The sequence below is a fragment of the Pseudopodoces humilis genome, chromosome 14 (genome assembly GCF_049639895.1).
Source record: "Pseudopodoces humilis isolate 2021_Gansu_Grassland_sample_001 chromosome 14, ASM4963989v1, whole genome shotgun sequence".
Taxonomy (NCBI): domain Eukaryota; kingdom Metazoa; phylum Chordata; class Aves; order Passeriformes; family Paridae; genus Pseudopodoces; species Pseudopodoces humilis.
Genome location: NC_142213.1, coordinates 4,799,006 through 4,871,094, shown reverse-complemented (window position 1 = coordinate 4,871,094; position 72,089 = coordinate 4,799,006). Strand labels below are relative to the sequence as shown.

Genomic DNA, 72,089 nt, shown 5'->3' with positions numbered 1-72,089 from the left:
ACCCTGAATTTCTCTCTGTATAGGAATTTCAGGGTGATGGATCAGCTAGATCAGCTAGACCACATCTATTTCTCATACACTGAACATATCTGACGCCCCAGAGCAGGGAGAGGAGCCTCACCTCTGTTACACCATTCCTTTTGTGTAAGTAGGTGAAAATAGGTGAAAAGCACTGGAAAAGGGCAGTGAGAGCAAGGGAATCATTTGCCAGCCTAAAAGACGAACACTTATCAACAGCATTTATGAATGACTTGGTATTCAGAGTGCACTTAGGACAGTCTTGTGCATCCATCATGGACACACACAAAGAAAGACACATAAACCAGAAAATTAATCCTTTATATGTCGTTTTAGCCAGCACAATGTGCCACTGCTGTGGTTCAGCTCAGCCTGACTTTACAAAATACATTCTGAAGATGCCACAGCGGGAAAACAGCAATACACTTTAGCAAGCAGAAGACTTGCTGCTTCAATATTACATTCCAAAATCCAGCCTAGCTGAAGGATAATGTTGGTACATCACTTCAACATATTGCCACTTTTCTGCCCTCCTTGGATAGCTCTGAAATCTTCAGCAATGCAGATTAACCTCTTTTAAAAATAGGAAAAGAGTTGTATGCACTGAAAAGAGACATGAGAATACATCCCAAGAGTGTTTAAGGCCATCAGGCTTTGTATAGCTTTCAAGACCAATCATAGGTCAAAGGATTTGATACCATAACTGATTATTCACTCAATTTAGAAGTCCTCCTGAGTCAGTTTTATCTGTTATTGCTCAATTTTGCTGTAGATCCCAACAGCAACTTCTCAGTGGCTTCTGATACTGTAGCCTCTGTCCTCTTGTAGCATATACAGTATCTTTTTGTAACTTTACATATTCTCCATCCATATATGAAATTTCCTCCTTGTCTGCCCTTACCCATGAGATGCTATTGAGAGAAAGAAATATTATTCCATCTGAAGGCAAATAGCTCAATTTGAAATTAATCTTCTACTTTTGAAATTATTCTTCCTCATTACACATCTGCAGAAATAAATTTTCTGTCAAGAAGAAATACTGCTTTTTAGGGTGCCATCTTCCAACTCAGTTAACACCAGTAGTGTTTTCTCACTGTTCTGTTAAAGCCTGCTCATGAACTGAGTTACTTCTATCCTATTAATCATGTGAAAGTAGAGGCAAGCTTTGCTCTGTAAGGAATTTTACTACCCAGGAAAGGTGACAGTTAACAGCCATAAAGTCTGAAGTGTACTCATGAATTTCTTGGGAGCAGACAGCTGATACATGTAACCTTCGGGCTAGGCAGGCCACATCTGAAGATGACAGGGACATTCTGGGTTTGTACCCACCAGCACTAGTCCTTGAGACCAATAGAAAAAGTGGCTGGTTTTGTGGCATAAATAACAGTTCACCCGGACTTGAAACTCAAGATTCCAAACATACTTCATAGACATATTTTCCTTTTCTAGTTGGGAGCAGACTACTGTTTTTATGAGCCTTCCCCCACTTCAGCTGCTTTTTCTTTTGATTGCACCGACAGAGGCAGCTACTGAGCACGAGTGGCGGCATCAGGAGCCAAAGGCAGTTCCTGCCTCTGCTGCTGTCACCACCATGTGACAGCAGAGCAGCTGAACCTATCTCATGAGTTAAGCAGAGTCCACAGCCCTGCTTGTCCGTGATCTCTGAGACGTCCATGACAGCAGCCAGCACAACACGCACACATGGCCATGGTGAGACATCACAGGTGGGTCAGGCAGAATTCAGACAGGCAGTGAGGGAATGAGACTTGTGGACAGGAGAGGAGCTGCTTCTGGGCATGGGAGGGTGGTACCAGTGGGAGTGTAAGTATAGCTCTCAGTTCAAGCACTGTCTCTGCTGCTCTGGGCACCCAAGGAAACACCCCTTGTAACAGGACTGGACCCTCCAAGAAACTGGTTCAGACTGCAGCTCCTGCTCCACAAACAGCACCAGACTGCCAAGGCAGAGAGAGTGACCAGGCACATCAGCCCACTCTACCCCTTCTGAATGTCAAATGTTGGCAAGTACACCCAAGAATCATTGAGCAGCCATCGATGACCATGTCCCTGGGTTACAGTGCCCTGTACAGCTAACATTCTGGAAATGGGTCAGACTCCAAAATAGCCTGAAACCAAAATATAAAGATGTAGAAAATGCTGTCCCTCCTCCTAGCAATGCCAAGCATCCAAATTCAGGTGTGTTTTACTAACCTTTTTTTGTTCATTTTACAACACATTTGAGTAGAGCATCAGCATCACAACAATAACTGGCAAATCATGATCACATCACAAGTTCTCCTGCTTCCTGCCTTCCTTCAGCTGCAGCCACTCTGGTACTCACACACAAGGCAGTAAAGAAAGAGCACACAGCAAGGCAGAGAGCAGGAGCTCCAGCACAGGATACATTCTGCTACCACCCTGTTTAATTACTATTTGCAGTTCAAGGCTGCACAGATTACCTCCACCCACACAAAGTAATTTGAACACTTTTATTTCATCTAACTATGTACTGACACGATGTTAACAGTTGCAATTTCAAGGAGTAAAATCCTTGGAACTGCTGTTACAGATCAAGGAGAAAAATCTCAGATCTCTCCCTCTGATTTTATAAAATTACAAAATAGCTGAGCATGGAAAGAACTTCTGGAGGTCATCCAGTCCATCTTCTTTTTCAAAGTTAGATAAGGCAGTCCAAGGCCTTGTCCAGTTGCATCTTGAAAGCCTCTGAAGATGGAGAACCCACAAACTCCCTAGGCATCTGTTCCAGCACTTAATCTCTCTCATTATGACTTTTTTTTTCCTTCTGTCCAGTACTATTTTCCCCGCTTACAACTTGTGATCATTGCACCACATCCTTTTGGTATGCATCACTCAGAAAAGTCTGGCACATCCTCCCTATAACCACCCCTTAGGACCACTACTGGATCCACCTTAGCCTTCTCTTCTCTGGACTGAACAAACCTTTGCCCCTCAGCCCCTTCTTCTGTGAGGTTTTTGGTCACCCCAGCTTTCAATGACCCAAGTGCTCCCTCAGCACAGCCCTCAGCACAGGCACGCTGTCCTGCTCTGCACCAACAAGGCTGGGAGGGTTGAACACTGTCCCCACCCAGGTGTGAGGTCCCAGTCTCCACCTCAATTTAAAGTTCTCAGTGAAGCCAGGTGCTCACCTGAGACCTCTGCATTTACTGCCACATCAGAACTCAAATTCAGTTCAGGGGATGAACAGGGCGGAAAACACATGTCAAAAATTTCTGCATTAAAGAGCAAAAACGATCAAAAACACCAATAAGGAATTGAGTAGCCGTTTTCACGGGGATACTTAGTTGACACATGCTCTGAAATTGTGTTATTAAAACTAGAACAGAAAATTATATGTTTCATTACCCGGAATTAGAATGAGAATAGACTGGTTTGTGCACAAAAGAGAGTGTAACTGAGAGGCTGTTAACAAAAAACAAATCAAGACTGTCATCTGATGATATCAGCACCAATATTCTGCACTAGTCTTGAATTAAAAATTATCTGTATCATATACATGAAGTTTCACGAACTCACAAATAATCAAAACCCAGCTCTCATTTCCATACAGTACATTTAGACAGGCTGATTTGGTTTGGTGTAACCAGTTAACAACAAAGGGAACACACAGCAATACAAGTCAGTGAGAAGTACAACTACAACAGACCGGAATGTCAGGCTGAAACAAAGTCCCAAATTCTGCTTTCAGGGGACCCTGAATCAGCCAATAGAGCAAGAAGGAAAATTAATGCACTGCTACAGAACTAGAATAACACTGAGTAAGACAAAGTGGTGAGAGGTAAGTTGAGAGTAATCCTTGGTTCCTTCCAACATTATCTCTAGTTAAAGAGTCCAGGTGGGAATTTCAGGGAAGGTGAATTGCTGTTGCTATGTTGACATCATTACTTAAATTCACTGAAAGTTCAGATTTCAGGTTTTCATTTTTAATACACTCCAGCCTGCTTTGTTCTGACAAGACCATCAGGAAATTTGGGGTTGAGTGTAAAGGTACAGACCTGACTCTCCTATGTCCTCAGGTTTTATGTTCCCTGAGTTTTCAAAAATTACTCTCAATTCACACTGACAAATGAATTAGTCTTTCAAATTAAAACTAGGCTTTTTTCATTGAGTTCTCTCGCTCTAAGACAATCCATCTTAGTTTAAGAAATGGTATTATGGAGGCTGTGGACCAGTTCATGCTTCCCAAAAGTGTGCTGGCTGCCATCTCATCTGTACTGACGCTCTGGTAGAGGCACTAAAGTGAAATGGTTTGTTATTTGAAAATCAGTATTACAAATGGATTTACTTTTTTTTTTTTTAATCACTCTATCAACAACTAAAAGGAATTAAATTCTTGACAATTCTGAAGTTAATAATATTTAATGTCTAAAAATAGAGAATATAAAAACTTAGAATAATGTCTAAGACAAAGATATTACCAGTTTCCAAGTTCTTTATGAAAAATTGTGTGAGTAACACTTTGGAAGGGTACTTTTCCTGCAAATAAATGTAATGCAAATACTAAGTCCCACAAGACCAAGTTTACAGCCCATACCCTAAAAGCAGCCCTAATGATTAGCATAGCTAAGTATGTACTGAAATGCAGAGACTGTTGCATATTCATTCACAGTGGGTATAATTCTCTTCTTAGAGACACTACCAAACCACCAGCAGCCCTTGTATGTAAATGCAGACTTCCACTAGTTTGTATTTAAAGGCATCTATAATAAAAAGTAATTAACATGTCAGATATACTTACACATTTTTAAAGTGCACACTGTATGATAAGGCACCATTAAACACATATTATTTCAAAACATAAAACATCTTAGCAAAATAAATAAAAAAGGAAAATACTCCTTTAAAATTTAGTTTCTACACTCCTAAAAAAAAACTCCTGTGAATACATGCATCTTTCAAAAAGTGTACCATTAGGAACCCAAGCTAACTTGGCACAGAAAGAATTTCTTAATGGTCAGCAGACAAAATGAATGCTGCTTCTCCCTGGACTACATTCGGTTTCTCCCATTTTGCCAAGATCAAAAAGCTCTTATTTTAGCTTTCCAGGCAAAGAGTAGCTAATCCTTGACTAGCTCATAATAATATTTTAGGCTGTGCTATGATATTCAAATACAACATATATTCATTTTCCTAAGTGAAATCTAACATAATGTGCATACACCCAAGAATTCTAGAAGCACAGAAAGAAGACTCCCCTTAAAGAATGTCATCAGAAACAATGCCACACATATGCCAATCGACTGATGGAGAAAGGGCCTCAGAGTTGGGGTATGGATTTCATCCCTGACTATGCAACTGTCCTCAAAACCCAACTGGAGACAGCCATGAGCACGTGCACTCTAGATGACCCAAGGCTGAGCTGCAGGGTTGGAGTAGACAAGCAACAGATATTGTCTCCAGCCACCACTATTCTACATTTACTTATAATTGCATGTATTTTTAAACACTTTCAGTGTATCATGGAGTTTTTGCTTGTAAGCCCAAAAAAACAGACTTGAAAGCACCTTGTGGCTTCAAGCTCTCCATTCTCACAAATAATGACATTATGTAATCCTTTTCATGGATGGATCCAGCTCCATACTTTTTCTCATTAGTAAGGAATTATTCTTTTAGTTTTCCGAAATTTTATGTGTCCTTGCATAGTTTCAGAGTTATTATAAAATCACCCAGTGATTTTCCTGCCCTTGGGCAACCCCTGTGAGCAGCGTACAACACACCAAGGGGTTGTGAGAGGCAAACACAGAGCTACGAGCCGAGTCCATGATTAGAAGTCACAAAACACATTATTGCTTAGCATATACAATTGATACACCTAGATCCTAAAACCCTGTGTATTGGTAGGCTGGATATCATTAGTTCAGTGCAATTTTTATAGAGCAAAGATTCAGGGAGAAAAATCAGCTTAAAAAATTAGCTTGCTAATGTGCTATAATACACTGTGATCACTCTGAATATCACATGCACTCTATGTGTAAACCACACTGAACATGTCAGATGTCTTCCCTTGAAAGAATCACTCAGATTAATCTGTCTGCTATAGTCTTGCTATTTATGGATTCTTTATTACACCCAGAGAGTACTAATAAAACATATCCCAACCTCCTTTAATTTCAACTTTCAAATCCCATACTCTACTACAACTTATAATATTCTTAGGTGTTCAAAAATTGTTATTTGTTGCTTAACAGAAGAAGCCACTGGAGATCCACTTCACACTTCAGTTTCAACCCACATAAAAAATAAGGCCATAACACAAAATCTCTAATACTGGACTCTTTCCTGATGTTCACGATACAGAGAAATATAGGAAAACAACGTGTGCCATTTGCTCCTGTTAGATGTACATCAGGATTTCATAAATCAGTTGAAATTCAACTGCTGAGACAACAATTTTGAAGGTTCTGTGTACATAAGAGCTCCCAAATGAGACTGACTTCTACATACATGCTTCGTCTTTTTTTTTCACCTTAGTTGGGAAGTCAGTAAACTGTCCAACAGGAATGTGTTGGCACCTTCTTATTATCTCTGACAACATGTCAAGTGGAAAAAAAGGCATTTGCAAACGAGGGGGAGAAGAATGTGGAAATATTCTATTTTTGGTGCTATATTGGAGGTACTCAATGTGTTCAGAGAAAGACAAAGTTCCTGTGATTTTATTCTTGGTCGAAGTTTATTTTTTTGCCTTCCTCAATTAAGGAAAAATTGTATTAGCCATACTAAAGAGAACAGAATGGACTCATAAAGCTGAAAGAAGTCACTTTTCAGAACAGCAGCCATTAAAATGTACTATCAACCCTAGAAAAGTTCTGTTCTAAGGTATATGATGTACTGCAACAAACAAACATTACTTTGTTTTCCATATATTACTGTTTGTTTCATTATACTTTGGTATTTCAGCTTCTATTTCAAATGCTTCCTCTTGATGATAACTAATCGCATGTTACAAGATCCAAAAAAGGGCTTGGAGGAAGACATTAATTTAGAAGCAGAATCAAATGATCCCAACTACTTGTTTGCTTCCAAAGACAGCACAGAGCAAAGTACATTGGGCTTTTCCCAAGCCTACTTCTTGTCACAAAATAATGCAAATCAATTATTAAAAAAAAACACATGCTGTTTTCTTTTCTCATGTTCATCTAATTTCTAATTTTTAGATGCTCTCTGTATGCCAAGGACACCCTCCTCTTGTTTTGCAGTTCTTTTTTGGCTTCATGTCTTGGATAATTTTTGTGATAAGCTTCTTGTGGCAGCTCTTCCTCAGACCTAACAGGTGAGGATGGAGCCATCGCAGCCCCAGGCCCTGGGGATCCCTGATCCTGCCTATCACCCATCCAGACAGTGGTCCCATAAGCAATTCTCCTTTTCCTGCAGTAGCTACTCACCATTTCCTGTCATCTGCTACTCTATGAACCCACTATGAGACTTTTTTCATTTTCACTCACTGGCTTTTTCCATGCTCTGAACATCCTCCCTTCTTAGGTTGGCGATAGACATCTTGCTACCTTGTTCCCAGTTACTGCTGCTAAAATATTCCTTTGCCTCCCCCATTTTTTCACACAACCAAGGCTTTGCAAAGCCTTTTCTTTGCATTTGCCTTTGGTTCCTCATTCTTCACTCATGCCTTGTCTTCCCCCTTCTCTCATTTAATATTCATACCCTAGCACAGTAATTGTCTCAATTTTTCCATTTATTAATTATTCTTGACCATCATTCTTGTTCCTCTTCAAGAGCCAACGCAGCCCCTCATGGTAATTTTTCATACAAGGTGTTTGCAAATACTCACCCACACTCCCTGGGGGAACTGTGTCAGTGACTGTACAGTTCCCACAGATTTCTATAGCCCTGGACTGATTGACTAAAGAGTCAATAACTAATCAATAGCCCAGCTATGACAGCAGTATTTTTGCTTTCTGGAATAGAATAGTTTTGCTTTTAAGTTTATTCAGACTGAAAGATAATTCCTTCAAATAAAGCAGTGGAAACCAGAGCATCCATCAAATCCAAAGAAGTGTTCAAATCTGATGTATCATGCTTGGAATGCCTCCCTTGCCTGCATTATTCTCTTGAGATGGGAAATAGGAGAAGGCAGCAAAACAATAAGAGTAATGAATAATCACATACTTAACAAAACCATTAAGTTTAGAGTTGGAAATTTGTACAACAATCTGGATTTTTCTGCAATTTCATTTCATAGATATTACCACTGAAAGGCAAATAAAATTGGCAAAGATATCTTCCCAGAAAATCTATTATCAGAAACTCTAAAAAATTATCATAAATTTAATCATTTCTAGTTTTTACACAAGACTCAGAGAGACACTGCCTGCCTTGTCTACTTACAATAAAGACCTGCTGGGCAAATGAAGGTCACTTGAATATTTTAAAACTTAAAACTTTGTCTTCTGCTAACTCACAAGGAAATATACCAAAACCATAGTCAACTTTTCCTGGGTTTGACAATCACAAAAGTCTTCTTTATGCTCCTCATTATTGACTCACGAACCACCACACCCCAAGGGACTGTGCACTCTGAAACAAGGAGTGAGTAATCAGGAAAAAGATGTTTCCCCTCTTCAAAGTATTAACTAAAGCACTCATCCTTTCAAAACTTCCAAGCTACTATTTGTTTGGGTTGTAAATCTTACAGCAACAATATTGACAATGTTACTGTAAACACTGTACAACGTAAATGAAATTGTCTAAAATATAGACCAGGTCATGGAGACTTCTTCCAGTATGGCACAGGGTGAGTAGCTCTCATTTCATCTGTCTGTGAACACAGGAACAGCAAAGCCCAGAAAGAACAGTCTGATTATTAGACCCGCCTCAAAATAAAAGACTTACACTCTTCTACAGCTTGGGAAGGGACTTTTTTAATTCATTCAAGACACCTTTGGAAAGAGTTGATACTATGAAGGAAGCCAACAGAGAAGGAATATTTTAGTATGCATCTGAAAAATGAGTCACTAGCTCTGACTGCCATTTTGTTTACTGCTGTGAAAAGCTGCAAAATGTAGTTGTAATAAAGCAAACATTGAAAAGATGTATTAAAACACCTACTTATTAGTGGATATATTCTTATATTTGGCTCAATGAGCTGATTTGCTACTGTAAACAATGAACATCACTTTACAATAAAACAAAACAATTGATTTATCAAGAAGAAACCATGGGGTGTGATTTTTAAGCAATGCATTTCTTGGCAATTAAAAAGTATTAGCTGCATTAATTATTGGAATTACTATGCATGGGTAGTTTACAGTATTTCTTTATCTTTTCATTCTACTCTTCAAATATCAAATCCCAACAATCCAAATATTGCTGGCAAATTGGAAAGCAGAGGACAACTCTCCAGTTACCACAGTCAGGACAAAAAAATAGTTCTGTTTCATGTAAGCAAAATGTCTTGTCCTTAGTCTCGTCCTTAAGAGTCATCACACGCCTATGCAGAGCACACAAACCATAAACGTCTTTGAGCTCCAAACTACCACTGGATATTTTTTATTGAACTCTCAGTCAATACTAAACAGGTTAGCTGGCAAGTTCATAATCACCAGAGGTAATATTCACAGTTCAAGAGATGGGGTCAAGCAAGAACTGGATGTGCATGTGTGATTCTCTACTTACATGATAAAGTGACAGTGTTCAAAATACCCAACACTGATATTTTAAAAAGGAATCATCTCAGCCAGAAGAGTCTTCAGCTTCACACCACTTGAACCACACCAGGATTTTTGGTCGTAAATGAAATTTTGGAAATAATTCAGCGCTCAATACCTGTGACTTTTATTAACCATTAGCACATTCAATAACCCTCTCCAACCAGTGCTCTGGGCAGTGCCAATTCTCGCATTCACACGGAAAATCAAGAGGGGAAAAACGACAAACACAAGAAGATGAACAAAAGCCACAGCCATGGCAAATCCAGACCATACAACACACACCACTGATCCCAGGTTAGGAGGAATGGCTGTCCCGGGTCTGCTGCGAGGTGAGAACAGTGAGTCTGAAACACAGTAACAACTAGAGCTGGCTGGCTACGGAGCCAAGGTGTGAAGAGCTGGTGAGAGAACACTCACTTTCTGACCAATAAATAAAATACCGAGAGGACACTCAACACCTTACCTGGAGAAGCACATCCTCCACAGCCCGAAGCCGCAGGAACAGGACGTGGTGCTCATCAGCCCGCACAGGGAGCAGCCCTTACCTTTCCGATGGCCGCGGCATCCCACCCAGGGCTCTTTGCCACACTCCCGCTCCTGCCTCCTCTGGAGTCCATCACTGATGCAAAGTGCGGCTTCCCGTCACCACCAGCTCGTTCCTCTTCACCGAATCACCAACTGACAGCATCAGTCACGGTGGAAGGGACCGTAGCGGGTCATCTGATCCAACCACCCTGCTGTAGGGTCATCCTAGAGCACGTGGCACCGGATTGCGTCCGGACCGTTCTTGAGTATGTCCGGACTCGGGTCCCTCACGGCGAGGTCCTGTGAGGGAAGCTCCTCAGGCTGGGGCTCCGCGCTCATGAGGAGCTCTGCAGTGACGGCCGGCGAAGGCCGCTGGTCAGTCAAGGTGCGTCCCGGCTCACTCTGCATCACCTTCACACGTTCTCCGTCTCTCAGGTAAGCACCGCGGGGTCACCACCGGCCATACGGTGGCATTTTTCCTCCGAGAAACGACGCGGACGGCTCTAAAGTGGCGATGGCCCATGGCTTCGTGTTGCCGCGCATCCCACAGCCTCTTCAAAATCCCGGCCACCGCCTCCACGTGAAGGGCAGGTGGCGTGAGGCTGCTGGCTTTCACGTCCCCCAGTGGGCTGGCGAACCTGCAAAATGGTTGGGGGGCAGCGGGAGAGGCATCGCAGTGCCCGGCGGGGAGCGGGGGCGAGAGGTGTCCCCGAGCCGCGCCGCGCTGCCCGGGCCACCGCTCCTCGGGCGCTGCCGCCACCTCGGGTCCCTCGGCGATGGCGGGGCGGCCACGCGGCGCCGGGGGGGCGGAAGGTGCCGGCAGGGCCGCCCGAGGCCCCGCGCTCGCCTCTCCCCGTGGTGACCTTGGGCGGGCGGCGCGGCCCTCCCCGCCGAGCGCCCGCTCCGGCACCCAGCCCTCCCGCCCGCCCCTCTGTTTTTATTTCTTTTTTAATTATTATTTTTTTATTTATTTATTTTGGCCGGGGAAAGAGTTTGAGGCGGGGGGGGGGGGGGTGGCGGAGGGAGGAGGAGGAGGGAGAGGAGGCCGCCGCCAGAGCGGCCCGGGGACTTTCCCGGAGGGAGGGCGCGGGGGGACCCGTCCCGGTCCCGGTTCCCGCCCGGGGCGGGAGGCGGTGGCGGCGGGCGGGGTGTGAGGGGAGGGCGGGGGGCGCCGGCCCCGCCGCCGCGGGGGAGACGCGGCTCCCGGCGCTGTGCGCCCGAGCTGCTGCTGCTGCTGGTTACGCCAGCCCCGCCGCCTGCCTCTCCGCTCTCCTCGCCTCTGATTCTGCGCACAGCCAGCCCCAAAGCCTGTCATTCTGCAAAACACAGTTTACTCAACAGAGAGAGCGAGTGGGGGAGCGGGAGAGGTGGAGAGAGGGAGACGGCGCGGAGAAGCCCAGTCCCGCACCCCAGCATGGCTTCGGGGGACCTTTACGAGGTACCGGGGGCCGCGGGGCGGGCGGGCGGCGGGGGGGGGCGCCGGCCGGGGCGCCGCCGAGGGCAGCGGGGGCGCGTTCGGAGCCGCTCCGCCGAGCCCTCGTAGTTGCCGAAGAGCGGAGGAAATCGCCGAGGGAAGGGCTGGGGTGGGGGGAAAAGGGCTGGCGTGTGTGCCCGGGGGGGGGCAGGGAGGGATGGAGCGGCTCCCCTCCCTTCCCGCTGCCTCTCTCTTTCTCTTTCTCTCTCTACTTTCCATCGGGCTTGATCTTAGCAGGCCTTGCAAGAGGGAAGGAGGAAGGAGTGAAGGAGAGCGAGAGTTAGCGGTAGGATGGGGAGGCGATCGCGGTGTGATGAGCCCGGAGAGTGGAGAAAGTCCAGGTAAAGTCATAGGCGCTCTGGACGTGCTGAATGTGCAGATTAGTGCGAAAAAATGCGCCTTAGCGCTGCCGTGAGGCGCAGGGATGGAGGCGGCTCTGCGCCCGCTGTGCAAAGTGCAGGAGCCGGCGCCAGGTTGCTTCACCTCCTGCCCGGGGTGCTGCGGGGGTGGCGGGGGCGGCGGCCGGGCCGGGCCCCGGCTCCCCGCGGGCCGCAAAGTTTGGCGGGGGCCCCGCTCCGGGCGGCCCGCGGTGCGAGGTGGGGCGGTACCGGCCCCCGGCCCCGCAGCCCGGCGTGCGCTGCCCCCCGGCCGCGGCGGCCGCGCCCGCGCCGGGGCAGCATCGGGCGACGGCCGCCGGGTCGGGGGCAGGCAGGGAAAAAGGAGCCGGCGGGCAGTGGGCGAGACCCAGCCGAATTTTGACCTCCGGCACCCAGTTCTAGTGCCCCAACTGAGAACGAGTCTTGCCACTTTTGCCACACCAGAAAAGAAGAAGAAGGGAGAAAGCTGAAATGAAAGATAAGACAGACTGGACATGGGTGTTCGAAATACCCAGTTCCATTAAGCGGAACCAGGGTGGAAGTGGTAAAAACACCAAACATGACTGGATGTCCTACACTTCTTGATCTGGAGCACCTCCTCAGGCTCCACGTTTCCTGATGAAATGGCTGTTTGGGTTGAGTATTCTCTGGAGTGTACACTTGAAGGGCTAGAACAGAAACCATCACCTTCCAGTTGGAGCTGTGTGCCAACTGGACAGCTGAGTGATAGGTACTGCTCAGCCATCAGGGTGTGCTTGGATGTGAACTCTGCTGTGGTTGGTTGGACATGGTTGGACTTATTCTCCATTTGATGATCTTGATCATCAGCTGTAGGGTCTCAAGTGCAAGAAGTGCAGGATCCGACAGGTTTCACTTTGACATTGTCTTTCAAAGTCTTTAGCAGGGGTCATAGCTAAGGGATGACAATGCTCTGTTAGGATGGTATTTTACTGTGTGTGACAGAGACCTCCTCTGAAGTGAACAGCACTTAAACTCTCCTACATGGTGTTAAATTATCGGAAGTACATGATCTGAATAGTGTCATTGACCTTTCCCCCTGCATTCTGCAGTATCTGTCATTTAACTTTGTAATTTTAAGGATATTGTATGTCAGCTGTATTGCTGTTGTGACTCTAGAATAGCCAGTGGGAGTTCTGTGAAAAACAACTTTGACCCAAAAAAGTTAGCGATACAATTTTAGGATTAGTAGTTTCTGAGATGCATAGAAGACCTTTGCCAGTTGTTGTCTGAGTTTTCTTTCTATGTTTGGATTAGTTCTAGAAAGAAAGCAAGCTGGTATGTCTTGGGCTAATGGTAGCCATGCTGGTTTCACTCTGACTCATTGTTTAAAAATTCTGCTGTTTTATGATCCTTGTGTTCTGAGATGATGACGTTTGGTAGTTGGATGTGGACTGTGTCACTGTGTGACATCCAAGTGAGCTTGCTCGAGTAGTCACCTGGTTTATTCTGTGAGGGAGGAGACTCACAGCCCAGTTTGCAGGCAATGTTAGGGCCAGTCTCTTTGCAGGCATTTCCATGGAAGAATGTGAATTTTTGAACTGTGGTTGAAAGCCTCTGAATCTCTTCCGTTCTTTGTTACTCCATTCAAAATACTTTTGCTTATCATTGTACAATATGGAAGAATTCTCTCCATCAGAATTCCACAGGTAGGTGGAAGAAGTGTGGCTGTCCCTTTTGTATTGTGTGAGGTGTTTGGGAAATAAAATGACCTCAGCTGGTCATGGTGTAAAATCTTTATCTACACGTTGGACATGTGGCAAAAAGTACGTGCAGGGCTTCAGTTATCAATTCATTTGCATTTTGCATTTTGCATCTTCACTGGGAAGTTCTCCATGACAGATGTCAGAAGAAATGTCTAGAAAGCTGAAGAGTTTGTATGTCTAATATCTGCAATTGTGCAGATAGTTGTGGCTTCATTTAAAAGATGACTCAGTTTTGCCTCCTTGCTTTTTCCCCTTCCCAAAAAGCAACTGCCTCCAGGGGATTTATTACAAAAAAGCTCTTAGAGCTGGGATGTCCCACACCAGTTTGCAAGTGAAATGAGGGGCTTTGTGCCCTCAGAGCACTCCAAGTTCTTAAACAAGTAAAATGATACGGGGATCATAAGATGACCATTAAACAGTTTTAGGATTTTACCTTGAAATAATTTGGGGCTGTGGGTGTAAATAAACAATTTGGGTCTTATGGTGACATTCCAAAGATATAGTGCGCTCCTAATTCCCCTTTCACTCCTTAGTAATATCCAAATGCTTCAAGGATTCTTAATGAACATCTTCAAGTAAGACCATTAATTAACTCTGCAAGTTGGAGAATTTAATACTGGCTACAAAATTATTTTTAAAGCCAATCACGATGTAGAAGCCCTGATAAAGCACATGGAAAAAATACAGTGTGTATATTGCCTATATGAACTCATCATACTTTGGAGGCACCCAAGAAACTTTTATAAATTTTGACGTTTTGGAAATAGATGTGCATATTTATCCTGTCAGTTCATTCATTTTCTACTGTCGTATTATTTTAAAAGGCTTTTCAACCTTTTAAACTTATAGATAAATTCAATTACTGTCTTTATATTGAAGCAAAATAAGATCACAGACAAAATAACCTCAGTGTTTGGTTTGGTAGGTGCCTTTTTCTACTTAGAAATGGCTTTTTGTAATCTGAAATACCTCCTATCATGTTTGGGTTAGGACTGTGAAACAGGTACCAATTTATTTTAGAAGCAAAAGAACACCCATGAGGAGTTCTGTGTTTACCAGTAGTCAGTTCTAGACCTATGTGTTAGAACCATGACACTTTACAGCTAAAGATAATTATTCCATTAAATAGTAAAATGTAGGTGTTAGTTTTGACGTTTTTAAGTACATTTTTTTCCTTTACCAGTAAAGAATGCTGTGTATGTTTTAGTGTAATTCTTGGGCTATATGAAATACCCGTTTGGCTTTTGACTTCCATGTGCTTATGATTTCAAGCTTTTATGAGTAGGTGAAAGTGTCACGGAATATTCCTTTTCATTCCCTTGCTTTTCCTCTTAAGAGACAATCTCTTAAATATTAAAGATCTATGGAGCATGTTTCCTTAGAAATAATAACCTGAAAATAAAGGGTCTGGCAAAAAGGGTCTTCAGAGTAACCTTCAGTGAGGCTGCCCTGGTTTGCCTTGTGTTTCACAATACACTGTTGGATGCATCGACAGGAAATACTCGTTTATTTTGGAAACAGACAGAAAGGGAAATGTATTTACTCTTAAATACCAAGTTCGTTGATTTCACATTAAAGTTGTCAGTAACTTGAAGTAGCATTTTTCATTTTCCATGTACAATTTGTTACATTATCTGAACCCAGACAGTTATCACAGACTTTGGTATTTTAAGTATATGAGATGACTTTAGAGGGGAAAAAATTCCATATGAACAGTGCTCCTAACTTTTTTTTTTTCCTAGCATCCTGTTTACTGCAATAAAAACCTCCTTTACTGATGAATGTATGAACCAGTTATCAGTATCACAGAAATGCCCTTTAAGCTCATCTCGATGCTTTTTTTTGTATTTAATATTCTGGGGGGTTGTATGCAATGAACACCATTAGACTTCCAGGGGTGATGAAGCTGAAATCTAAAGTGGTATTTTACCATTGTGTCAGATTGTATTACAACACCTTTGCTAAGTGATCTAAAGATTACAGTCAATTCTCTGAAGAGGACTTAACATGTATGTGTTTCTGGATCACAATAATAAAACCAGTCTTTAAAGCTCAATAGTTATTGCATTAAAGGGTAGAAGTGACGTTTTTAAAAGTGTTGTCTTCTCACTGAAATGATGCAATGCCCATGGCCAGGAGCATGTCCACCACAGTGACACATTTCAATTCAATCTGAGTCTGTTTATGCAACAGTGTAAGAATGAGCTGCAGTTTATTTCAGCTCACATGATCCACCAGAAAGATAACATACTTCCAGATAATTGCAACATTTCCCATTTTTACCTGCACTCAGATACCAGCAAAGTTAAAACTTGAAGATAATAATGGCACTGTTTGGGCTGCTGAATCCCTGTGACGTGTGGAGACATGCAGATAGGAGAGAGCAAGGTTGAACTTTTGGATGCAAGGTTTGGCTTGAGATGCAGGGTTTAGAAAATCACCTTTGCTTTACAAGGAAATGCAAGTTTTTGAGTGTTGTGCTTTCCATCTTGCATCTCTTTCAATAGAGTCACTTTTTAGCAGAGATACATACTTAAACCTGCTTATTGAACTGAAAAGCAGAAATCTAATTTGTAATTATCCTGCATTTTCTAAGACAGAGGTGACTTGGAAGAAGATGGTGTATTTTAGTATAAGTTACTATTTCTCAAATCAACCTCTGTATTGATACAACTGCTCTGTGGTGAAGGAATAGGACTTCACAAGCCGAAAACAGTGGCTTGAAGTAGGATTTGGGGAATATAGAACAGTTAAGCACCTACTCCTTCTGTGCACTGGCAAACTGTGGATGCAATGCTGATTTCAGTAATACTGAGCTGGCACCCAGAAGCTCTAAGATTTGGTTGTCTGTAAGTAACACCTTTTCATTTCTTTTAGTGGAAAATATTTGCTAGCTGCTTTGAAGAATCGGCTATTTATCAATACATTATCACTGATCTCAAAATCAGTGTTTAGAAGACTACTGTCCTCAAAATCAAGTAACCACCAACTAGTATTACCTTAAGTAGGTAGAAATACAGAAATTTTCTTGCCTGATGAAAGTTTTCAGGACTCTGTTCCAAATGTGGTGTGATTTGCAGTGCAGACTGTATTCTTCAATCCTAAACTGGCCAATCATCTGAAGTATAAATTGAGGTATAAAGATGATAACAAAGAGTTTAGCAGAGGTCCCTTCTGCCCACATCATGGGACTTCTCCAAATTAAAATTACTGAGCGAGGTTCAAAGCCAGACCTGGATAGCTCTGGCAATAATCATTGGCTTACTAAAACATTCTAGCTTAGAGCTGCATATGGAACATTGCAATGCCCATGACTGTCTTGCTTACCTACAGTGTCACTGTTACCACAAGCCCAACTTCCTTATTACTTTGTAAACTGCTGGGCATATTTTGGGACACCCAACTGATTTCTTGTTACAGTCTTGATAAAGTGTTTTATCTGGCTCAAGTGTAGCTTGCTTCAAGGTACAAGTCTTAAGTGTGCTCTTGCTAGGGAGGGACTGAAATACACTCTTGTCACTTATAAAAGGCTGAACATTTATTGTGAAGATACCACCAAAGCCACTGAACAGGCTTCTTTTCCTTCCCTTCAGTGTCCAGATTCAGTGTCCATAACTGTCCAAAGATTAAAATTGCATCATTTTTTGTGATGCTTCCTGAATGACAAATACAGTGCTTTATTTTGGGCCAGTCTTTGATTTAATATTAAAATCCAGCAATTAACTCATTGTTTAGTAATTTCTTTTGAAACTTAAAATATTTGGAAAGAGACAGCTCAAATAATGGCAAAATTTAAATGTGTTCTAATATTGAAAGAAATGGGCTAAGTATTTTTTTAAAATCAATGGAGTGATTGTGATGGCCAGCTATGTTGTAAATAGCGTTTCTTTGTCCATTCATTTGACTTTTAGCATTAGTACAGTTTCTTGGCTCTGTACATTTTCATCAGTGCAATCTCTTTTTGTTGTTTCTTCTTATCCATATATTTTTCTGATAGTTTTTGCAGCACGTTTTATGGTACTGGCATCCTGATGCTGTCAAAAAAAATTATTAAATAGTTAACTCTTTCTTGCATTCAAACTATTAGAACAATATGATTAAAGTCAAATGTTTGTAATGTACATTCATGCAAATACAAATATTTTGGTTTTGACAAAAGGAAATTAATCCTTTCTGTCTGTTGAACTACAATGTCATACTCTTTGTTTATTATTAAAACTTCACATTGGTAACGTTGTAACACTAAAAGTCCTAACACTAACACTTCAGTCTGTTTTCTTCTATTACACAGAGAAAATGTTGATTAAAGTATTATTTCAATACTAACTCATTATAAGTCCTGATACAAAATATTGCTGGAAATCTGTTAGGTCTCTAAAGACTATCACAAGAAATTTATATGATTGACCTGTGCAGAAAAGAATTATTCTTCTCACGGCTCAACAAAAAGAGGAATTAGGTTTACTCTTACAAAATGGTAAAGGGTAGCAGTATGAACAGGAGACTACAACAAAACACTAAAACCAAATTAGCATTTAAAACATCTGTCAGAAAGACACTTGTGTCTGAAAATAGCAGTTCCCCTACTTGGGCTTTCCTAGATGTCTCAAAGAACACCCACAAAATTTGCACCCTATTTCTTCAGATGAGCAAACCAGAAACAATTAGGGTATTTTCTTCCTTCAGGTTCTTCACTGCATTTGTTTAGATTTTGATGGGGTTTTGTAGAAATAGAAATCTTCTTCTATTAATCACTTATATGTGCTCATACCAAAAGGATTAAGAAGGAATACGAGGGACTACACAGCGCTAAGTCTGAGCTGTTGCATGAAGATTAGTAGCACCTGTCAAAAGAAATAGAATTAGCACATACATGTGAACATGTCTTGGTTTAGACAAGAGTTAACATTTTTATAGGACATCTCACAGATCTTAGGGTCAATATTTAGAGAAGAATGTCTCTGGCTGCTGTAAATGGTTTTTCAAAAAACCTTTCTGTAAGATCCCACAGGAGCAGCTTGTAACAAAACCAAGCCATAGTCCAGAAGGTTTGGTCATTTCTTAGACCACCTGGTTAACAGAGAGGTGTCTATGAATGGAAGTTTCAAACCCTGATATTGAGACCTGTCTTGTATTACAGAGCCATCAATTACTGAAAATAATCATATTTACTCTTGATAATTTATAGATTATTATTATTATTAATTGTCAAGACAAAAGTTGACAGTGAAGAGCTGAATTGACAGCAACTGAAACTCAGTGTTTACAAATGCAAGCTAATGAAAAAAGGAGAAATAATCCTGACTATACATGCATAAAAATGAACCCTGAAGAAGCTGATTTCTGGAGAAATCCTGGAATCATTGTGGAAGGTTTCTGGGTGTGTCCATGTTAGTATTTTAATTTGGATCACGTGCATGCTTTTGGAGTGAATCTCCTTGTGATCCCCAGTTACCACACCTCTGTTTGCATCACAGCATTGTCTTGGAGAGCAGTGACCACACTTCCTTCCAAAGAAACCAAACCAGAAAATGTGCTTTAGCTCCTAATGGGTGTCCAGTCCATGGGACCAGACTTCTGGCAAACAGAAGTTTACATGTTACTATAGAGCAATTGAGAATGAAAGAGATGATCATCCCTGTGTTCCTGGGGAACACGGTGCTTCCACCTCTGCAGTACTGCACCCACTGCCTGGAGACACAAAACTGGAAGTAATGCAGAGAAGGGCCAACAGGGTGGTGCAGGGGATGGAGAGGCTGTCAGTGAAGTGACACCTTATGACAACTTTCTGCCTGGCTAAAGAAGTGATTGAATGGTATAGAAAAGACAGATGGGGGATGTTTAGTTAAGTCAGAAATGAACGCTGTTTCTCATTGCACAAGGAAAGATATGCAGTAAAGGAAATAATTAGGCAAGTGACAGAGACAACTGAAGTACTTCACAGTATTTAAATATTGGAACTCTTTGACATGGGATGTTGTGGAAATCAGAATTGTAAATAGTTTCAAAGAATGGCAAAACAGGTTCTTGGTGGATTGATCCCTTTATACTTTTCAGCACAAGCCAATCTTTAAACCACTAATCATGAGAAGCTGTGAGGGCAGAGCAAGGGCAGCAGTTACTCTATAGATGCTGTTTCCTAAGCATCGAGTACTAATTTCTGTTTGAATATACAACACGTTGAGCTAAGTGGACCTTTAGTCTGACCTCATATGGCAGTTCTTAGTTTTGTACTTACTACAGTCATTAAACAAACATAGTTATTGACTAAGGTGTTGATACGGTCTGCAGAGATCACAAACACATTTGCCTTACAAGCTGTGTCCCGGTATTCTAATTCCTAACCCTTGTCAATTAATGTCTTTGCAAAACAAAGGACAAACCAGAATATTTGGTTCGGTTTCTACTTCAGAGCCCTCAGAGTCTAGATGTAGAATTATAGAATCATTAAGGTTGGAAAAGTCTCCTAAGACCACTGAGTCCAACCATTAACCCAGCACCACCATGTTCCCCACTAAATCACGACCCCAAGTGCCACAAGCCTTTTGAACACTTCCAAGGGTGGTGATTCCACCACTGCCCAGGGCAGCCTATTCCAGACTTCTTACAAGCTGCACTGTGTGGTACAAGCAAACAAGAGTAAAAGAGAGAAGGTGATGAAGTAACATTGAATCAAACATATGTAATAAAAATGAAGTTTTGGCTCCTTGTTGTAGTTCTGCTTAATAACTGGGGCTAAAGAGTTAAAGATAAACTAGAAAAAGTTCCATTAAATGTATGGCATGAGGCAAATGATTGAGTCAAAAATCATTTGGAGTCAAAAATCACTGGAAAGTTACATTAATGGAATAATACATTTCTGATGAACAAAACCAGGTTTCTCCTACGGGAAAAGCATTTCAGCAGCTAAAAGGGTTTATCCACGGCTTTCCCACATTATGGTTTTGGATGGAATCCATAGACTTCCTTAATACTGTACAGAATTGTCAATCTGCCTTACCTGAATATCCATCAAAAAGCCACTAACTTTTAGCAAACTTTTAACAAAACCAGCAAGTGGATATTCTGTTGTTTGGGGTTTTTTTCCCAGAGATGGTGATTACTAATATACTGATATGTAAACAGTCTCATTTCTAACTGACCAGCCTGATCTGTCAAATTCTTTCACACATACACAATGAACTTTTTTGTGACATCACTTGGCAGTCACTCAAACAAAGGACAGAGCGTTGCTCATGTATCTTATTATTCTTAGTAATACGAGGGAACTTAAAATAAAGTGTGACATTGCATAGTTTTTTAAAAGACTACTTTGTAAAATTTGTTTGACTTTGCTAATGGATTTGCCTTTAAATGTTATGCAGTTGAAATTTGCTCTCATGTTTTCCTTTTTTTGAGGAAGGGAAAACTTCACAAAATTAATACACTAATACATCTAATGAATTGGTCTTCCTGAAATCTTTTGTGATAAGTTTCAGGTATTTTAGCACAGGAAATCTGACAAGAAAAGTGCTGGAGAAATGCAGAGAAGTAGGGTTCACATGTAAGTAAAAGGCACAGTAATGCTTACAGGGCTTGTAAATGGGTTCTAAGAGAAACTGCAAAGATGTTGATCACAAAGAGTTTTGGTGATTAATGTAAGGGAAGAATAGCAGACTGCAGTGCAAATGGGAATGGGTGAATTTAGGATGACACAGCACGGGAAGACCTTAGTTGATGTGAAGTGACTGCATTTATCTCTACATAAGCAGATGAAGTAGCAAACTTTTAGGTTCAGCAATGGTGCAACATAGCAGCAAAGCTTCAAATGAAATAGGAATATGACTCACATATCAAAAGCTATACAGGGAGGAGGAGGAGGAAGGAAACTTAGGATCCCAAATTAAGTACTAGGAATTAGAGGGAAAACTACATTTATGTACCAAAAATGACTTCACATGATTCCAGGGGAAATAACCTGAAAGTTTTTGAAGGAATGATAAATACTGGCTGAGGAGGGGCAATTAGAATTTTGTGATTTGCTTGCAGTAATTAGAAGCAAGAGTCTGTAGTAGAGTCCAGGTGCATAAACTCAAGCTTTTTACAATCTGAAAATTGGAAAACTTGAGAAAAAACTTCCACTGTTGTGCTCAGTAAATATTAGCACTGGTTCATCATTTTCTACTGTGCTGACAAGTCAGAACCAATGTACTACAACAGTCAGAAGAGGAGATGGTAGAGATGATGATGAACTTGACAGTGTTGTATCCATGTGGTCACTATTACAGACCTTATGTTACTGTTTGCTGCAGATTAATACATGGCGGCATGCAGTGTTTGTACAGTCAGCAAAATACATCATAGTATGGAAACAGTGATAAAGGTAACAGGAAACTGACAAGAAGCAAAGAAAAAGTAATTTTTCTCTGGGGGTGGTTTTTTGTGTGTGGTTTTCTGGGTATTTTGTTTGTTTCATTTTTTACAATGGAAATGCAAAATGACCACTTTTCTGTCTTTGTGTATAAAAACAGTGTGAGACAGGCAATTAAATAGACAGGCAGTTCAGGTAACAAAATTTAATAAGACTGAATGTTCCTCTAACTTACCTTTATGGTCTGTTAATGTCTTATGTGCAGTAGAAGCCCTAATCATCTGTACACTGATGATACCCAGAAGGTGTAACAGAAACACCCGATGAAGCTGTGCTTGATAATCTGTTTTTATATGTACCAAAGAAATAGCTTCTTTTTTACCCTGCACACACAGAAGCCCTCAGGTTTCTTAAGAAAAGAAAGAGGGTGAGGCTCTTGGCCAGCTTTTATGGCCTTCCTAGTGCTGCATTTTATTTGCCTCTTGGTGTCAAGAATGGTGATCATCAATTAACTGTGGGAAATGTGGGTCTCTAAGAGGAAAATATTTGAATATCAATGTCCTGAGCAGCACTTTCAGAGCCCATGTGATTTGGATCAGCTCCTTCCTCTACTTCTTGCTGGTTGAGGACCTTCTGCAGCATTCTGTACACAATAGTGATGTGTTGGTGCTTTTAGGGAAGCTGAAGTATAAATAAGCCATCAGAATACACAGCGAGCCGGCTGCCTCAGCGTGTGGCCTGATGGAACTCAGGAGCATCAGAGAGCTGTGCTCCTCCCCTGTCCTCTCCCAGCATTTGGAGGCCATTGGAAGGAGACTTTTTACCAGCAGCAAATTACTTCCATTGCCTTTCCCATGGACTTGCATCAGGTGATGAGTTAAAGCAGGAGTGCCAAGGTGGCCTTGCCATCTCTCCTGCTGATGTGAACAGTCTGTTGTATGTCATTTATCAAATGGATCAAGATAATAAAAATTACAAGCTCCAAAGAAGACACCTTTTATTTTTTTCATTGTACACATCCCAAGCCTTGCATTATTATTCTCATCAATCTTTTGTTACACTGAGAATGTGCTTTCATTGAAGAGCAGCATGGCTCAACATGTGGACTACCAGTTGTAGTTCATAATCTCCTATGAGCTGCCTCTTGATGCCACAGGAAGCATTAAGAAATTGCCAGAACTGATGGAAGACTGTTCTTTCTCACAGCTGAATAGCATCTCCCCAGCTTTGTCATGGGCACCACAAAGTATGACAGATCTCTTTCCTGCATTGTTTGACCAGCCTGTGCCTTGCCTTTCTGACATGACATCACTTTCAGGATTTCTAGTGAGTGCGTCTCAGAAGCAGTGTCAGGTGTTGCAGTGGCACAGGGCGACCACTTACTGACAAGCTGCTGTGGGCTGTGATTCAAATTGTTTTGCAACTGTGCTGCTGTTAGGTTTTGTGCTTCATCCGCTCATGTCAAACACCACTGACAACCTGCTCTGTTTAGAAGAAAGGTGGGGTCTCCTTTTAACATAACTGAACCTTGTATTTGTATCATGAATGATGCAATTTCCTCCCCTGCTATTAACTGCTACTCATGTAGCCTATTTAGTTTAGAGGGAAATAAGGTCTTGATTACTGATCAATAAGAGATGTATATATATATATAGCTTTACATATAGTTTTTATATTGGTTATGCAGTCTGCATTGCTGGTTTATCTTAGGTTACACAACCCTTGATTTTCTACAGTCCATTTGGAGATATACGTCCAAAGGACAGTTGACAAACCAAGGACAATATTTTTTATTGTATTTTTTATCCCCAAGCCACAAAGCAGAATTCATTTAGTTAACTGAAATAAATTCTGCTTTAATGTAACACTTTTCTAAGATGTCCAGACTCCCATATTAATTCTAGGATTTTGTGGAGCTCAGAACAGCTTTAACAGAACTTTTCCTAAATATCTTTCTTACATCATGTCCAGCTGCTGTTGCTCTTGTTACCACCAAAGGCAGCCATTCCACGATAATAAGCATCTTAAAAAGTTGCAGTGTAATGGCAGTTGATCTTTCCAATTGCTGGGTTAGACACCAAGGATGTTGTTTAGTACTGAGAAATAACCAAGATATGTTTTGGATGTACATTTAAATGTGTACACTTTCACAGGCATTGAGGGGATATCTGGGGATTGCCTACAAGATATTTAGTAGTTGATATATCACTTATTCAAGATTTGGAAAGTGCTTGAGAAGTAAGCCTCAGGGTTAGCAGAGGAGCTGTGTGATAAGCCTTAGATCTCACACAAGAACTGATAGCAAGACCTACCTTTTCATTCCCCCCCGATTATACAGTAGTGCAATACGGCTTTGCAGAAACAGATACAGCCTGACTGAAGGAGGCAGAGGACGAACCAAGGCTGGATTACAGTCAGTTTTGAGGCTTTTTTTTTTCTTTTGAAGTGACTAGTCTGTAGCTCCATTTCTGAGAAGGTTACATGAACCTGTGACTCAAACAGAGACAACTCTGAACAGGGTAAACCAGTAGCTGCAGCACTTCTGGGACAGAAACTGCTGACTGCTCAGAGCACGTTCCCCTCTGCAAACATGGTGGCAGCTGCTTTCGATCTGTGGCTTCTCACTGCTATTGTGTGAGGGAATCACACTCTGAGTTTCAAGAGCCACAACAGAGAGTAAGTAAAGCTGTGGCTCATTTAGGACTGGGTGTTATTTTAATGAGCTTAATAAATTCTATATAGGACTGAAAGTTTCTTTGGAGTTCTCAGTCCTGCAAAGCAGAGCTCTCAGTCTGACCTTTGAGCCTTGTACACTGCAGAGCTCTGAAAAACTGCACCAGTTCTATGCTGCACCAATTTCAGCAACATCAGCAACCCCAGTGGAAGCAGCTCACCCACTCTAGCAGCTGTTCTCAGCATCAAGTTGATCAGACATTCTACTGCAAAGGGCTTCCACTGCCATAGCTCATCATGGTCAGATGCTCACTAAAGTCCAGGAGATCCACACTCATGTAGAAACAAAATTATTTGCTTTGTGAAAGAAGTACCCACAGAAGATAAGGCGTTGGAATTTTGTTAACCAAACTCATCACATGATTGAAGCTGAAATGTTCATGAATGTTAATACTGTTCTTGTAAAGCATGAATGGCAAGGATTCATTCCATGTACAGTATGGACACTGACCTTCACAAGGAAAAATTCATTGCAGCAGCATTTATCTCACTTTTGGCCAAGCAGGGTGATGAAATGGTATAATTTTTTTTTTTTTAAAGTACTATCACAGCTGTTTTCTGGCTATGTTACAATTTTATTAATGGATGTGTATTGTAAGTTATCTATACTTGGACAGTCTACTTTGGAACAGTCAAACTAAAAAATTGCTTTATAAAATTATTTCAGTGTGGTTTAATACCAAATGCTGATACCAAAAGCCATACCAAGAAAATTAAAAGCCTTAGGGCTAAATATTTTTACAGAAGTCACTTAAAAAACAGAACTTCCACCAACTAAGTTGACCTTGGTTATTATTACAGTGCTGAAGAGTTTTGGTTGTGTACAGCTACAAGTATAGCACTATTTCAATAATTTATCAGAATCTGCCTGTGGTGTAAGGTTGTGACTTCTGCTAATACAAAATGTGCAGCTTTTGATACTGATGATTAGGGAAATGTCTACCATGCCATTGATACTGTCTTTGGGTATCTAAAACCAAAAGATACCTGAGGGTTTGGCCCTTAAGTGAAAATATTCACAATTTTCCAGAATGCTCCTGGAGCAAAAGGTTGTGTCTCTCTTGAAGGAAAAGGATGGCATCCTAAAATACAACAGGATTGCTGCATCTTATGGTAGATCTGTGCTGCTCATTTTTGTGTGAGTGTAGCTCAGACAAGCGGTAAATCTCCCATGTGGCATATGGATAAAGCAGTCACTTCACCAGCAGGGATGTACAATTTGGGCAATACACACAGCCATTTCAAGATCATTCCTAATCCCAAACCACTTGTTCTATTCTGAAGGCTCTATAAGGAACTTCCTTGCCACTCAGCTGTGCTCCATTGCTCTTCCCATCCCTTCCCTTTGTGCTGACGGTGGTATTTCCCTGGCTGTTGCTAGGCTTGTTTTTGGGAAGTCCCCTGGCAGCCCTGCTGTGCCCCTGCCCATTTCCAGCTCTCTGGCATCCCACTGCCTCTCTCTACAACCTCATGCACAGGAATGCCTGGAGAATAAGACAGGCTGTCCACAGCTGACTCTACAGAGAACTTGGCCTCAAAACCAAGCTCAGGGTGTGTTTTTGAATGTCATGTACACAACAAAAATGCTGCCAGGACCAGAAAGTGTCACTGATGTACACCCTCTGTCTCCCTCACACTCGGCTGCCCTGAACCAGGGAGCTCATGTGCCACTAATGCAAATACTCACTGAATTTACCCCGTGGAGTTCCCTGATGATGCAGAACTGGGCTATTTCAGTGGAAATTGATTCACTAGTCATGAATTTCATTTGAGAAAATCATGTAATTTTTGGTTCACTGTCTGCTCTAAAGTGACAGCAACTCTTTTACATACCCCAACAGGCTCAGCAAACTATTTAGTCAGTTTGAGATTGAGAAGAAAATGCTGTTACATCTTCATTTCCCAAATGCAGCTGATGGTGAATCACTTGTGCCTAGTAAATGGTCTGTCAGGTCAGCAAAATGAACCCCTTTCTTATTTTTGGGCACACATATCTAAAAGACACTTATTCTTTGGATTAAAAATGTGAATGTACTTTGCTATGGTAAAAAAATATATGAGACACTAACTGGAATTTTTTAACTCCTTACACTTTAATAATGTTTTTTGTGTCTGCTTTCATAACACTCTTAGAGTGTTCTGTTTCGATTTATTTAATTGGTCTTTTTGAATGAATGGCATAGAGTTTTTTAAAACTCAAACACTAAAAAAAAAATTTTAAGGTAAATTGTTAATTTTTTATACATGTGCATTTTTCTTAGACAACTTCTTTTTAAGCTTTTGCAGTTATGTAGTATCATGACTCTAAATTAATTCAAATACATACTTAGCATTTGAACTTTTTGCAAACGAACAAGGCTGTTGTTGTCCTGTTTCCAGCAGGGTACAGATCTATGCAGATGTAAAGCAGTTTGTAGACAGATGTGGGTAATTATATAGTTGTTTGCAGTGATCCAGTATAGCACAGTGAAAATGTCTCTTTGGCCATGTGACTGAGCACATGGGTACAGATTTAAGACAATAAGGAATAAACTTTTTGCATACCGGAAATAAAACTGGGGCACAGCACTGGGCACATCTTCCTTGCATTTAATTTTTCCATTTTTGTTAGTCAGAGTTGTGCCTTTTTAAGAGGAGGTCCATTGTTTTTCTAAGCAATAAAACTAAGAAAAGAAGTTACTTATATTGTGATCTGGTGAATACAGTTGCTATAGTCCCACACTTCATAAAAGTGCTCTCTACCAATAATATGCAAAATAATGATGAATAATGAATTTGATCAATAATTAATTTGAACTTTAAACACAAGTGATGAACCCTAACATTTAGGGTGAAGTTTCAGAATATTACTCTAAAAGCAGCTACAAAATTTTAGACAGAGCCATCACATTAGCTCCCAAATTTTGCTGAATGTAAAGAAACACGGAGACCATCTGTTCAGTATGTTGCAAACCATTTTGCAGGATTTAATGTTTGGAAAATTAAATTAACTAAGAGATATAAAAAGTGCCAGTGGCTGGAAGTTTACCCTTCAAAATCAGAGTTGAGACACACTTTTTAACATTAAGGTTATAGCATTCTATTTATGGGACTTTGATTCACTACCAGCAATGGTGTACTTTCTGTGAATCACTTCAAATTAAGAAATGATAACTTTGTAATAATGTGGTTTAAGTAAATCAGAATTTGGGACCTCATGCAGAACACAGATGAAGAACGTTCCTGTGCAAGCCAGAATGGGTTCAGTGGGTATAATTGTTCCTTTTGGCATTCAAATCTGTAACTCTGAGCCTGTAAGTAATGTCATGACATACAAATAAGCAAGTCCAGGCCCTCATACTGAAAAAGAACATGGGTTCCTCTTAACAGAGTGGCTCTGGGAGTTCTTTGGTGCCCTGGTATGAAAAACTTACTTTAGATCTGTATTTGAGTTTTAATCTATATTTCTTTGGGTTTTAGTGTTATTAAGACACTATATCCCCAAAGGTTTATAGCCATAGAATAAACATTTGTCAAAAAAGGAAAACTTTGGTGACACTGGAGAAAATTTTGTGATATCATATATCATTTACTCCAGAAGGTTGCTATTATTTTAATGTTTTCTTGTTTTCATATTAGATTATACTATACACTAAACACCTAAAATGCTCGAAACCTCAAACTCATATATGCAGAGTCTGTCTCACCATTTTTTTTTAGAACATTTGATGAACAGGATATTATTAGCTTTTTATTTTAAACGGTGGCTAAAAATCTATAGTTTGAAGAAAGGCATGGTGACCAACTGTTGGAGAATGAGTTCTAGTGTGTGAATAAAGTGCAGATCGCTCTAATGGAGCATAAACTTCCAGTACTTTATGCTGTTTCAAATAACAAGTGATAATAACAGACTCTAATTCTTCAGGATCACACATTTTTTTCACTGTACACACAGTATATTTAGATTATCACTGGATGCCCTTCATTGAACAATGCCCACAATTACTTACATAATTAATGTTGCTGACTTATGAGTCTGTGACTAGATGGGTGCTAGAAAAGGGAAAGAACCATTTCTTAGGGATGGTTTATTAGCCCATATAATTTTAGGGGCTTTTTATCTGTTTTTTTTGTGCCCAGAGTCCCTGCCCCAGCCCGCATCCTCTTCTTATCACTGTTTGGGAGCCAAGCTGGGGTTTCTGGAGGGAGTTTGGGGCAGGGTGAGAGACAGACCCTCCTTTCAGCAAGTTCCATTCAATACACGCTGCTGGTATCTCTGACCAGGCATCCATCCTGTTGTTTCTGTGCGTTTTGCCTGCTTCTTTTTGGGTTTTTTGCTTCAGCACTGTGACTGAGCTTGCTGATTTGGCTTCTTCTGCTGCTCTGCAGTTGGGAAGCCCAGAGCCAGTGCGTGCCCGCCAGGCCCGGGAACATCCTCTTTTCCAAAAGTTTCCAGGCGCTGCCCCCACCCTCTGCACAGCCGGAACCCAGAGACCAACCAGCAGTGGTGAGAAATCCCAGGGAGTCTCTCTCTGCCGTGTTTGGGATCCAGGCTGCAGTCCCACCATGCCTCTAGAGCTGCTCCAGGGTTTGTGCTACTCTGGAGCTGTTTGGGAGGTCCCATGGTCCAGCTACAGCTGCAGAGCTTCTGCTGCCTCTTGCTTGCTGCCCCAGGTGAGCCTGCCCTGCCATTCCTGCTTGCTGGTTTCTAAGGTTTCCTGCTACAGCTCCTTTCACTCTCCCGAGGGGGCACCAGGATCGGTTACCCAGTGGGTTCATAAAGGAAAGCCCCTCTCCATCCTGCCCGCCATTACCATGTGGAGAAAGGCGGCTGGGCTCTCAGCACAGCGCCCCCTGCAGGCATGGAGGAATCATCACACGCCCTGCCCGGCCAGGAGCCAGCAGTGCCCCTGCCGGCTGTGCCGGGAGCTGCACCAAGGGAAAGTGCCTGTGGCCAGGAGAAGGCTGGGACTGGGTGTCTGGGGATTTTGAGATTAACAATCTCAATATCCAGCATTTATTCAATTTTAGTTTCTTTTAATAAACAGGGTTTTTTTTTCACTTTCACCCCCTGCTATCTATTTCTCTCATTGACAGAAGAAAAGGGAGTTATTGAAGCCCTTCTCTCCTTAGAGAAAATGCTTTTTCAGGGTGTTTTCTCCTGAATTTGTCTCGAAACTGAGACAAACCAAAATCATAAAATGCAGATTCTGGGGTAAAGAGAGCCTGAAAAATATCTTTGTTCCTTAAATATCTAATTTTTAATCATAGTTTTTAAAACACTATTTTAAAAATAATTGAGACCAAATAGATTTTTTTCTATTGAAGATAAATTGGACTTCTGGCCTTTACAAAAAATTGAAGTGGCTTATTGATTGACTTGGACAGAGCTGTCCATTTTGATACATATGGTATTATGAAGAGTTTAAAAAATGAGAAAGTACATCACCAAACAACTGAAAGCAGAAAGATTTCAGACATTCAGATTATCTTGAATAAAAATTATTTGATATTCTATGGCCATCAGAAGAATTTAATGAACACCTCACAGTGCTCATCTAAGTAAGGAACATTCCCAGCAAAATGTAAGAGATGTACGGGTGATTCAGACACTTTTCTCTCTTACTATCACCTTTGGAAACCTCTTTCCAGCCATTGAGAGAGAAACTGAGACAATTCCATCCATTTTCCCCCAGTGTCATCTAACCAGTATTTATCCTTACCCATGTCTAAAATATCTGCGATTCTCTCCAGAAGTAATTCGCAGGTGCAAACTTGCCTTTTAAAACCTGCACTAACTATTTATGATTGTTGCATTAATGGAATCAGCAAGGCAAGAACTGTAAAGATCCTGGAGCATACGGTGCTGCCTGTGCTGTGCCTTGTACTGCACAGTCTATGTGACATTCAGCAGCCAAGGGCAAGGTCTTTTCTAGAATAACACTGAATTTTTGCACAGCAAAACTAACATCTCTGTCTTTGGGGCACACCAGGCAATCATTAGCACTTTTCTGACAGACACTCTACTAGATTTTGTGATTAACATATTCTGAGCATTTCATTTCAAGAAGAAGTCAAATGTTATGGCACGCTACACATTAAAGGAAAGAACTCACTCCTCTAAGCTCTGCCTGTAATGCTGCTAAATAGCAGTAATGATCATTAGTATCCATATAGTAGGATAGGTTTACATGGTGTTTTGTAACTATGAAAATAAGATTTCAGAGTGGTAATTGGGGAAATATATACTCTCTAGGGAAATCCTCTGATTATCTAAAAACAAACTTGGTTTGTTTAAATCCTTCTTGCATGACCACAAAAGTTTATTGTTTCCTTGGAATTGAAATTAAAAAATTAAAAATGTGCACATCATGTTGAAATCTTCAAAACATGAAATACTTCTTATTATCTAGAGGGCAAGATTAGTTATTCTAGATACCTTACATTAGTTATTAGCCCTAAAGATATTCCAGAAGGGTGAGGTTTATGTTCCTCCGTTGGGCTACAGCATATAAGCACATAAAATACATTATAAGCATAATAAAAGCAAAACTTTTCCCAATATTTATCAGTATTTCTGCTGAGCTACTAAGAATATAGCACCTCTCCATCGTAGGTGTTATTGTTTATTTCTGCAATATTCTTTCTATGTATGCCTTTGTACACAGCTGCTCTTTGGAGAGAAACAACAGTTGAAGTGTGATCAGAAATTGCATATGTTATTCCAGAGCCATATAATCCAGCTGTAGTCTTTTTCCTACATATTCATCTTGTTAGTTTCTTACCCCTCCCAAGTATGCCAGGAATCTTTTGGTCGTGTCAGGCCATTATACTGCATATTCTGCTCCCAAACTGTGAGATGCAAGCAGTGAGCACCAGTACAAAATGCACCTATACAGCACAAGTTAATTTTGGGTATTTTCCCCATTTTTTTATGTTTCACTGCACTTCAAAACAGATCTGCTTCACCAAAATTTTTATTTTGTACACTGCTCTACGTACAAGTTATTTCAATGCACCTTTCCCATTTTCAACACCAGGTCTGAAATTACTTCACAGAGTGGGTGTTCTTTCTGGATGAGCCACATAAAAGCGAAAAGAACAGTTGAGATGGTGACAAGGAGTAGAAACACTAACTCTGACCTTGAAGCCCCATCTAAGCATCCTATCCTGCAGAACATTCTATTACTACCTCAGCACAAACCTCCAGGACAGGTACTGGAAACACAAGTATATTTTGATTAGCATATTTCCTCTTAGTTTTGTGGTAAAGGTTTGGCAACTTGTCCCTCTTATCCTTGTCTTTAGTTCTATCATATTGAATGAAGAGCAAATATACAGCTGTTGCCATGGAGCATGTTGCATGTTCACAGCCCAGCTTAGCACATTCCTTGTTCTGCTTATACCATGAATACTGAATGTCCATTTAAACACTGAAAAGACACTGACAAATGACTTCACAATGCATCTCAGTATTAAAAAAACATCCATTTAATGACTAATAAACTATTTTTAACCTTGTGAGCAGCTGAACTTGGTCTTCCAACCCATCTTTCCTTTGTACATCTCAAAGAGTGGATGGCTCTTGCTGTATGACTGAAGACTAACAAACGCTGATGGTACCAAGTCAAGGAAAGTTGGAAGTTCAAAGCTGCTTGTGGGAAGCTCTCTTCCAGCTGCCTGGTGACTCTAAACACAGATTAATTGAATCAATTCACACACACACTTCCACAAATTGCACAGAACTCAGTTTTCCAAATGGAGATGCTTTTCTAAGTGTAAAAGAATTGATAAAAAATTAGTAAATCATCAGTAAATATTTTAGGCAAAATGTATTACAGAATCATAGAATAATGTAGGTTGGAAGGGACTTTTGGAGATCATCTGATCCAATTCCTTGCTTAAGGCAGCACCAACTTAATTAGGTTACTCAGGGTCTTGCTCAGTCAAGTTCTCAATATCTGTAAGGGTGGATATTCCACAGCCTCTCTGGACATCTGTCCCAGTATTTGATCACATGTATGGTTTGTGCTAGGCATGACAGCAGAAGATTATTATTGACTCGCTAGAATCAGATTAATTAGCTGTCCAATTCATAAGAGTCCTAGAAGTTAAAAGTCCTTTTTGTAAACTCATAAATCATTTGCAAGTGGGATCTCAGTATTAAATGTGACTCAGAGTTTTGTTATATTAAAGTGGGAATTTAAGCTTCCATTCATGAAGTATCTGGAAAACAGTTTGGGTGTTGGAGCACCAATGTGCATTGGTCTCTGCACTAACCCTCAATTAATAACAAGCAGACAGCTGCAGCCTTCCCCAGCTCCAGTTTGTGACTGGCATAGTGCCACGGAAAGAACATACACTAGCCCAGTCCCAGTGAGACAAATGTAGGGTATAAATCTCAGAAAAACCTACATTTATAAAAATATAATTCTGTAATTGCCCTGTTCTACGGAGGGACATGGAACAAAGCCCTTTGCCACATCACTGCTGCAAATGCATCCAGGAGCAGCTGAGGTATTCAGACAACCGCCAAGTTAGGAATCTGACTAACAAATACATGGAAAATTTTCTCAGTAATATATTCACTACTTACATATTCAATACTGCTTTGAGCATAGGCATTTCTAAATGGTTCCTCAGCTTCATCAGAGTTCCAGTCTCACCCTGATGCTTGATGGGTCTGCACCATCTGTGGACAGAAGCAGAAGGTAGCTGCAGCATGGAGATGTGCACATGCCTCCACAGGAACTCTTGGAGTGATCTGGCAGGCATTTGGAGCAGGATGGCAAGGTCTGTACCTTGAGAAACCCAAGTGTTGTTCCTTAGGACCTCCCTGAAAGTAGTCATGGATTCCAGTCTAGAGCAACCCCTATGACTGGAAGTACTGCCTGGCTGGAAGTACTGCCAACACTTGGCTGAAACCTTATCATCAAGAATCATGATGACCTGAAAGAACTCAGGACTCATCAGTTAACAAATCCTTGGCTTGAGCGAATTACCAGGGCTGACAGAGGACTTGCTGAGATCAAGGAATCAAGGTGCCCATCTGTTGCCAAAGAAGGTAACCTGTAGTTGCCTCCTCAGCAGCAGCAGCAGTGGCTGTGATGGCAGCTGCTGGGGATTGCTTTGCTAGAGGAGTTTCAGGGCAGTGTCTGTGCCATGCAGTGTGGTGTGCTCAGCCTGACTCACTGCAGACACTGGGACAAGCCCAGATGTGGCAGTGCCTTTCACCCACCCTGGAAGCAAACAGGCTCCTCAGAGCCCAGCTGATTGCTCCAAAGCACACTTCTGTTAGATCAATGGATATGCTTTCACACCCTGCATCTCCATGATTAGAGCACTGTGCCCATATTTTAAATGCAGATTTCTCATTAGCTGTGCTCTCAGATGGTTTAAGATGCATCTGTCTGATGAACATTGACCACTTTCGTAACTGCCTTTACTGCTATCCATAAGATGGTTTGTTCCTTCCAAGCACCAGTAGAAAGTTGGTTTTACACTGGGCAGAATTCAAATCTCAAACACAAATTAAATCTGCAGTGAAAACCAATGCAATAATTGAGGCCAAAACTTGGCTTACTGACCCTGCTCATCTGAATGCTATTTCTGAGGGGATAATGATGTATTCTTCTTCCTTTTTGACAATTACTCCTTCACAGATAATTTTTGAAATTTTCTGTGCCATTTTTCTGTGATGTTGCTGTGGTATCCTGGATACTTAGTTGTAATATCCTGTGCTCCTGTCATGCCATTATAGTTGCCTAAAGCATGTTTCTTTATTCCTTTTTCTGCTCTACCTTTCTTTTTGGCTCTTTCCTGTATTCTGCCACCACATTAACTTCATTTGTGTAACCAAGAAAATGAAGAATTCTACTGAATTCTGAAAGAAACCTTTGTGTTTCATGAGTTTTCTTCTCTTATTATTCTACTACTTTACAAACTGCTACTTCAGCTTTTCACTCAAAGGATCACCCCTCAGCCTTTTGTATTGTACAAAGTCATCTATTTTTAGCCACTTCCCTTTAAAACCTATCCCTGCATGGTATTATTCACAAATTTGACTGTTACTACTTTTGCTATATGGATGTTCCAAACCAGTTGCCCCCTATTCTAGTCTGGACAGAAAATACAACGTGGATATATAATTTATCTTTCTCATGTCACCTTACCCCTGTCCAGTCACTCTTATAAGTTGGACAGGGTTCTGCATTTTCTCCTCCCTTCTGTGTCAACAATGGGGAGAGATTACTGTCCTCCATCACATTCAGACCTGTCATCTGGGGATTATTTTTGATTTTCTTTTCTGTCAGATATGTGTTACTGTTGTCCTAGTTCTGGCCAGGACAGGGTTAATTTTTGTGGTAGCCAGGAGGGGCATGGCTAGTACCCTGATGTTGTTCTACACCACCTCACATCATTGCTATGGGCACAGAAAGGGATTGTCTTCCAGGGAGAAGGGGTTTCTTCCAGTTAAGAAAATGTGGTAGAGGGAGCTGTCTGGTATTGTTTACTTACAGGGAGTTTTTCTGTGTGAATTATTTATTTTCTTATTCCTCTTGTTGCTTTTACTGTAAATTTTTCTTATCTCATTGCTGTTTCCAGTAAATTGTTCATATCTCAACCCATGGTCTTTGCCTTTTGTGCCTCCAGTTGCAGGGGGAGGAGGAGCAGAGGGTGGTTTTAGTGGAAGTACTAAATTGGAGAATATAATTTCTAAGCCATGAGAATAATTTAAAAAATAGTTATATCTCCATGTGTACAAGAACTATGAAACACATACTGCCACTGGAGATTCTTTACACAAAAGCCACTGTTTCATATCCTAGATCCTGGACTAACTACATCTCATTGTCCATTTATCTCGTTTTCCAACCCAGAGCCTTCATTTTTACCAAGCTGTCATTTCAATCCTTGAAAATACCTGCAAAACTATTGCATTATCCCACCTTAGATATCAGTGTAAAATCCACTTTGAGCCTTTCAATACAATGGCCACTTGGACTGACCGGTGTCCCCTTGTAGCCCCCTCTTGTCCCTCATCTTCTCTTTGCCATGTCACCTTTTCAGAGCCAGCAAACCTCCCTCTTCAGCTGGTAAAGCCTCTCAACGTCAGAAATCCCAAATCCTCAGCGTCTGTAGACACATCTAGTGACACAGGGCTCCCCAAAACTGAGGTTTTCACATCTCTGTGCTCAAGTTTACCACTTTGCTGTAAAAGGGCTAAGAAAATATTTTTCTACCTACCCCACAAGAACATGTGGTTTGTTTTATGACAGTCGTACCAGTAGCATTTGGAAAGCAATGACTCACTGAGTGGTAGTACAGCAAGCAGTTCAAATATTTGTTTATGCTGTATTATAGCTAAACCTTTGTATTTTTTTAATGTGGAATCTTCACTTCTGACTAAGCTTTGGGATGGATGTAAAAGTGTTGAACTGAAGTCCTGGCCTTGAGTTGAATCTGAATGAAGCCCATATGGTGAAGAAAAATACTGTGTGAACTGTAAAAAACCACCAAAAAAAGCCATAACTGAACAAGGCAGTAGAGTAGAGGAGAAAAAACTGCCAGTGAATATAAAAGGAAACAACATTAATCTTTTTCTAATGATTTCAGGTAAAATTTTCATGTAAATTAATAATTGCTTCTTGCATTTCTGGAGTTGCTTTAATGTTGAAGACTACCTTTAGTGATGATAGTCATATTTTTATTTTTTAAGTATTACTTACACATTTCAAAATCCATTTGGAAACATGAGTATTTTTAACAAATTCCAGGCAGGCCTACTGAGAGAACAGTGATCTGTTCATATAAACACAGATTTCCTTAGAAGTCTCTTCAAGTGGTACTCCTGTTCCTATAAACTTGATTTAAAATAAAAAACTAAAAACTTCATGGTTTAAATCCCAGGGATTCCTACTTAGATTTTACTCGGATGTAAGTAAATAGGGAATAACTGCTGATTTGCAGTACTGTAAAGGAAGCATAGGCAGAATCAGAACCATAAATCCTAGGTTGTGCCAAACACTTTTTTGCTGATAAAAGCACACATTTCCCACACACACACTCTCAGATAGTAGAAAACTGGAGAATCCCACTGAATTTGGCAGAAATCAGTTGTGCCAGCAAGTTTGTTGTGGGTGTGTTCAGAACTGACCACTTTTTAGCATAAAGAACACCAAGAATTTGGAATGTCCTGCTTCTTGCTTTCTTTCCAACTATTACCACTGAAATACAGCAACAAACTGATTTATTGCACAAAAGAAAACAGAGAGTAGATAAATGTGTCACTGTGCTTTAAATTAAACAGAACCCCCCAGGTTCTTTGGATTTCCACCTATATTGTATGTGATGATTAATGTCTGTAAGTCAAATGGATTTAAACCATTTATGGAGGAACAGATCAAAAGAAGTCTCCCCCATATTGCATAATGGTTTTTGATTACATGGATGACACTCATGGATTGCAAAGGAAAAACTCCTGTTCTTCCTCCATATAAAGAATATTCTCAGGATTACCTTAACCTGCTGCTATAAAGTATCTTTATTTTTTCATGCACTTTTCTTGCAACTTTGAAAACTCTGTTGCTTTCCAAATGAAAGCCTAAAACATTTTTAAGAAAATGAATGCATTTAGGAAGGAGCAGCTGTTTGCTGTGCAACCTATAAGCAATAAGGCTGACAGAAATATGTTCTATATCACCAGCATGTCCAATATGAAAGGGTTTGTATGATGTAATTGCCTACAATGACAGGGACTACACAGGTTGACCAAAAAGTCTCTTTCTGATCCCTGTGTCATGTGTCAAGTTTCCTGTTCTAGGGGACAGTATCAGTTTGTAAAAACACCCTCCCTCTAGTGTGAGATTCTTGTGTACATTCTTATTCCTGTTTGCTGTAAAACCCACAATGATTATGACACTTCCCCCACAGGTATAGCTCATACACATAAACTTCAATATCATAAGAAAAGAAAGTGATGTAGATTACATCCTTAAATTTATAGTGGGAGAGGGAAATGGCTTTAACAAACTGAGGGATTTGAGCACTCTTAAGTTCTAACCAGGAAAAATCTTTTGGAAACCAAGAGAAGACAGAGTTATGAAAATGGGTGCTGCTGGTAGAGTGAGCAGGAACGTATGGAACCAAGGGGGAACCAGGGGTCCAGTGTGGGACTGGAGATGCAGCACTAGGACAGGTTTGAAGAGAGTCAGAAAAGAACAACAGAGACCAGACCAGAATTTCATTTTCAGTGAAACTGAATTTCACAGAAAGGTGGGATTTCCCAGAAAACTGTCATAAGATCACTGAAGATATGAGTGTTCATGGAAGCTGTGGTTGGTTCAGGCCTTCAGCCAGGGCTTCATTGGATCTCCGCTGCTAATGAAGGGAAACTCCCTCTGCCAGAAGGAACACAAATGTTGCTCAGGGAAGGTAACTAAGCATTTATTTGTTCTGTTGTGGGTCTTCCCATGTCTGTGTTGAAGGGCACATACACCCAATGCAGTGGTTTCCATACCAGTGCTTTCCTTACCAGGCTGATAGGCTTTTCCCAGTGAAAATGCAGAAGTTCCTGGAATTCCCTTCTAAGTTTAAGATCTCTTCTGATTCTAATAAAATGGGAAAACAGAAAATAAAACCCCCATATGCATAAAAAGAAAAAAAAAAAAGGAACTGAATAAAAAGCAGTGTCTTTTGAGATTAATGGGGTGTTCAATGGTTTTCCTGGGAAGATGTCTTTGATGTTTTGCCTAAGAGTAATTCCGATGAGGAGTGGCTTCCCTTTCATTTTTAAGACTATCTAGCCCTTTCACTTTCATTTTGACCTTCCAGGTAACATCACAAATTTAGTAGTGAGGGGGTTTCATAGCTGGACCTCCTCTGTGGGTCAGATTCTGAAGAGAGTCCCAACAGCCTGTTATTGTCCCAATAATACTGTTACTTTTCTACCATGAATACTGGCTGCTTCAGAAGATATGTTGCACATATTTTGCCATGTACATCTGGAACAAATGCTCCAATTACCAGATTTGTTAAATCAAATACAAATACAAGAAAAGCAATGTTACAAAGACAAGAAGGCAAAAGATTTACTACTAATGAGATACAGTATTTCTCAAAGCAAAGGTAACAAAAAGGGGGAACTTAGGGCAATACTAAATTTTTAAAAGACAAACGTGTTGAATCAGATGGCCTTTATCTCTCTCAGAAATCTTACTGCCTTTCCTTCCCTGGCACTTCCTTCAAATACCCTTCCAACACCCTCAGGCACAACATGGGACAAAGACCTCCAATGAAAAAAAAAAAAAACACATAAACCAGTAAAAGTCCTGTAATCATAGTAATGAAAGGCAGTTTTTCTAGTGTCTGTCAGCAGTTGTTGTGATGTGAGCTCTGAAGAGTTCACTAACAGAGACCATCTGAACACCGCTGATTACAGTTTAAATTGCTTACATGGATGTGCATGGCAAGAAAAGGAGATTACATGTATTTATTTTGGAAATTACAAAATAGATATGCAACCTTCCAAACCTTTCTAGAAGTATACTCATCTCCCAGAAGGTGTTTTCTGGAAGCACAAGGGTTTTTATTTATGCTCTTCAGAGCTGTGAAGTGAGATGAGTATGCAGTGCTTTTGACTGTGTAGTTACAGCTGTAGAAATGATTCCATAGGAATTATCCTTTTCTAACTTAGCCTAGATCTAATTTTTTTGATAAACAAACAATAACATTGCATGGTTAAATTATTTGGACCCAGAACTTTCTGTGAAGGAAGGGTGGTAGGGTTCTACTCTGCATATATAAGCAAAACACTCAGGTTTATGAAGCTCCAGATATTTTTACTTTAATTCACTAACATATTTTTTTTATTTCACATGAAGTACAGATGCAGATATATTTTTAAAGGCTTTTTATTTATGACTTTCATGCTAGTTTGTGCAGCTGTGTATAGAGCTAGGTTTAAGGCTACTTGGAAGTTAAAAAGTGTGTTGCAAATGCATTTGCACAGATGCCATGTTCTTATTCTATTTGTTCTCTTGAAAAGTATTTACATGGTAATATATCAGAACCTCAGTTCATCCAGAATTAGCCAGCAGGGGCAAGGAGAGAGAGAATCCAGGGAAGTGATGGTACATGACATTTCTAGCAATCTTTAACTGTGATACCTCTACAAAATTTGTTTGTACTTATTGCACTTTTATTAAAATCAACTCCTTAGTTTACCAAAGTGAATATAGTGAAATTATGGATTTGACAACTACCAGGGTCACTTTCAGGAATATGTTACTCAGCTCTGATTAAAGACAAAACGGAGGGGGAAATGGAAAATCAGGCACTGAAGCCCTAGATATTTTCTGCATATTCTCAGAGACGTGAATTGCTTATTCTAGGGGAGGATTTAAAGTATTATTTCTATTAATCACTAGCTGTCACAGAATTATTTCTCATTAAGAAGACTGATATGATTTGTGCAACCTTAAGTAAATACAGAAAGATTATTATTCTGCATAGTACGTGTTAAAACAAATACACATCATTAAAAAAAACAAAGTAGTGATGTTTGTTGTTACTGTGGACTGTGGATAGAAGGAAAATGAGACAGACAGTAGCAGGTGTGGCTAAAACCCTGATATTTATGCCTCCACTGAAGCACTTCCCAGTGGCACTCTAAAGGGGATAAATATTACTGAAGAACTTAAAACCCTGTGATGGAAAAGGACCATGTTGAGAGGTCAAGTATATTCAATGTTACCCTCAGATGCATTCAGTGAACAATGAGGCAGTAATGAGGACAGGAAAATATCTACTCAGACTTTTTATGCATCATTAGTCAAGCCAGTGGGTATTATGGCTGAACTAAAAAAATCAAGGAAAACAAACTAATTTTGAATTAAACCACTTTTTTTTTACCTTATCTCCCCAACAAAACAATAAACTGAAAAGAGGGTTGACCAGAAACAAAACATTTTGTCATCAGTTTTTTAGTCTTTTTTTTAGTTAGTTAAATTTGAACATTGATAGTTTTGTTCTGAAAATGCTCTAATGAAATGGTTAGTCTTCCCAAACATAATTGCTTTCTGAAGCTTTTTTCAGAAACTATTTATTAAATTTGACCCAATTTCATAAATACTTTTATTCTCCCTTCATGATGTGTTTAACTGGTTATCATATTCTCCATTGCCATTATTTTATTTCCCAGGAACTCATATTTTCTCATTTCATTCTCCTAATTGAAATGCAGGATGCCTCATCACCAAAATACTTGAGTGTGTTCCATATCGAAAAATACCCTGCACAAAACCTCTTCAAACCATAAAACATAGAGCAACAATGTGCAAATAAGAAATCTGTGTAATTAAAGATGTGTATGAGTGAAAAAAGGTGAGGGTGGGGAGGTGATTTTTGTGTGCTGTCCCGAAAAAGGTGAGGTATTTGTCCATCCTTTCTGAGGTTCTTCCTTCAGTGAGCAAGTTGGGGAACAAAGCTGGTGCAATCCCTCAAAACAAAGTCAAGGAACTCCCAAGTAGCACCAGCTTGACACAGAGCTTGTTTTCCAAGTCCAAAGTCCTGAATTAAAAGGGAGGGCAATGCATGTGTTGTTTATCTGGCACAGACAGAAAAGCAGTAACCCAGACTCTCCAGTACTGATAGCTGTGGTCTACCGAGTTTAGCAGCAATTTAATTTTTTCCCCAGGACATACATGTATGTGTTTTGCTCCTTGGTACAGCAAGCTGCAGTAATTAAGGTAACAAATCCACAGGCAGCCCACACAGAGTTCCACAGTTCAATGTACAGTTTTTCTGCTAGTCCCTGATAGGAGGATGAAGGTATTTTAAAGCTAAGGATAATTTGGACAGCTGCTGTCTATAAAGTCAACAAGATCATAATAAGTCTACTATTAGTTTGACAATTGAAAGCCAGACATCCCACATAAGGACCAAAAAGAAAATAAAAAATGCCAGTTAATTTATTTTGTGAAGCCTTTTCCCTCTTTTCAGACAAATGATCTCAAACTTGTCCAGGCTGAGCTTCAGTTAATTGTTTTCCCTCTCTGAGCAATCCTGAAGGGGACTGTGCTAAATTCAGAGTAAAAGGATGCCTTGCTTTGCTTCTGAGATGGTTCTGTGTAGATATTTGGTAAGCCAGAGCACAGGAAGGAGCTGTTTGGGATGCTGCAGTGGGAGCCCCGGACATGGAGGAAGGTGTCCACTATGACTCAGAGAGATATATTAGCACAGTTCCTATGTAAATGAACTGAGATAGAAGTATAATGTTTAGTTGCTAATTACATTTAGACTCCTTTGGGGAACCCACCAAGATTTCTATGAATGTACAGTGCCAGCCAGTGAACAGACAGAATTAATCCACTGGTTTGCTCTAACAAGGGACCTAAAATGAACAATTACTTACACTGCTGCAATTGCCCTTCTTCAAGGTTAAATTCTCCATACAGATTCCACTGTTGTTCTTCACATGAGATGATTTTTCTTTGAAGAGCAGTGAAAGCTGTTACATGATCTATCCACTTATTTATTCTTCTAAATTAACAATACTGCTTTGGGTTAATGATAATGATTTTTTTTCATTAGTGGCATCTTTATCCTTCATAAACCACATATTAAAAACAAAATTTAAAAATTGAAGAATGGAAAAATAAAACCTGGGAGAGTCTTTGAAGGTTTGCTTATCATAACTGATCTTCCAGCACTGGCTTTTCATGGCAAACATATGTAACAAAAACTTTTTTCTAAAAATCCTCCCTACCTACCCCATGTTACTATTATTCTAACACCCAATTCCTACTGCCATTACAACATTTTTCCTAATGACTTGATCTGAATTTCACTAGGTGCAGTTTAACCCCAGCTTGCTGCCACAGGTGTGTTTGGATTTTCCTCTGCATTCTCCCTCTACTTGAGGCTTGACCAGCATCCAGTTTCCACAGCATCATGATGCTTTTAATTCACATTCAGGGAGCAGTCCCAATACAGTCCATTAGGCCTTGGTGTAGAAATGTTGCTTACAATGACATTGTCCAGAACAGGCTGATAAATTTCATTCCTTCCATGTGAGAATCCTGCCTTAATGCCCTTTGTTTGCTATTTTATTTTTTAATTCATGCATTCAAAAAATTTGTGTCTTTATGCAAATATTGCATTCCTAAAAATACAAATTTTTATAAGTTGGAAGCAGCAAAGTGGATGTACACTACTGCAAATAAGATCTTTGCTGTGAAACACTTCGATTTGTTGTCATCAGTTCTCTGTTCAAAGTAGTTTCAAGACACAAAGACGACTGAGGAAGCTTATAGGGAAATAATACCTGTGTGGATTCAGGAGAATGATCAGTAAATAACAGCAGCAAAAAAAAGCTTTATTTGGCTCTTTGAAACACGAGGTAGCTGAGGAATGTAACAGTAATAGTCTCATTTTGTAACCAGATTTTCAAAGAAATTGTGCTTTGTTTAATGATCTCAGACTTGTTTCTTCACATTGGAGCTACTGCAAATGGCCAGATCAGATTTGAGGATATGTTTATGTTTCTTTTAATGTTTTCAGAAGGGGCAGTGGCCTTGCTGTCAAAATACCACTGGGGTTCTGCATTTCACTCCTGTAGTGCCACATCTGTTCGTGGGAATTCTTTATGATACAATTTTTGTTTTTCCTTTTAGGTAGAGAGGATTGTAGACAAAAGGAAGAACAAGAAGGGCAAGTGGGAATATCTCATCAGGTGGAAAGGCTACGGGAGCAATGAAGACACCTGGGAACCTGAACATCATCTACTCCATTGTGAGGAATTTATTGATGAGTTCAACAGACTGCACGTTACCAGGGAAAAGCGACCCAGGCACGGGAAACAGGCCAGCGCGCCAAAATTATTGCGGGAAAGCCGAGGGTCGTCTGTTGAGAAAATTCCACATAGACCTTCTGAATCTGGGAAGTCTAAAGGATCGACACACAAAAGGAAGAGAATTAATCCGTCTCATCAAAAACAGAAACGAGGATATGCAGCAAAGCCAGGATCTGCAAATGACAGGGCTGCTAAAACTGTGACTTACCGAACTACTCCCAGCGGTTTACAGATCATGCCACTGAAAAAGCCACATAATGGTCTGCAGAATGGAGATGGCAGCCATGAGAAAGACTCTAGACATTTTGGGAATGGCTCACAGCAGCAAAACATGGATTTAAACGATCACGAAGGAGAACAAAACTTGCCCAGCGTGTTGGAAGTCAGTAACAATTCCCCTGTTGTGAATGGAATTGGTATGTGATTTAAACAACTCCTCTGTGCGGGAGGGGGGTGTTAATTGCAGCAACTGCAAGTAGGGCCCACTCGTGGAAAAATTGTTGTCACACAAGTGATACGGTGAGAAACACACAAACAAGTTCCACACTTTCCCTACATATTATACATTTTTTTTATCAGTTGGCTTCTCTCTTTCCTTTTCCCAGGGAGTGACACGAAGCAATGTGGGCTCTGTCACGTGCCTTTGCAGTGTAAATCCCTACGGGAAGTGAGGACAGGGCATGGAGTAGGAATGACAACTGAGATATGTACAGTGCTGCAACTCTGGGTTTGTGTATCTCCACATAACAAATCACTGTTCAGTTAGGTGTGCTTAAGCCCAGTGGTCTAGAGAAACCAGAATTATTTTAGAATTAATACCACTCTTGCTAAAGTGTCCTGGTAAGTGTGGCTGAATAAGATTCAAGTTCTCAGTGTTAATGCTTGTCATAGTCAGGAACACTCAGGTCCTTGTCTCTGACAGTGACTGGACACATCAAAAATCTTAAGACAGACTTTAGAGGAAGGTACAGTCTTGAAGTGAACAAGAAGATACAGGAGAAATTTCTCTCTAATCCTCATAGTTACTGACTGGCTTAGTTCTCAAAGAATAAGGTTTATATTCTCTATAAAAACTGTTCATCTTAATGGAAATTAAATAGCTTCTCATTATCTATATATGTCCAGTCTTTTTGGTTTGTTTGTTTTCAATCTTACCCAATTTACAGCCTCAATGGTCTTTTGTGACTGTAATTTCCAGGGGTTAACAATAGGATGCAGATTTCATTTGATCAGGTTTTGGGATTTGGGATTTTGTTTGGGGGGAGTTGACTATCATTGAATAGTCTCTTGTCCCTCAGAAGGGATGAAGTGGAAGATGCCCTGTCAGTCAGTTGGCAGCCCCAGCCTTTTCAGCCTTCCTACCACCTGGAAGGCTTTACTGATTCCTCAGAGTTTTGAGTATCCTCATGTGCCATTGGTCTGGGGGGTGGTTTTAATACCTTTTAAAAACAGCAGGAGCTGTTCCAAATTATTTCCTACTGCTTACTGATATGGTGATGATAGAACCTTTGGAGAATTATTCTTTCTGCTCTTACACACTGCATAAAGGTTTTCATTGAGTGATCCACAGTTGCTCTTGGGGTTTTTTTCCTTCCTTGTTACATTTAATTTAGAACACAGCTTTATGTATGATCCCTTTCACTATGCATTTAATCTGCTTTACTGTTGTTGCCAGTTCCCCTTTTTCTTTTGATTCAGTGAAGCTCTTCAAAATCTTTCCTAGTTTTCACTCTACTTATTTTGTATTGCCTTCAAATTTTCCTCTCATATTTCTCTTCCCAGTTCATTAATACATACATTAAATAAACTAATTCTTCTGCAGGTCCTTGGGACCTTGGGACCAGCCAACTTGACATGATGAAAAGTAACCATTTGTTCCAATTATTTATTTTTATTAGCTATTTTCTATAGCTCATGATAGTACTCATTTCCTTAACAGCTTCTGGTGAATTGCCCTGCCAAAAACTTTTCAGAAGTCAACATAAATTATATCACCCTGCTTTCCATTTTCCACCCTACTGGCAGCCTAGCAAATGTTCCTTGATTTGGGAAGGAGAACTGACCTTGCCCAGTCTTACTGGCTATATGTGATACCTACTGGGATCTTTCAAACCAGGCATCAAATATGCTATTAAAAACTCCCAAACCAGCAAAATGCATGGTCAGATTTAAATGCATAAGTACTCCTGATGATGTCAATGAAATTTGAAGTTAAAGCACTTAAAAGTGTATTTTGGTTTTTGTATTTTGGGGAGTTTGAGCTCATGTAAGAATGCTTAAAATGTTACCTGATTCTTTAAGGAAATTTGCATATCTAATCACAGATGTATATAAAGTTTTGGTGGTTTTTTTACTGTTTCTAATGAAGTTTTTCTAATCTTTTTTTTTTTTATGTTATTCTTGTGGAAGTTCCGATAAAAAATGTATCTTCAAAATTCATTAATTCCCATATTTTAAAATCTTTTGTTTAATGAAGAACTAAAGGGTCACAAAGAACTGTAAGGCCAAATGAGCCTTTCCTTTGAACCTAGAGCTAAGGAATGGCCTCCAGCACCCTGATTGAATAATCCCTGTCAGAGAACTCTCATTCAATGGAAAGCTGCTTTGCCTGAGCAGCCAGGTGTTCTCTCCTGGCCCAAGAGCTGATCTCTGCAGCTTCTTTCAAACAGTTCTTTATGACAGATTTTGCATTCTCCAAATCCATGACTTGTGTTATATATTTTGCTCCCCTTGCATTCTGTAGGCAAAAGTAAGAGGTCTTTAAATCTCTGCCTGGTTCCTTTCTGAAAAGCCCATACTCAGCAGCACTGCCAAGGTCAGAAATCCCTCGAGTCCTGCTGTGTGATACCTAGCACATGCAGCATGGAGAAAACTACAAAGAGGAGGGATGAGACTGCCTGAGTAAGAGCAGACAGAAACTGGTGAAGAAGGGTCAAAATCAAATCACTAGGTTTTTTCTTAATATTGCCCTGCAAGCTTGAGAGAGGCCACATTTCCTGATAGAGGGGTCTGAAATGTCAAGTGGAAGAAACTTGCGCTACTCTTCACCAAGTCCACCAATTTCCTAAACTCCCTCAGTATTCACACTCACACAGAGGATGCCAGTGTGATTCTGCCCTGTGCCCCATTATTATCACAGAAACCCACTTGAATTGGGATTGATGCCACAATAAAACCAGGCTGAAATTTTACAAATTGCAAATGAAGAAAGTTTCAGAGAAAAATGCCCAATTTGTTGGATGACAGAAATTTTGTTCCAAACATTCTGGGTTTCAAAACTTTCTCCAAATCTGAGCCAAGGTCCTAAGGCTGTGTCCCTGGGGAGCAGGAGCAGTGTGGTAGTCTGCTTGGCAGGACTCCCACGTTTAGCTTGGAGGCAGCCAGCTATGCCAGAGGTTTCAGGCAGTCTGCCACTCACTCTGGAAGTTGAAAGCCTGGCGTGCTCCATCAGCGCTCGCAGGGCTCCCAGGCATTAGATGTGGAACAAAGAGGGAGCCTGGAGGACCTGGTTTGGCTCCCAGAAGCTGTGGCTCCTGGGCAGCCCTGTTCAGAATCCAAGGAAGCAGACATTTGTTTCAGCTTTGAGATTGCCTGTATGGAGCCCAAATGAATGTCAGATTCATTTCACAGCTAAGTGTAAGACTGCACAGAAAATATGTACAGAAATTTTAGGTTTGTCTTGAGATGAAGCCTAGATTTGGAAAAGTCAAATTTGACTACAATTTGAAAACCTGGCTGGGGCTACATACAACACAAAATGTTCAGTGCACCCCAGTGGAGTCCTGGGACCTTGTAGAAGTTGGGACAGATCTTTAATACCAAAAACTGTCTTCTACCTTTTTTATGTCCTACCATAAGGAGAGCAGAATCATCTTTACTGACAGTTATTTCAGGGTTTGGAAAATTGGAAAATATTGAAAAACTCTGTGAAGAACATCCATTGATGCTCCCAGGAGCTAACAATACTGGTCTTTCTGATTATATTTGTTGTCTTCTGTTACCACATTTCTATTTCTCTCCAGATATTGTAATTGAGAGCGATTGTTTTGTCAAGTTTTTTGACAGCATCAAAAAACATTCCCTTTTAATTTTCTCTTTCCTTTTTCTACATCGCTCTTTTTCTGTACCATCTGCTGAAGAATTTCTGCCTGTCATGTATCACTAACCACTGTTTTTCTCCATTACAAAAATCTTTGTAGTCTCATGGTGCCCTTGATTTAAATACGCTCTGTGACTTAGTCACTGCTTCCTCTTGGTTTTTTAGCTTATTCTCTTATATTTATTCTGAAAGAACACTGGCAGTAAAAGACTAGTAAACATGCTTGCTCTCTCAGTTTGGATAAAAACTCATTGCTTTTAGATATCTTACAGATGCTCCCTTAGCTGGAGAAGTCTGAAATTATTAGTAAATTATCAACAGAACACAGCTTTTAAGTATGTACAGTATTAACCATTACCCACAAAAAAGACAGAAAAGAGGCAGTTAAAGGCTATTGGGAAGACTGAGGAATGCAAAGCTGCTTTACCTGGGAGAGTGAGGGAGCATGGCTTATTTCACCTGGAAAAATGAAAGCCTCAGCTCCATCATCCTTTCCATTCAGCATAAATGCATACTGCTAATAAAAGCAGCAGTCCAGCTCTCCTTCCCATGACACCCTGATTGTTACTCCCATCCCTCCCTCTGCACCAGTTTTAGTGCTTTTGAGGCTACAAGGTGAACTGCATTGTTTGAAAATTAACCAGTTTTGCAGGGTGAGTTTTCAGCCAGAGCAGATCACCAGGCCAATCCATGGTGTGGCTGCTCGTACCAGCACTGGGGTTGCTGTGGAGGGTGGTGGCACAGCCACTGCACCATTAAACTGGCTCTGATGGAGCACTCAGGAAAGATGTATCTGTAAATGGCAGGAGCTTGAGGTGTCCTCTACCAGTGGGCAGAAGCACCCCTGCTGGAAGGCGATGTGGAGTTCCAAGTCCCCCAAAGCACTGAGGGTCAGTGCGGTCTTGCTCACTTTCCTCTCCCACTCTTTGTCTGCCTCAGCTTTTTGGAATATAAATTTCCAATGTGTTTTCTGCAATGCCTAGTAGAATGGAGCCCCAGTCTCAGACCTTTCAGCAGTGGTGGAGTACTGTAAAAGATGCAGGAATGGGCAGCTAAAATGAAGAGGCTTACAGGAATAAAAGAGGCTTCAGTTTAGGAGAGGGGTGGCTGAGGGGCAGCATGATCAAAGTTTACAAAATCATCAAGGTCTCAGATATACTAAATGCAGAACTGTTGCTCTTGAAATCCCTTGACAGCAGAACTAGGGACCACTCACAGAAACTGGTGGAACATCAGATAAAAGCACAGATGAAAGAAATTTTTTTCTCTGTGTAGTGGCTACCCAACTTCTCAGAGTCATACCACAGGAAGCTGTGGAGACAGACAGCATCAACAGCCTCAGAAGGGGATTAGAAAAATCCATGAAAAGGTCCACAAGCAAACACTGAAGGAAAACAGGAGGGATGAGCCTTTCCATATTTCTATACAACACTTAGGGATGATACTATGGGAAAGAACAGCAGAATGCAACCGAGCTTGCATTTTCTCCTTAAATAGCATCCTTTACTGCCATCTTTTATTGCTGTTCTTGGAGAAGGATTACTGCATGCAGCAGTGGTATGGGAACATCTTAGGTTCCCTTAAAAAAAAAAATTGAATTTATATATTCTTATAAATATAAATGTTGGCTTAGTATTCCACAAGTTCTACTGCTGATTAAACACAAATTAATAATTAGATTAAATTCCCACTAAAGGAAAGAGTATTTTCTCCCAGTCTGTTTCCTTTTTGTACTTAGACTAAGCATCAAATACTCACTGTTAAGCCAGAAAACCATACTTAGATGTATCTAAAGCTTCCTTAGTTAATTTGAGGCATCCTTAATTTGTTTCATGTGCAGTATAAATTGCTTTGAGACTCTGAATGTCTCTTCTTGCCTGTCACAGTCATTTTTCACCATGACATACTCAGGTGTTGCTCCTCTTGTGTGCCCTGAGCAGGTGCTGACTATTGACCCTCATACAGGGACAATCCCAATGGCTCCAGTGGCTCCAGGGCAGGCTTCAGGAGCTGCACACAGCAGACGTGCTAAATTGGCCTGGTTCCACATCACTGTTGTCTTTAGAGTGTGCTGATCATTTTCTCCAGTTTATCGGATTAAACAAGATTACAGGGACGCACTGGAGACACGGAAACCACAAGCTACTCACTATATATTGTTCTGTTAATGATCTACTTTTGAAAATGGCACTTTCTCATTTACATTTCTCTCATATTTAATTTAGATCTTTTCTCTGGTTAAATTTCTTTCATCTGGCATCCAGATAGTTAAAATAGTGTGATAAGATCTATGGTTTCTTACATCATATATTCATTTACAAACTGAATACATAAGGAAGAATAAAACAAACCAAAAAAATTATTGTGAAGCTTTTTGTTGAGCTGGATTATTTGTGTGAATTAATCTTCTACTCTTCTCTTGCCATCTGTATTTAAAATAGATGTAGCATAATCTTCCACAGTAGGTAGATAATCAGTACAGTTAGTCTGACACATCTTCCATTCAATGGGCATTTGTACCTATGATTTTGTAAGTTCTTTACACTTTTTTGGAAGTTTGAAGTCACCACAATTCAGTAGCTTATTGCTGGTTAAGCATTGAATAGATAAAAATGCAATATTTAATAGCCTGATTCAGTCAAAGAGTTAATTAGTTTCAGTACATTATTCCCAATGACATTGGTGTTCTATTAGTAATCTCACAAGTTGATTTCTGTTAGTAAGAATACACGTCCAAAAAAATCCTTAGGAAAAAGAAGAAACGTGTCATAGGAAATTATTCATAGCATTTAAAGTTCAAGCATGGTAATAGTAAAGTTCAAACATGGTTATTTCTACACTTGTAGACACTTTTTGTCAAGAAAACAAATTTCCAAATTCTGGTTTCAAATGATTGTTTTTTTAAACTGATGATTTAATGGAGTTTGGCCATGTTTGCATTGCACCAGGTAAATCCTCTATTCAGTATAACCCAGGCAGTGCTTTAGATGGTATCTCTTAATTCAACAACAAAAAAGAGTTTCCTGATTGACTGAGCAGGCTCCTGGACGAAGGTGGATCCCCGAGTGTAGATGTGTGAGTACGCACACGTACGCACCACATGAGACCCAGCCACACACCGCTGAGCACTGGCTGTGTTTTCACATCCCATCTCCTAACTGCAGTGCACATACAGCATTTCACACACTGTGAACAATTCCACAGGCCACTGCCAACTCTGAGGTGTCAGACAGATCAGTTACCTACATAAGCATCAGGCTGAAACATAGCTAATCCAAAATGAGGCTAAGTGATTTTGGTTTAGTCATCTCTCATGAGTTCACTGTTCAATTCTATTCTAGCAGAGCATTTTTAATTGGATGGTGGTCACTTAAACTATAAAATTTAAATCTGTATTCTAATACTCATGTCGTCTGCCCTTTAAATATTCCTGGCTATTTGAAACCAGGAGTTGGAACAGGTCAGCTTTGGCAGGAGTAAAGAACAGAACAAACAAAGGTGTTTTCATTCAGCTCTCTCTTGGCCTTTCTTAAAAATGGTGCATTGTGGGCTGGTATCTATATAAACAAAAACCAGTGACTTTAATCTCTGTCCCTCAACAACCTGTCTCTGCTTTATTTTTAATGGCAATAGTGTGAAACATCTGCAATTAGAAAAAGATTATTGCATGCAAACCTTGTAAAGCTCCTTCAACACCCCCGCTCAGCACTGTTGCCAGTCATCCTCTATTGCCTGTTACAGAAACACTGTAGACATCAGCACAGGAATGGTTTGCAGCTCATACACAATGTACGAATAAACTGGTTTTTAAGACTGACTTACTATTGCTCTTACTTGTTTTTAAGGAGGAATTGTATCTTTCTTCTCTTTTTTTTCCCTGCTCCTGGATACTCTCCAAAATGGCATCAGTTCCTTGTGTCTAGAGGTTGTCTGATCAGAGAACAAAAAGTTCTGCACATTGGAGTACAGAATAAGAACAATGGCTTGAGGCCACATTTGACTAGCCAGGCACATTTTTTTATTTATTTTTCCTTATTTATTTATTTTTGTTGAAGCTAATAGAAAGTATCACTCCGTTTCTTTGATGGTATAGAGGTAATTATGCTTTGATTTTTTCCATCTGCAAGGTTCTTCTCTGGCCAATGGAAGCTTGAATCTACACAGCACTGTGAAAAGGAAACTTGATGGAGAGAAAGACTATGTCTTCGATAAGAGACTGAGATACAGCGTGAGACAAAATGAAAGTAACTGCCGCTTCAGGGATATTGTAGTCCGGAAAGAAGATGGTTTCACACATATTTTGCTGTCAAGTCAGACTTCAGAGAACAATGCACTGACCCCAGAGGTAAGTGTTTATCCCTAAAAGCCAAAGAAAGCCATCCTAATGTGTGGCTTATCTTGCAAATATTGCACTTGAATTTGATTTTATGTATTTTTTTTCCTAATTGATGAACTTAGAAAAGAAATCTGGAGTGCAGACTTATCTAACTTTTTCACGCTTGGGCTTCCTATCCAAAAGAATGCAATGGAAATTAAATTTTAATTCACATGTCTAAAAAAAAAAATAATAACAAAAGGAATGGTAGAATCAGTATTTCCAGCATGGAATTGTGTGAAGCAGCTTTTCACACATTGAAGTTACTGATATTTACTATCCTTAGGAGAAATCTGGTCTCTTTCCTTTTACTAATTTAAATAGTGCTCCAGTTGTATACAGAGAATTTCAGTCTATATCCTGAGACAACCATTCTAAATTCTATCTTGATCCCTAATTACTTTTTCTCTGAATCATTGTATGAGTCCTTATTTATGAAATCTTAACCAATTAGGGGCTCTATCCTCAGCTGAATTGCATAAAGTCATACAACATATCAAAGACAGAAATTAATTCCCTTGTTCCAAACACTATACACACAGGGGCAGACTCAGACATGCAGCTTGTACTGCCCCAGTGCACACATGGATCACTGGAAGGGCTGAGGAGCTTTTCCTTCCATTCCCTGTGGCTGCAATGCCCTGTTCTGCCACTCCCCTGTCAGAAGAAAAGGGATGTCTGTAAGTGCTTGCATCAGGATGGATGTCCTGGCGAGATTGTACAAAGATTTTAGCTTTGAGGAATCATTCTGTTCAATAAGAAAATTTATAACTTTGAAGTTAATTGCTTACAATGGGCAGGTATGATTAGTGCCCTTCTCAAATGCACATGTACACATGGGCAGTAATACACTGAGTGATACTAAATGGCTAAAACTGATGATAGAAAACATTATCACTCCTAGTTTTTAAACTATCTAATATTTAGAAGGCCTATCTTGGTAATTGCCATCAAACACCAAACACTTGCTTTTAACACTAATTCCTTAAAATGCATTAGATTGCATCAAATCCATCATTCCATCTCTGTCTTAATTAGCACTAATTGACACTGCAGGTAATTTAAATGAAGGAGCTCAAGGGCCTGAAAAAATATGAAGTCATGGACTTGTTTTGTTCATTCAGAACAGATATACCTTTACATTGCTGGCTGTGCTGTTCCGCATCAGCAGTGTTCAGATGCTCTGACCAGGGGATTAATTCAGGCTCTTTGGATCTGCCAAACCAATCCATTTCATCCTTTGGAAGTTTTCAATATGCCAGGAACCGACCTCTGTGGAAGAATAAATGATAAGCATGTAATAGTCCTCTCCCTGCATCACCAGCGTAGGACTATTTCTAGAACCTTTATGAAGCTCCCTTGAAAACCAGGAAATACATTTTAGAAAACCACTTTACTGACCAGGATGGTCAGGAATTAATCAGGTATTGAGTTCTCCACGTGGAGATTGTCTGTTTAAACCTCATCCAGGCCAAGAGCAATCACAGGCTCTTGCCCTTGGAAGACTCATGGCTGTAAACATGAAACGGCTTCTTTGGCCTCAGTCCAGGCTGCTGCCCATGATCATTCACACCACAAAATCCAGCACCTCCAGGACTGGCAATTTCACATTCTTGCTGGCAATTACAGTAAAAACCCCAGGAACTGAAAGGAGGAATGTGTTGAATGACTTGTCCCTGCAGTTTGTCACCCATAGCCATAGGTGAGACAAAGTGTTTTAGGGAGATTCAGAGCATTTTCAGTTTTGATGCCTTTTATCCCCAGTGAATGCAAAGTATGAACACACAACACCTACAAAATGAAGAAAGTGTGTTTCATTTTGTGTGAAGAACTTCAGGATTTATTAGACATTCAGTAAATTATGTTTGCCAAATAGCAAATGAATCATTTATTCAGAGCAGGTCTATTTGATGTGCTTAAATAGTGGCCTGGTTATACCCGGACATGTACGTTAAAGAAAAAAAGGTGTGCACTGCAAGCAATCATTTTACACTTTTAAACTTAAGCCTATACAAAATCCCTCTCACCCCTCAACAGCTCTGCTTCCCTTTGTGCTTTATAAGAATCTTCAAATGAAATTTAATAGTTGTGTTCAACCATTGGCCCCTGCTATTTATGTCAATTTAATTAAAATAGCAAAGAACTTATTTATACCAAAAAAAAATATAAGTCTAGAGAAGTCTTCCTGACTCTTCATCCTCTGTTGCTGGTAACCCCGTTTGTGCAGGTGATTTTAGCATGAAATGTGCCAATGCTCTTTCCAGCAGCCTTTGCACTGATTGAAGTTGGCTCAGTGCCTCTTTAGTAATTGAGTTTTTTCTACAAAAATGTTCAGGGTACTATAGAAATTCTTTCTTATTTTTTTACAAGAGCTTATAAAACTTCCAAGACAGTGTCATGAAACAGCAGGGCTTGTTCTTATTTCAGTAGCTTAAGCTTGCTACTTTTAAGATTTGTTTTTTAAATATATTTGTGAAATATTTCATTATTAATTCCATTAGGGAATTTTTTCTTGTGGGACTTTTGCTGCTCCTGAAGCTCTTCTTCCAGTGATGCTGCTGCTCTTAAAACTCAGCGCATCTCAAGGATCCAGATTCTGTTTCAGACTAAGTGGTCCCATCTGCTCTTCTCATTTAACATTATTAACAGAGCTAGGAGTTCATATTCCCCTGAATTAAAAGTGAAACATTCTCTAAACAGCCAGTGCTTCCATTGAAGAGTGACAGAACTACCTCAAGCACCTTCTCATACACAAGAATTGGGTTTCAAATTTCAAATGTGAATAACAGGGTTTAAAGTTCTGCCAGGTGCATTTAGGAGCACTGGTTTGCCTTCACTTTTCCTAACCTGAAAATAATAAAAAAGAGGCAGGTACAAGTTTTCTGTTCTCTGTAGTTCTGCTCTCTACACAAAATTAAATTGTGGGTTTGGTCCAGTGCTTGTGCCTGCAGCTTTAGAGGTTCCTGAGTCCTTTGGGTGCCAAACAGAAAGGACAGGGAATCAGTAACACAAAGTTTATCTATGTAAAAAGGCACAAGTGGGGAAGAGGTTCTAAGAACAACAGAATAGCTTTAAAATTTGGGTTTAAGGTAATATTTACAGAATAATTACCTTTAAGAATATCACAGTGAGTCCTCAGAGATTTTGGGTAGTTGACTTTTTTAACTAGTGCTTCTATTTACGTGAACAAGAGACTTCTGTTCAAGATACTTTGTGTAATTACGGTGATAAATTCCCAGCTCTTTGATTTTCCCAGACTGTAAGCAAGATGGAAAGCAAAGGGCATCAAATGCCTTTGGAAATTTCCTACATCCAGCAAAAGGCATTAAAATAAGCTTTTGGAAGTTTAATGAAGTCTTTAACTGGTTCGTGTTTATTTTGCAATATAAGATATCCTGTTCAAGAACTAATGAGATTATTTACTTGACAGGATTAAAAATATAAGCAACTTCTGAGAAGGTGATAATTTTATTATATATTTGGGTTTCAGTAAAACAGTAAGTGAAGCACTAGGTCTGGTCCAAATTTACAATCCAGTCAACTATCATAATTTAAATAACTGGCCCATACTGCTCTGTAAATACTCCCTCAGAAATTTTATCAAATGCATTCAAATAGAAATACTGTCCCCACAAATGAAAATTACATGAAAGGCCATAAAAAAGCTAATTAATAAAAGCGCAGATCTGGAGAATATTGCTAAGGAGCTCTGGAAATAGTAGTATTAGATCTGGTCCACTAGAGAAAATAAAATTTAATTGGGCAAACGCCATAGTTTTAGCAAGATGGGGAAAGGTTTAAGGACTATGGAAGAAAGAAAAAGAATATGGAATCTGACAAAGAAATGTAACTAAAGAGAGATTGTATCTCTGTATTTGAGAACTGAATTCAATCCACATTAAACACAAATTTGTCCTTAAAAACAGAGAGCAATTCTGAACTAAAATTATATTTATTTTACAATTGTACAGTTCAATACACAGTTCTGCAGCCCTGCAGACAAACCAGCTCCTTTATCTTTATTTTCCTGTTTGTAGCTTCCCTGTAATCATTGAAATAGTTGGATAGAAATGCTCATCCCCAGATAACCCAAGGGGAAAGGCTCCAGAGGCAGCACGAGCAGCAGTGCCCATAACCAGGCTGAGTGACAAAGGGACCCAGGGAATTTTGGGCTGCAAAGGAATCATGGCAAGGTTCCTGACCAAGGGAGTGAGCACTGACTTGGCTGGCATTGCTGGATTCCAATAAGCCTCCAAGCACCTTTGGATGATAAAGTTAATGACAAACTTAAGGCTCTTTAGAAAAAAGCATACCTTTTGGAGCCTGGAAATACTGATACTTAATGGTTTCCTGGTTTCTTTTGATAGAAACATGTGGAGCAGGGGAACTAAATTTCCCCTTCTGCTCAAAGATAGTAACCAAAGTCTTCCCACTTTTAACCATTTCTGAGAAATTGATTCCTGATTACAGACTAAATGTCATCCTCTCCCACAGTACTGAAAAAACAGTGATGGCAAAATACTGTTTTTTCTTACAAGAAAAGTAACCTCTGTACCAAAATTTGGATGGGTTTTAGATGGCTTTAGTCATCCAGATGAGTGAGGGGAGAGATAAAAAACAGGCAGGTTTGTATCATCAATGATGTGTGTGAAGGAGAGCACTGGTAACAGCAAAAAGGTGGCACTTAGGCAAATACCACTGGAGGAAGGGGAATAATAAACTTGCTGAATGGGTATCATGGCATCAAACTTAATGCAACATTCCTCACTGGGCAGAAAAATGTTTGACTGGTATTCCCTAATATTATTTATACATTCACCCTAAGAAAGAGCAGACTGTGAGATCTTTTACAGTGAATTAAGAGGACAACATTGCATTCACATGGAACTAGGAAAACCAAAATACTTTTTTTTTATAATTTTAATATCTACCACATACTAAAGTTTCTCCTTTAACACTGAACAGAGGTTTCAGGGGTTTTTCCCCTTTGTTTCCCCATTATATGTGTAGTGTTGCTGTGTTTCTCCCAGCTGAGGGCTGAGACGGCCTCTGAGAGTCTCAGAATAAACAGTGCTCTTAAAATCGCTGATGACATTTTTGTACCTGCATAAGAATTTCAAATACACTTCCAAATTCTGCAGCTTTTAATTACTTCACTTCCACCCACTGTCATACACTCAGTATTACAGGCGTTCTGAAGTGCTCTTGTAAAAGTGAAGCATCTAAAAGTTCACCACCTGCTCTCTCATGCTCAGTCCCAGCAGCCAGTAATACTCACCTTCCCACAAACCCGTAGGGAAAGCAGCACAATCCATAGGTTTTCTATTAAAAGGCTACCTAGGGGGTGGCATCGACAAAACTTCAGTGTTCAGGGACATTTCTTAAGGCACTTCAGAGATCTAAAGAAGTTTTGGTAACAGAAAGTAGTGAACAGAAATAATCACAGGCTAAAAATCTTAGGTTTCTCTGAAATGGAAACTATTTAAATCCTCAGCCACATTTAGCTCTCTCTTACCTAAATTTACACCAGCAGCAAATCATTCGGTGCAAAAGCGAAAAATTTGAGGCAGCAGGACCATGTCTATAGGAAATACTTTGACACATGGGTATGATTAAGGATAGGAGGTGTCACACTAGATGAAATCAGGGCCCTTGCAGTGAGGAGCACATTATTTGCAGTGAGGAGCACATTATAGAGGAGAGGGGGCTGAAATGAGTTACAGCTCACAAACCACGCCCAGCTGTGACCAAACAAGAAGTTAGCCATCAGACATTCATGAAATACTACTTCCTTTTAAAAATCATTAGGAAACAATTCTCTGCTCAGGTGAAAGGCCATTTTCCTACAATACCAGCAGCTCAATTCTATACAGATTTTGATTAGGTTTGATTTATTGTGCAATTAATAGCTTGATCCAGTTGTAAATCAAAGTCAAAATGTCTCTTTTTTAAGGGACTTTTATGATTTAACTTTTGTAAACTGTAAAAATGTCACTGACTACAGAAAAATGAATAATATATTTGTCATATTGATATATATGATGTCCTCTTGTCCTGCTTTGCTCTGGTTGAAGTCATATAAACTAAAGTAGTTGAAGAACTGAAAATTGGGGTTTACAAATTTTTCCTTTCAAGCTGTTGAGGTTATTAATAAGCTTTTGCTGTGATAAACATGTTCCCGAGGATACAGTGATGTACACAATGAATATAAAAAAGTGATATTTGAAATTATTAAATTGCAGTCAAATAACATAATCTGGGTAGAATTTCCCATAGACCAAAGAACCGCCAAGTCCTAAAACCTCTTTGAATTAGTAAAACATCAACAAAGCACTGCCAAATATAAAATATTTTGCAAACTCTCAGTGTTATCATTCTAATGATTCTAATATCATTCTATATTAAAATGATATATATAATTGATGTAACTATTAATAGTGCCCAAAATTTAAGACTCTCAAAATCAATAAGGTTTGTAAAAGTAGGGAAATGATATTGCCACGGCATGCATGTCGAATTGTTTACTTTTCTTTATCCACAGATCATGAAGGAAGTTCGGAGAGCATTGTGCAATGCATCAGCTGATGACAGTAAACTCTTACTTCTCAGCGCAGTGGGAAGTGTATTCTGTAGTGGCCTAGATTACTCATATTTAATTGGCAGGTTATCCAATGACAGAAGAAAGGAAAGCACTAGGATTGCAGAAGCTATAAGGTGACCCAAGCTTACCTATGATCTCTAAATTATGAAATGCAGTGTGTGATTATAAAGATATTTATCAGGTCCAAAAATGTTGTATATTTAAATGTTGATTGCATTCTAATTATAGTCCTGCAAATTTGTTTAGTAAAAAGAAACTTGGACCTTTCTGTATTAGAAAAGAAAGCACATTTCTTCCAGTGCTAATATCCATAGGGATTAATTTTATTCTAATTCTCTGTATTTAATATTTCGAATCATTCCTCCAAATTCAAATACAACTTTTTTGTTGTTTTTTCCAAATTCAGTATTGCTTCATGTTCTAAAGTGGTTCTTGAAAGGCAGATCTTTTACTTGTTTTAATGTTCATCATTTTAATTAATTTCAGTCCAAATGGGAATCCATGGCTTACTCATATTCTGTTGAAATAGCAGTCTGCCACTGTATTTCAGAACCTTACTAGAAGGGTCTCCACTCTTCTTCTTAAATTTAAATTACTTAATATATATGTAAATGTAGTTTTATTTTTGTAACTAAAATGTGACTTTCCTTATATATATATATCACATCACCTTAATAGAATTCCAGGGTTTATGACATGCAGTCTGCAAATCAATCTGCACAACACATCACCAAATATTCCATTATCCACAAGGTAGATATCTTCCAGTATAAATCAACATTATTCCTCTAAAGCCAATGGTATTTCACCAGTCTGTACCAGGACACAATTTGGTCCCTTTCCCACCCCCCATTTTCTACAAATAAATATGCTTCTGATAGCTTTAAAACATTACGCAGCAATTGTGTGAAGGAATATTAAAGAATTTTTTTACAAGATATCTGTACTTGGGATTTATTAACATAACATAAGATCAGGTTTAGCTATTACACAAAGTACATTAAAAATCAATTATCTTGGTTACAACAACTGCAGATCAGTTTGGATTCCAGGTTAAAAACTTCTTAAATTCTCAAAGTAGCAATTATTTTGAAAGACTTTAAAAGATACTTCTTAAATGTAATAAGTTACAATCTGTTTATAAGACCCTAACTATACTCTAATATCATGGAGTGATATTTTTGGAAAGAGAAACCCTTTGAAGGACACAGCCTAAGTTTATTTTTTAAATGTGAGAGGTTTCTAACAATGTGGAACCAAAAAAATAAGTGAGGGAAGAAAATCACTAGTCTTGTTTGAAAACACAGGCACTCTCACCGCCCACCAAAAGATACAAATTTAGTATTATTCTTGTAAAAATTGCAGTTAGGTATTGTTATATAAGTTCACATTTATTTGCACACATCTAATATACAGGTATACTTATCAATCCAACATTTAAACAAGTATAAGCCAGACTGTGATACTCAGTTTTTCCAGCCTTGGACTCACAGAACACTCTTGAAGTATTGGTACAATGTACTGCTCCTTGTCAAGAATGTCCGCTTCCAGCCCACTGAAAATAGATTTTTATTGTACTTCTGGAAACAATACCCTACGTTTTCCATTTAGCACTCTCTGTGCTTTCTGTGAACAAAGGACTCAGCTCATGGAAAATAAACTGTAATAAGAGAAGAAAAAATGTCCATTGCTTTTTTCAGTGGTTTGGATGTCCTAAAATACATCCACGGATCTCTGCCTCCACTGCTCTACATCAAGTTAGACTAGCATCAAAGTGAAAATGAAATCTTAGTTACCATGTGTTTCCACTTTCCAAAGTGTGGCTCTCCTATACCAGTCACACGTTACAGCTGAAGTTTCAGTCCCTGTTGAGTCTTCTCTCCCATGAATGCTCCATTCATTGGTGTTGTGTCCTCAGTCACCGGGGCTGGCAAGGAACGGATGTGTGGCATGGCAGCTCCTCTGCAGGCACTGCTCACAGTGCCATCCCAGATCCATCCCAGATCCATCCCAGATCTATCCCAGACCCACCAGTCTGAGCTGCCACCATCCACACGCCCTTCCAGAGCAGGGAAAGGGCCAACAGGCTGCACAGCATGGCCTGCAGAGCCCTGGGATTGACACTCCCTGGAAGGCATTCCTACCACTGGGCTCACACCATCAGCTGGGCAGCGCTGGGACCTGAGCCACAACTTTCTGGGTGTGCTCAGAAGAAATCAGAAGAAATTTACTTGCTCAGCTTATTTACAGCCCTGGATTTACCTACAAGCCTTGACCAGCAGCAAGAGCCTGAAACAGTGCAGAGGTGTCTGGGCTTCCCAGCTTGTATTCAATGGTCAGCCTCATAGATATGCTCTAGCAAATCCAGAAGCCTTCTGCAGACACTTCTTCCTATCTTTGAGCATCTGGATCTACTGAGCAACAACAGCTATAATCTGAAATCCTTTTCAAAGACTGCTTTGAATTGAAACAAGGATCCTGTAACCCAGAAACTCCCTGTGCGAACTTATGGTTTGGAGACAAGGAAACATGACAGGTTCAGGGTACAGAGATGAAACTGAAACAACGTACCAAACAGGAAACAAATGGAGTGCTGGTCACTTCAGCTTCTGGAGACCAAAGGCAGGCATTTGTCCCACTCATCATCTCCCAATATTGTAGCCTTCCACTCCATCCTATAGGTAGCATGTTCCACACCCATCCATTTTACCATCCTCTGTGCTCCCCATTCTTCCCTCGTGTCAGAGGCTTGCTGTGCCTTCTCAATGTTATGTTCCACTCTCTCCAGGTCCTCCCTTCCTTGCTCACTCATAGACTTCCTTCAACTTTCTTTCAACCCTTCCCCTCCATTAATGTGTTCTGCTTTGTTCTTCCTCCACATTATCTGTTTCCTCTCCACATCCCTAATTGCTTTTCCGTATTCACTTCCAGTCCCATTTATCACTGTGATTCCCGCTTTTCTCCACAACACTGGTTTTATCTGCTTCTACATGGTCCTCAGATTTACTGCCACCATTTATCCTTAGTTTGCTTTCTCTTTACCTATCATTCATCACATCGCTATTCCCAACTGTAGTCCTGTCTGGAAGGCTTACATACCTACTGAGGTTCTCAAAATTCTGGAATTAATAAGGTGCAGTGATCCACAGTCACTACTCAGTCATAAACAAACAAAGAAATAATGAGATAAGGGAACAGCATTATTCCTGCAATGAAAACGAATCACAACTCTCAACCCTGCTCTCCTCTAGACAAAGGTGGTCTTGAAGAGACAAAAATAATGTTCCTTATTTCACTCTCTTTGTCTTGACAGTGATCTCCTGGTTTACTGCTGGTGAACAGAGGTGCATCAATTCTCTATTTTCCCATGGTCAAAAATTAACTCCTTACTAGAGGACTTGAAAACCAGAATGTATTAATAGAAAATTTAATGCTAGGTCATCTCAGATTCTGTCATCATTTAAAATATAGCCAGTGCCCCCACACTTCAGCCCAGTTGCCACATGGGCCCTCTAACCTGCAAGACCCACCTGTGTTCAGGTACAGAGGCCTACATCCTTGTGACCTCAGTGGGAGAGCAGCAACTCATCAAAGGGCACATTTGACAAAAGTTCTTTCCTAAAATCTGTCAGCAAAGATGGACTCTGGACCTAATAAATACCCAGTGCAGGGACAGAATCTCAATTTCCTCTTTTGCTTGGAATTTGATTTATCCATGTCTTTTTTCTAACGTAACTGAGCATCCCATTTGCCTCCATATACCTGCTGTGCACCGAGCTGCTGGAGCCCATAATTTGCCCACAATTACACTCTTGCCTTTTCCTAATTGGCGTAAAGGCTGTTCCATTCAACAGATGTCTTTCCACAGTTGCTGGTAGGTAACTTATTTAAAAGATCTCCTCATTGCACAGAATTTAACATATTCTAGCTCATTCACACAAATGAATCTGATGAAATTTAACTTCCCTGTTATTTCTCATCACATTACTGGGGTAGTCAGGCAAGGGCATCTGCTTTGCAACGGCTTTGCTGAAGACTTTTGCAATGAAGACCCAACTGAGGATCACTTGTCCTGTTCTAACATTTCTCTCTCTGACTCCCCTTTGAACATCTTGTTCTTTCTGCTGGTATGCCATAAACATTGACAATCTCCCAGTCCACTGATGGGACTTGCAGCAACCTTTGATACAGGATCTTAAGAGAACTTTCCAAAAAAAATAAATATTCAGACTATAATATTTCATCAGTAGCCAAACCAGGTCCATCCCAGCCACTGTGGAGCAAACCAAGGAGTGTTGTGTGTACAGACTCAGGAGTTACTGGTCCAGAAGTAAAACTAAACCAAACCAAACCTTTCTGCAAAAAGTACAACACTCAGTGCAATCCACTTAATACAACATACACAAAACTATGCAATAACCCAGTTACCCAGAAAGATTAAATAACTAAAAATAAGCAAACTTTTCCATGTGCAAACTAGAAAATACCTTGCAGTTCTGACTTCATAAAACTGGGCATTAATTGTGTTCTTCTGTGGTTCTAATTTGCTTTCAGATTAAGTACTTTAAACTTGGGTATTTATGAGTTACTTTTGTATTCAAGATCTTTCTTTTTTTTTTTTATTTTAGGGATTTTGTAAAAGCTTTTATTCAATTTAAGAAGCCAATTGTGGTTGCTATCAACGGCCCAGCTCTGGGGTTAGGAGCTTCTATTTTACCACTCTGTGATATCGTTTGGGCAAGTGAGAAGGCTTGGTTTCAGACACCTTATGCAACAATCCGACTCACTCCAGCTGGCTGCTCATCATACACATTCCCACAAATTCTGGGTGTCGCACTGGTAAGGTTTTCCACCTCAAATTGCTGAAGAACCTTTCATAAATTCCTGATCTTCTTTCTCTCTTTAAAAAGTAAACCATTTTCTTAATTGTCTTTAATGGAAATTAAATCTGTGGAAAGTTCATCTAATCACTCCCAACTTCTTATCAAAGAATAACCTCGGAGCTCAATATACAGCACCTGCTATACACAAGAAAGATTGAAAAAGCAAAGATTGTCAACATCATGGTAGAAAAGTGAAGAACTACATTAGCAGAATAACCTTGCAGAGTTGCTGTCTGCATTAAGTTAGGAGTGGGCAGTATTACAGCCAGATACAGCTCTCTGCTCTTTAAAGATAATCCACAATGATTCCAGTAAGATTGCTTAGCTTTTACCAGTATAATAAATCAGAATTTGCCCCACAAATATTTCCTACTGGGTTCCATGACTCTCGACACAGTATCTCTGACAGTTACTCTTGTAAGATCAGCAATACAGATTCACCATGCATGCCAGCACATTTCTCTTAAATTAAACCCATGCTGTGCTCTGGCCACCTGCACAATCCTTAAATAGCTACTGAAACTCCTTTTAAAGTATTTTGCAGTATGGAAAGATACAGAAGAACATTTGTAATTTAATCGTAAAAATAGCAGGCAAGTATGAGAAAAATTTTAAGGGAATTATAACCCCAGATTACCAGAATCTTTTGGTTTCACAGGCAAATGAAATGTTGTTCTGTGGGAGAAAGCTGACAGCACAGGAAGCCTGCAGCAGAGGACTGGTGTCACAAGTATTTTGGCCAACAACATTTAGCCAAGAAGTGATGCTACGAGTGAAAGAAATGGCATCCTGCAGTGCAGTGGTAAGAAATCCAAACTCCCTCATTAAATGACATTTGACAGAGGTAAGGTTTGCTCCCAAGGCTTCTTACACATGGGACCTCAGTTTCCACAACCATTCCTGTGAAAGAAGGCTGACATCAGAAAACCTGGATAGGGATCAGTGAGCTCATGGAGTTTCTCATTTTTCAGGGACAAGGGGTGGGGGGTATTTCCTTTCACCGTATTTGTATTTATTCAATGAGTGGTACCTCCTTGCCCCAGATTTTGAAGGGGGATTTTAGCACAGATTTCCTTCATGAAGGTGTAACGGTCTGAAGCTCTACAACTGTCATGGGAAACCTCTGTAAGAAAACAGATTTGCCTTTCACTTTGTCCTGGCCTACCAAGTTTCAGCTGAATCTGCCTTCTTTCTGCACCTGCACAGTTCCTGCTGCTGCAGAATGTTCTACACAGCACCCCAGAAGGGTGGGATAGTGCCAGCTAAGCTCTGCTGTGAAGGAGAGGTGAGAACCAGACAAGAGGGATTTGAACACAGTCTGGTCACAGTGTATTATAACTTTCCTTTTGTGTATACAAAACTTGAAAGAAAATCCTTTCCTATCTTTACTTCCTAGGGGTTTTTCCTTCAGGCAGATGTACTCCTATTCTGGGCACATCCTTGTTTAAAAAACATGCAGTGAAAAAAGTGATACTGGCTGAAATAAAACTGCAGTAATTAAAGTGAAAATTGTTATAGTTTCTTGCTATATTTCCTATGCCTGAAACTGTCTCAGCATCTTTCAGTTTCATTTAAAGGATCTTCTGTGAAAGGAGGTAGAGGCACAAGAGATTTTTAATTAAATAAAGTGTAGATTAGATCTCACAGAAGACATTGCGAATGAAACTCTCTGGAAATGTAGCAGAATTTTATTTGATGATGCTGATATAACATGTATTATTTGAGTTGGGAAAACCTCTGGGCTTTACTGTGAATTCTTCCTTCCCTCATTGCTTTGGCTGTCAGTGAAATTTTCTCAAGACCCCTTAGGAAGGCCGGTGCTGACTTGTGGACAAAGATAAACCTTCAAAGACTTAGTCACAAACAGACCACAAAAAATACACAGGCCCCTTGATTTGTTATTAACACCATTTACTTGAATTAAAGACAAATACTACTGTGCAGTAGCAGAGTTGAAATCCACAACACGTAGGAACTGGGCTTAACATGAAGGTGCTGACAAAGCTGAGTGAAGAGAATGCATCTCCCTTCCAACAGAACACTGTATCAGTTATATTAAATCTCCTGTCCTCAGAAAATCAGTAATGTAGGAATTATGATTGGGTTTGTTTGACCAGTTGAGTTCCTTGTGAGATACATACTGGTGGTGTGTATTTAAAAACTAATTTTAAAGGAATCAATCTCAATGTGCTTAAAAATGGGTCTGGGAAAAATGAGCTGAACTATGGGAGCAACCATAGACCTGCACTTTGTGCCTTTCAGAACTTGGAACAATTACTAAGGGCTTGAGGTTGGGCTTTCTATTGCAAAGATCTCAGGTGATTTGTTGTATGTGCCAAGTAAATCAAACTTCAGAGCACAGTCAGAGGATGCTTGTTTTGCTTAGCACCATTCTTTTGCAAAATATTTCACTTTTATAAAAATGTAAGCAAATAGGTTTAAAAATTGATTTCCTGTAAAGGCCTTTTTGTATTAATTTCTGCACTGATAAAGAAATAATACATGAAGGAAAATTGTTAAAGATAATGGACATCCATTTTTTTTCTTTGGGTTTCCAACATGTCTAACCTTAAAGGCCGCCTTCCAGAAAACAGATAGCCAGTATATTGTCCCTCACACATTTTCATTTCAATATGAGGGAGTTCAGCTCCTTCTTGTGCTTCATGGCAGATCTTCAATAAACTAAGGTACTTTAGAATCCCTCATTCTTTTAAAAACCTGGCACTAACCCATCAACCTCAATTCTTAAAGATGCTGACTACCAGCAAGGGGAGTTGTGGCTATAAATCAAATGTAATTTCTGTGCCCAAAGGAATTACTTAGCTTGTAAAACAGAGTTGGGACTCTAAAAATCTTGTCACGCCATTATCCATAGTAAATTTTTCAGATTCAAAATAAAATAGAGTCATATTTTGGCTTTAGGTGTTGGAAGAGTCCAAATGTCTCGTGCGGAGCTTCCTGAAATCCGGACTTGAAGATGTGAACGAGAAAGAGTGTCAGATGCTAAAACAGCTGTGGAGTTCTTCCAAAGGACTGGATTCATTATTCAGCTACTTGCAAGACAAAATTTATGAAGTCTGATATCTTGGCCTGACTTAAAGAGAAATTGCTCCAGTTGTGACCAGAGTCAGACATGACCATGTTTGAGAAGCAGAGGCAATGCATCAGTGAGGAATTTGTGACCGTGATCCCAATGCCTGTGGCTGTGTGAGCTACACAGCTGCTTGTAGCTGGTTTGATTTTGTGTAACCAAGACGTGGGCAGGCGTTCAGTGCACGTAACCTGTGCAGAGGCTGCATCTTTCACATTGCTCACCCACATCCAACTCTACATTCCACGTGCTGAGAAGCACCACTGAGGCCCAGCAAGGCTCACCCACCTGTAAGGGTTTATTTTGTCTGTCCTTCTTAACTTATTCTTGCTGTTGCAGCACATCTGGGCTGACACAGAGGGCTCAGTCTAAAATCCGGGTCAGCATGACCTTTTGTAGACCCAAAAACCATATGTTAGAAATATGTTAATTATTTTTTTCTAAGTTCTAACAGTTTAATGAAAAAATCTGATAATTTATATGTATAATATGTAAAGTTAGTTTACAAAAACTACTAGAATTTTTTTCATTGTTAAATTTATTTAACTTATTTATTTTGTGTTCATATTCAACGGTTTATTGATCACAGATCTTATTTTCATATTTCCCTTTTGACTGAATTAAAGGCATCACATGAGAATGCAAACACATTTTTAGCAGCACCCTGAGTAGAAAAATAAAGAATATATAAAAAACCCACAGAATGTTGTGGGCAGTAAATGAAACAGCCACGTGCATGCTCCTCTATGTGTAAAACTGTACAAAAAAAATGTATGAAAACAGATTAATTCACCACGGTTAAGACAAAAAAAGTGGGTTCTGACACAGTGAGTCCCCCTTAGGTCTCTCTTCACTTTCTGCCTTCTTGAGGAGCACTGAAGGGCTTGCCAACTAGATGCTTTATTTAAGTTTACTATATTCCTGGTAGCCGGATATCAGCAACAGGGTGAATGGTGCCGTTCCGTGGCATCGTACTGTTTTTCAGGTTTAAACACCCCTTTTGGTCTGAAGTCTAAAAGCAAATCCTTATGAGCCTTAGTCTAGTTGCCTGATTCCTCAGGTGTGAGATAATTTCTGCTCTGGAGGCCTTTGGGTGTGGGCCAGCAGTTTATACAAGGTGCTAGGCATTGATCTCAGTGGAGGCAGAGGTTTTGTTTTGCTTTTCCCAGCTCTCCACCTGGCCACCCCAACCACATGTTACAAGAGCTTACGGCTATCCATAAAAGCAGTCCACAATAAACAAGGAAAACCCAATCTGCTCTTTCTGAATGTGATCCTGGTACTGTTCAGTGACACTGACTGACTTCTGAACACTGGATCTCTCTCAGTTCTTTCCTGCTATGGGCAGTTGTGTGGAAAGGACAGGAGCATGCTCTGAGACTTCACCTGCCATTAGAGTACGCCCAAATTGAAACCTCTTGAAGCAGAAGCTTTGCACATTTGTTTGCTTTGTAATTTGTGCACTTGCTCTCCATCCTTGAGCTCAATGACTTACTATGAATTAAACCTCTGCAAATGAGGCTGCTCAGCTTTCTCCCTCTTAGAATTTCCATAAAGAGTTTCAACAAAGCCTTTGTAAAGTTAACAAACAGGTGATTACTGTAAACAGTAACCTTCAACATATTAATGTAACATTTCTTTTTCCAAAAATAATTAGAAGTGCTGTCTTTATGCCCTAATTGTACTGAATTTTAAGGAAATCATTACCCTAAATGCAGAAGTTCTCATGGAAATCCTTCATTAAAAAGACAGAATCTGCCTTCTAATTAGCCTGTTTAAAATGTTTTTAAAAGAAACTTATTGAAACCATTTATCTTATTTAAAATGACTGAAAGAGAACTCTTTCAATAACTGTTTTTAATGATGGATGCACCACTTGTTTTATACCAACCCTTACTTTTGTCCACAACAAAGGGGGCTCGAGGCCCTGAGCCCCTGGTGGGGCAGGTGCACATGGAAAAAGAGGAATCACCCAAGTGAAAACCACTCACACACACACGAGTTTGCACAATCAGGCCTCCAGCATTCACCTTCAGAAAAAGAAAAAAGCCAATGGAAAATACCACAATTCCTCAATTTCCTTTATTTCCTTTATTCCCGTCCAGAGAGCCATAACTCCTAATCATGTGTTAATAAGATATTAGGAAGTTTATTTCCATACTATGCTTACTTTTTTGTAGATAAATATAGCAAGATTGCTCAGCAATGTGAAGGAATGCGTTCTGAACGAGATTTGCAAAGAGAAGAATCTTACGTTGTTGGATCTTTTAAACTGCACCATTTCATCTGAATTTTCAGATATCTGTATCTTAGCATTTTTTATGACAAAGGAATGGTTGAAATACATTTTCTATAATTATTTTTCCATTAAAGCAAGCGCTAACCATAGTTAACATTTTTAATTATTCATATCTATACAGTTACAATCTAGTTTTCATGGAATCTATTTTCCCGTCAAAAAAGAGTAATAACAATGTTGAAAGCTTCTTTTCCAGTATTTAAATATCAAAATCTGAGTTTTCTCTTGTGTTTCTATCCTTACTAGGTATTCAGATATCTAGATGTACTGTACATATTAGTCTGGGTACCTTTACTAATATTCACAGTATTTAAGATTAAAAATGCAATTTGTTGTTTGTTATTTTATTCTTGTGTAAATTGTTTTGTACAATCTTTAAAAATCTACAGTTTTGCATTTGTAGAAATTAAAGGTAAGCAATTTATTTTGTGTTGTCCTGCATGTATATTTTTGCTGTAGATAAGTGTTGCTTAGTTTACTATTTCAGTACATTTCTGTTTAAATAAATAAGCTTACAAACTTTAATACAGTATATATTTTCAAAATATAAACTTTTATATTTCTGTGGTAGGTTAGGGTATGCGTTTTAGGCAATCTTTTTCACTACTATGAACTGTTATTTTAATCTATAATATAATGGTTTTGTGCCAATAGTTTTTCATTAGAACGAAATGCTCTTTTAATGTTAGGGATGAACAGACAATTTTTGTTGGGGTTTGTTTTATTTTTGGTTTTGGGTTTTTTAATTATTTTGCCAGCCTTTACAGTTTTAAATATAATTTATAAATGTATTGCATTTGTGAATAAGCCTTACCATTAGGTACAAGAAATCTTTAAAGCTGCATAATTGCTTATGTAGCACTAAGGACTTCCCCAAATAATTGCTGTAAGAAAGTTAGCAAATCAGAGTACAGGGCCTTAAGTTTTTCTTGTGAAAAGGATAATACGGGTTGTTTCTTTTGAACAACATAGGTAGACTTGTCAGCATGGGCTTTGTTATATATAAACTGTGCATTTGTGCTCCCAACCATGGTAGTTTAATCTCAGGCTTTGTGTGGCTGGGTCTATAAAAGTCAAATCTGGCTAAAGCCAGCACTCTTTAGGAGACACTAAAGAAGTTTACATAAGAGACTTATAGACAATCTTATCATAGTACATTTGGGTACTCGCTATCCTCGATGTGTTATCTGTGTCTGCCCAATTAACCGTATGTTTTAAGCCATATTAAATCTCTTTACTGCTATTTTAAATACTACACTGAAAGTCATTCACTAGCTTGCTTGCTCACAGACAGGATTTCGATTTTTAGTGAATAAAAATGTTATGCCTTCCATAAAAAACAAAGGACCAAAGAATTGCATTGTTCTAACGAAGCATTAGTTCCTTTGCCACTGAACTAGTTTGACATTTGTTCTGAAGATCAAACAGTCTCTTTCTGCTTCAAACACTGCGTCCTCATCCATGTCAGGTGTAAGGGGGAAAGATGTATCCACTGAGCTATTGGGAAAGGAGTGATGTTCAGCTGGGATGGCATGTCTATTGGTAAGGCTTATTACCAAACCTCTGAGATGAAGCAAAGAACCAAAAATTCACAAGTTATGTCAATGTAAATTTATTTTCAGAACTTGCACAAATAATTAATTGTAGAACTTTGCAAATTAGGCCCTTAAGTTATTTTGTCAGAATGCCATGGAACAGACTAAAACAGTTTCTAATATTTGTAATGATGAGTACATATTATAATATTATAAGGGTACAGGCACCCCTATATCACAGTGTTGTAAATATTTTCTGAAACTGGTACAGTACTGAGGGACTTGTATCTTCTGATATATCAAATATTGACTGTCTAGATCAAATTGTACACAATTTATTTGTTGATGGTCCTGTAACTAGTGTATGGACACATTTCTGGGTGCCTTAGAAGTTGTATTTTTCATGTGTGTTAATATGCAGTATTTATACATTGTGAGAAGCTGCTTTGAATAAAAACATTGAAACTTCATTTCAATGCAGTGATTTTCAGTTTTACATAATCAGAACAAACGTGGTAAGTGGTAGCCATGATATATGATAATATTATTCACAGGCTCCTGCCTTTCCAAAGGGACCAGGCACACAGTGGGCTTTTCAAAGGATTTTTTATTTTTTTATTTTTTTTTTCAAATGGCAAAACCCTTAGGGCACTAAGAGATGCTGCATTGAGAACTCTCTGAAATCAGTTATGATCCATTTTAATTACCATTTCTTGATCAAGTCCAAGAAATCCACCAAGAACTGTCTCACAAAAGCAGTTCTAGGAACCCCATTATCACTTCCACTATTTGATATGTACATCACCTAAAGTATTCCTGCCCAGAACCAGCTGCTCCAGGAAGGATTTTAGCTCCACGTAAGGGAATTTGATTTGGAAGTGGTGTTTGCCAGGAGGACCAAGATTCAGCCCAGCCCCAACCTGGTGCAGGAGAAGATGGATCAGCCTGTGGGCCCCCACATGGCTTCAGACAACATTCTTCCTAGGGGCTCTTGTGTACCAGGGAATGCTTTGCCCAGAGCATCCACAAATGCTATTTCCAATCATGTATCTCCTGCGATTAGAAGAGTAACTGTAAATTACTTCTGCCTGGGGCAGAAAAGGAAGGATATTTTTACAGAGAGCCAGGGTAAGCCAAGCCAGCTATACAACAAGGTCTGAAAAAATGACCTACACTTCACTCAGAGGAAACAATTATGTTCTAGCAATTATATTGGTTGGCTTTAAACTGACAGACACTGTTAGTAAAAACCGTGGTCAGCTATTTGGAGCAGAGGATTGAGCAATCTAGTCTTGCTTCACTGTCAACAAATCCAATTATTTATTAAGGTGACTCTTGTCAGGAATTAACTTATTGTAGCATCCAATGGACTGTGAGTAACGTGCATGTGATGAATAGGGTGTGACACCTTTCTTGTCTAACAGTTTTACTGATAAGTTTGGTTTAGTTTTGACACAAATTGTCAACATGTGAAT

At 39.8% G+C, this 72,089-nt stretch overlaps 1 protein-coding gene across 1 annotated transcript; it reads left to right on the top strand.

The window, feature by feature from the left end:
- The first annotated feature begins 11,521 nt into the window (after nt 1-11,521).
- On the top strand, nt 11,522-71,084 carry CDYL2 (chromodomain Y like 2). Its single transcript, XM_005528188.3, has 7 exons — nt 11,522-11,679; nt 43,553-44,147; nt 51,958-52,175; nt 58,747-58,919; nt 63,435-63,645; nt 64,348-64,491; nt 66,612-71,084. The coding sequence occupies exons 1-7, from the start codon at nt 11,656-11,658 to the stop codon at nt 66,768-66,770; spliced, it is 1,524 nt and encodes a 507-aa protein (XP_005528245.1). The 5' UTR covers nt 11,522-11,655; the 3' UTR covers nt 66,771-71,084.
- The last annotated feature ends 1,005 nt before the right edge of the window (nt 71,085-72,089 follow it).

What these genes read in the sequence shown, in the direction of transcription:
- CDYL2 (XM_005528188.3), top strand. Translation starts at nt 11,656, where the DNA reads ATGGCTTCGGGGGACCTTTACGAG. An exon ending in ACAATGCACTGACCCCAGAG is followed by an intron (nt 52,176 to 58,746) that starts GTAAGTGTTTAT and finishes CTTTATCCACAG; the next exon opens with ATCATGAAGGAAGTTCGGAG. An exon ending in TGGCATCCTGCAGTGCAGTG is followed by an intron (nt 64,492 to 66,611) that starts GTAAGAAATCCA and finishes TTTTGGCTTTAG; the next exon opens with GTGTTGGAAGAGTCCAAATG.